This window comes from Typopeltis vanoorti, chromosome 24 (assembly GCF_054136105.1).
Source record: "Typopeltis vanoorti isolate ZY-2024b chromosome 24, IOZ_Tvanoo_1.0, whole genome shotgun sequence".
Taxonomy (NCBI): Eukaryota; Metazoa; Arthropoda; class Arachnida; order Uropygi; family Thelyphonidae; genus Typopeltis; species Typopeltis vanoorti.
In genome coordinates, this window is record NC_143572.1 from 28,897,443 (window position 1) to 28,969,531 (window position 72,089).

Here is a 72,089-nt window from a genome sequence, read left to right on the forward strand (position 1 = left end):
CACGTGCTCAACAGTACCTTTAGGGCCAGCCTTGTTTCTCACGACAGCTATCTATTTTTAATGTAATGAGGAAAAATGTATTTCTAATGTTTACTGCGTGTCTCGGAAACTGTTTTCTGAGACACGCAGTAAAACTACTTGTTCTTTTTTCTGTTCTCTTGTCGTAACTGATCATAAAATAATTTTACGTCTTACAGCTGAGAAAGCCTTTGTCAAGTAACTATTCTACTTTATAACGATTATGGACATTTACAGAAGAATCTAACGTCAAAATAAACAAGTTGATTTTCCATTGATGATGTATGAATCCGATCTTAAAGAGAGTGACTACCAAATGACCCTACTTCCGGTGTACCAAGAGCTTTAACAACTTGAAGAAAAAACACTAACCCAGTAATTACTCTAGCAGATACGAGGAATCAAATACTATAATACTGTTATACTATGGCAGATACGGTAATCCTGATCGGATACTGTAACCGCGATCATGTGATCAGATACTGCGATCATGTGACATACTGTACTCCAGATATTGTGATCCTGTGAACAGTTAATGTGATCATATACCTTGATCTTGCAATCAGATTCTGTCACTTGATACTGTGATCATGTGATACTCTGATCCTATGATATAGTTCGCCCACCGTTTGTAGGTGTCTGCTTGGTTTGTGCCAAGACTAGTCGATTCATGCTGAAGGGGGGAGAGAGAATAAATGAAGGACGTACGAATTGGTCGCCAACACGCGAAATCACGTGCTTTATAGGTAAAGTTTCCAACTGTTATACAAGGAACACAGTTAACTACAATAATCATAAAAGAGAAGATAATTTTCCGACCGGTAATAATAAACAACTCATCCCACAATACGAACTGATTACCCTATTATCGGAATGGATTCTCCTTTTTCTGACATGCGCAGAAGTGTCGAAGGATCTCTAATCGGTGGGCGAACAGTACTATAATCCTCTCATATTGTGATCTTGTGAACATATACTGTAATCCTGTCATCCTGTTATCAGACTGTAATCTTGTGTTAAAATAATGTAATCCTGTAAGTCTGATACTGTAAGCAGATACAATAATTCACGATACAAAAAACTATAATTTTAAAAACGTTGCAGTTACTCAATATGGACAAGTAAACACAACTGGACATATACCACATGAGAACTTCAAAATCGTATCAAAATAATTTCTCAGAACAACTGTAGAATTTAGAATAAAATCATAATTTTTGTCTGTTTGTTCATACTTTTGAAACACCCGGTGTATGGAAATATATATATTCATCAGTGATCCCGACCATTTAAAAAATTGTTAATAAAATAGCAATTTTTAAATTATCTGCAGTATAAACAACAATGCTTGAGTTGATTATACAAGGTAAGTTGAATACATTATTTACATAATGTGCTTGAAAAAAGGAATATACATTATTAATGGACTTACCGTATCGAGGAGCTCCACTAATTTCAATTGGTAAAAAACGTATACCATCACTGCGAGCTAGGAAATCAACCAGTTATATATGACGTTAATAACCATTCACTGGACATGCAAGTTACACATTTTAATTAATAATCCATATATTTAAATTCAAATGATATTATAACTAATCAAGCATTTGACACATCAAAGTACATTGCTGTGTATTGGTCTGTGTGTGTGTGTGCGTGTTATGCGACCGTACATCACTCAACAGCCAACATGAATGGTATCTAAATCATCAAATTCTTTCTGTTGCTTAAAAGGTAGAAAGGAATTGTGTGTTTGACTTTCGTTTTTAAATTCGTTCATTCCAAACATGATACTAAACATTCACAGATTCACTCCTCCAGTTTTTGTTTTTGTTAGTATATGGGAGTATCCAGGATCCCAGTGTTGGCATTTGGATTGGAGATGATGTATACTGGTGAGTATTCCTAGCAGGATTCGGTGCAGGCTATAATCATTCCCCAAAGTGTTCTACATCTGTAGATCTGTGTTTACGGTCAGTTTGCTTGTTGTGAGCGAAGAATAACACGAGTTTCCGATTCCTGGCTTCTGTTCTCTCCTCTTCTCTGTCCACCGTGAGTGTTACAGAGCCGAAACCGTCTCCATTTCAATCTATATCAATAAAAACTGTGGTGCAGAGGCCGGCCTGCCAGATAGTGCTCTGTCTGAGTTTCTCAATATTCGGTCTGGAGGATTTTAGATCATGTGGCACATAATGCTTCTCCCGCATACTTTGCCAAGTCATGACTGGAGATGGAGTCCGCACAGTGGTAAGTGGGAGGCTGTCACGACAATGAGACTGGTTGTTCGCTGTATGGATATCATGTCCAAAAGTCTACTCCTCTTACTGCATATTCCCTCTCTTTAAATTTTGTCTAAGAAGAAATGAACCGCTAAACCTACAAATATTCAGCAACCATACGATAAAAGAAATATCGCCCTCAAATACGAATCGAAGAAAAAAAAAAAGGCAATAGGCAATTATGCCAGAATCGGCACAATAAAAATTGACTTTCTCATTCCCTTTACTGACATCTGCGACATATAAAACATCAAAACCAACGTTCACCATCACTTACAATCATCTGGACAAGGACTATTACCCTTGACAGAAACCCAAATTGTAGATACATCCACCACTGTCCACCTCCAATGTTTAAATTACTTCACGATTCCTTTTGACGCTTGTGCCAACAGTGAAGAAATGATCTAACATTGCTTTCAAGAGACCCTGTGTGGGTCACGGTTTCCTTACCCCATTTAGTAATATGCATCTGCTGCGCAATTAACGGTCTCTCAGCTACGAAAACCACATTGATCTCTTTACTATTGTCTTCATGTTGCTCGACCATCTGTATTTGGGCTATCCAAATAGTGAGGTCAACTTCTTGAACTTAACATCCATAGTTTCAATTGGCTCCCGCTTTCTAACACCACCATTAAAGCTGGATGAGAGGGAAGAAGACTTTGCTACGAGTACAAGCGGTCACCTAACCCAAATTGTACGTCTACCTACCGGAATTCCTATAATACGCTTCACTTTCCCAACACTCTTAATCTCTTTTTAACCAGCTACTCTTCGATATGCACTCTGAAGGTGACCTCTCCTGACAGTAGCTCAGACCACCGATCTTGAGCAAGTCTCCTCTCTCGAAGAACGCTCTTCCTCCAACCACTTCAAACTTAGTGTCCATTGCACAAGCAACTTCTTACATGACCCTGCACATCCAGATAACAGCACTGTTGTAGCACCCAAAGATAAAGCCAATATTTTGGCATTGCTTTTTCCCTCCATCTACTGCACAGACAGATACCAGGACAAACTGCAATCAGATATCAGAAAAATATCAAATAATTTGAACACATGTCCTGTATCGTCTCCACAATATTTCATACTTAACTAGTTCTTATCCCAATCCGTGGAAGCACTCTTATATCTAATCTTCCAAAAAAGGAGACAGAAGTCTAGCATCAAACTACCGACCAATCGCCATCATGCCAATCTTCACCAAAATAATAGGATAGGCAATAGTAGTCAATCTGAGAAAAGGATAATACAACTTATTTCCACTACCTATAGAACCACCAGCATGAATTCCACCATTAAAAGGTCCCGTCTAACCTCTTAGCTTGAATATCCGCCACTGGACGCTTGCTAAGAAAGTGTTCGAAGAACCATGTGCTTTTATTCTCGATATTTCCAAGCATTTCATCGACCTGGGCTCGAGTCCTGCTAGGCAAATTTCCATTCTTTGTTTATCTGTTATCCTCTGTAATTGAACAGTCATCTTTCGCTCTGGTTATTCTGTGTGTCCTGGTGGAGGGCTCTCTCTCTCTCTCTTTTTGGGCTTCGCCACGAACGCAGTATTGCCTCAGGGGGCTGGCCAAATACACAATTAAATATATCTGACCTATACTTAAATGACCTAGTCCTAATCATCACTAATCCTATCACAGCTTTTCTGGTGACTGTACCAGGGTGGGAAGAAAAGGTCTCGGCCTAACAATGAAAAACGGAATTTATACTTTCAAAATTGTTTTTATTTTTCAACATAATCTCCCTTAAGACTAATACATTTATTCCAGCGATGCTCCAGCGTCCCTTTAGTGGTTCTCAGTAAGATCTGCAAAATCCCCTCTACAGCTGCAATCACCTCTTTATTCGAAGAAAAACGCTGACCAGCGAGGAAGACTTTAGTTTTGGGAAGAGATAGAAGTCAGAGGGAGCCAAATCTGGGAAATAGGGTGGATGTTCCAATAATTCATAGTGCAGATCCCTTAATTTTCCCATTGCCAAAACACCTTTGTGGGCAGGTGCATTGTCCTGATGAAAGATGATTTTTTTTTCTGCAAACATGGTGTTTTCTTACGAATGTTTTCGTCTAGTCTAGTTAAAAGATCGTTGTTTTACCCTTTTCTCAGATTGACTATATTTTGAATAGAAGAAAACATCTTAATGCAGTAACAAATTGTAAGCTAATCCCAACAGATCAGGTGACGCAGCAATACTGGCTGCTGTGTGCAGACTTTGAAATAAAGTCGAAGATAAGAACCTTTAGAAGCCATGGGAGGAGGAACATTAAGTGGTTTCGCTTAAAAGAAGAGAGTGTGAGGAACCGCTTTAGGGAGAAGGTGTTAGAGAGGATTTCGGATGGACTAAAAAGTGCACAAGACTGGTAGAGACATAATTTAAAAGTAATTCTGAGCTGTGCAATTGAGATGCTTGGGGGAACGTCCGGAAAGATTAGAGAGCCGAAGGAGGGTTGGTGGTAAAATAATAATGTACAAGAAGCAGTGACGGCTAAGAGGAAGGTAAAGCAGAAATGGGACGAGTCAAGAATGGAAGAGGACACAGAGGAGTACAGAGAGAAAAAGCGAGAAGCCAAAAGAGTTGTCGTAGGCGAAGATCATGACATATCAAGACCTTTATGATCAATTATAAACAAAGAAAGCACAGAGAAAGATTTATCGATTGACAAAATGTAGAAATAAGGCATCAAAGGACATAGTACATGTGAGACAGATCAAAGATCCCGGAGGAAGGGAATTAAGGAGGGATGTGAATTTAAGAAACAGATGGAGAATATACTTTGAAGGGCTTTTGAATGAAGAAAATGCAAGGACCCACAGAGAAGATGGAGAACCTTATGAAGGGATGGTGCAGAACATTAGTAAATTGGAAGTGAAGGAAGCCATAAAGAGGATGAAGAATGGAAAATCGGTGGGCCCTGACAGGATCCTAGTGGAGGCATGGAAGGCACTGGGGGAAGAGGGAATTGACTTGCTGTGGGACCTGTTATAAAAGTTTGTCAACAGGAAAATATACCCAAGGAATGGAGTGAAAGTACTCTTGTCCCCATCGACAAGAGTAAAGGGAATGCCCAAGACTGCAAGAATTACAGAGGAATAAACTTGATATCCCACACAATGAAAACCCTAGAGAGGGTTCTTGTGGAAGTCTGAGGAAGGAGGTGGAGATTGCAAAGGGGCAATTTGGCTTCATGCCTGGTCAATCCACGACAGATGCTATTTTTGGGTTACGACAGATGATAGAAAAGTTTCGAGAGAAGCAACGGGAGCTACATCTGGTATTGTATTGATCTGGAGAAAGCGTGTGATAGAGTGCCAAGACAAGAAGTCTTGATGTGTGTACCTTCTTCTGAGGGAGAAGAAGGTACCGGCGAAATATATCAGGTTGGTGCAGGAGATGTACAGAAATGTGAAGACAAGAGTTCGAAACTGTCTGGAACAGACAGAAAGTTTTCAACTGACAGTTGGCTTGCATCAATGGTCAGTATTAAGTCCGTTCCTGTTTAATATTGTGATGGAGGTGGTGACGGAGGAGGTGAAGGAAGACGCACCTTGGACTATGTTGTGTGCAGATGATATCTTGCTGTGTGCAGAATCAAGAGAAGTGGTGGCAGCTAAACTGGAAAGTTGGAGGAAAGTACAGGAAGAGAGAGGTATGAGACAGAGCAGAAGTAAGACAGAGTATATGTGTTGCAAAGTGGATGGCAGCCAGGAGACAGATCTGGAGCTGGGAGGAAATGTCATCAGAAAGGTCAGTGACGTTAGATACTTAGGTTCAACAATGAAAGGGAATGGTGAGGTTCAGAAGGAAGTGGGATGCAGGATACAATCAGGATGGAGAAGAGAGATGGCTGAAGTGCTATGCAACATAAGAGGGTGCCGATCAATCTAAAAGGCAAATTCTACAGGACAGTATTGAGACTAGCTATGATGTATGCAATGGAAACTGTGGCCCTGAGGAAAAATAACATCAGTAAGATGGAGGTAACGGAGATGAGAATGCTTAGGTGGATGTGCGGTCTGACCAGAAAGGATCGTTTGAGAAATGACTATGTAAGGGGAACGGTCAAAGTTACGAACTTAGGAGCAAAGATACAGGAGGCAAGGTTGAGATGGTTTGGTCATGTGATGAGGAGGGAGGAAGAGTATATGGGAAGAAAGGTCATGCAGATGGATGTGCAGAGGAGGAGGAGGAAGCGCGGACGGCCAAAGAAGAGATGGTGGAGGAGGACTTGAGGATATAGAATTGGATGTGGTTAAAGCCCAAGACAGGAGATTATGGAGGAGACTCACCGCAAACAGAGACCCTACGTAGTGGGAAAAGCTGCAGAAGAAGAAGAAAATCCAGACATTATGAGTAGTTTATATTACATTACAACGATTGGAAGTTAATTAATTCTATTGTCAAAATTAAATAATTTTCAGTAATACCTTTGGATGATTCTCTTTTGACACTGACTATTTTCTCCAGAAGTGGCGAAGTGTAGTATCCAGTGGAGTCCAGTAGCTGACAGTAGTAAACTAAGTGATCGACAGTCTGTTGGAGATGCGGACAACAAATGTATGATGGTAATTTCTGGATATGAAATCTGTGTATTTAGCGTCTTAAATTTAAAAGTTCCGTTAGTAGCATGGTTAAACCTCGAGAGATTGCGACTATTTTCAACCACAGTCTGTTGCTGTTACTTGGCACTTATTTCTAACCGATCGTCTGTAGCCGCTTCTTTAGCCAGCTAATCTGATATTCTTGTCCCAGTTTCGTTACTCTAGTATGCACCTTCACCCGGCAGAGCTTGATTTCGCATCCCTGTAAGGAGAGATTCCATATCAGATTGCTTGTTTGCTCTATTAATGCTAGGTGTTTGTCCTATTTTTTATTATTATCATTCAGCAGTGTGACTATAAATTATTGCGGTCTTTAGATGACAGATTTTGAGTTTTAAATCCCCGAAGATACGTGAGTAAACAAACCAGAGCAAGCTGTTCTGCTTGGTTGTTGGAACAGAGGGGAATGTAGTCTAAAACAGCCTGCTTGTACATTGGACTGTTTGAAATAAGATATGAAGGAACAACCAAAGTTTTCTTCTCTTTTACTCCCGTCAGTGTATTTGGAAATCGTCACTTTCAGAGCTTGAATTCTTGCACTTTCAGGCAATCCGTGTTAGACTAGTAATAATACAAGCTGCCTCGAAAGATAATGTCCTGTATTCATTAGTTATTCGTATGGCTATAAGGCATTGAATTATGTTTAACTTTTGTTGGTGTTCCTTAGATTTCAGTACATTTCTAAGCAGGTGTAGCATAGAGATAAGATATCAATGGTGGCATAGCTCCAGTATATATTGTTTTCAGCATTGGTTAGTCTAATCCTCAGTTGGTCCTTGCAGGCTTAGCTAAAAGGTTTATTATTTGGTCTGTTTACTACTGGTCTGATCCACAAACGACATTCCACTCCATCCGAAAGTATTCTTTAACGTTAATATTGGGAATCTGAGTGGATCAATAAGTATTTTTCACGTCATATTCCTCAAACCATATCGTAGTAGCACCTGCAGTGTAACTTGGTTCTCCTACTAAAATTTAATTCTAATATCCTTTTAAAAGACATTACGACTTTTTAAATCCTAAGGTCTGCTAAGCATAGGAAATCTGGATTTTTTTAATGAGAAACCCATCTACGAGAGGGTGGCCAACGTATAGTACACTAATACCGAGGATTGGCAAGATGTACCTTCTTCACGCCTACCATGAAGAGCTGTGGATTGTATTCCTTGGGAAACATATGATTGAGGACTGTGTCCAGAGAAAACAGTGGAAAGTATGAAAGAGGAGAAGGAGAATTTTTTTTCTGCTAGGAGTTTAGGGTCGAACTGTGAGAACGTAGAGGCTGTTGCATGAGCTTGGGAGAGTTTGCAGACAGTGAGGTTTTATTGATGCTAATACTGATGAACAGTGGGCGTAGAAGTATTTGCCAAGATGGAAACAGTGGAAACTGGGCTGCCCCTGTGAAAGTGGAGTGTATTAGTGAGAAAGGAGTCATGGATTATGCTGACCGTCCAGTGATAGAATCTAATGTTTTTAACACGTTCATTGCCAATCACGCGATATCGCGCGGTGCGAGTTCTCATCAAACGGCCGATCACGCGTTATCGCTTTGACGTCGCTAACTAAATAAAAAAATTAAAAAAATATGGCCACCACACGAAATTCCAATTTTCAGCTTGGCAATGAAAGTGTTAAGGTGCTTTTAGGGCACCATCCCAGATATGAAAGCAATATTCAATGGTCAGAGGGATTTATATGGATTTTGAAGCTGCTTACAGTTAAAGTAATTCCTGAAGCGAAAACAACCCAATTTTCTAAAACAGAGGAAGAGATACACTGCTTGTAGAAAAGTTAACGGACACCCCATGGGCATGGAGCATCGTGCCATGTAACGAGTCACGTGTTTGCATTCGGTATAAATTGGAGGGATGTTCACGTGAAATGGCTATGTGAAGGGCATTGGCGGAGTTTGAAAGAGGCGTTGATAGGTTGCATTGTTGCAGGCCTAGCTGTTAGGAAAACTGGACTATCCCAGGTCAACATCCAGTGATACCATATTGAGATGGAAGCGCAGGAAGTCGACTTCAAATGCAACCCACAGCGGATGACCCACCACACTCATCGAACGTGAGCATAGGGTGCTACGAAGAGAGTAATATGTAAAAAACTGCCATTCGTCTGGATCGTTAATTGTGGAGTTCTGGGCATAGACTGGAACATGAATCTGCACATCCGGAAATGAGGCTCCTCACCACATAGTTTCCATGGTAGGACCGCAACATACAAGCACCACATTACCCAATTCAACATGCAGCGTGTGAGACTTCAGTGATAAAAAGGGCATGTACAGTGAGACGTGGAAGCTTGAAAAACTATCTTTTGAAGGAATGAATCGCACTAGGTCCTACTGAGTAGATGGACGTGTGGGGGGGGGGAAGGGGGTGGCGGATGCCAGGTGAGCGTCTCTTACCAGCGTGCGTAACCCCAACTATGAATTTCGGAGAAGGTGGTGTGATGGTATGGTCCTTTTTTTTTTGGATTGTCCTGTGACATCTGTTTGTTATGCCACGAACATTGACCTACGTAGGGTATCTACATATTCTGGACAATGCTTCTTACTTCGTGATGTTTCTACGGAACTGACCATTGTATCAGCAAGACATAATGTCATAAGGCTGCTACTGTAACTGCGTGATTTATGGACATGAATGTCACCAGACTCTACTGACCTCCACGGAGTCCTGATCTCAGTCAGATGTAACATCTGAGGAGTGAACTGGAGTCTGTAATGAGGTCAAGAGACGACCGTCCCACAACAGTCCACAATTTGATTACATGCCTACAGGAAGAATGGTTCAAAATTCCCATTGATCGTTAGTATGCCCAGTAGGGTTGCTGCAGTCATCGCAACTAAAGGAGGTCCTATTCCTTATTAAGATGAGCGGTATGACTCTTTGTTCTTCACATTATGGTGTCCTTTGACATCTTTTCAAGGCAGTGTATTTGTGATACTCTATATATCATGAGAGATTTGAATTTAGGTTTGTCTCAAGAAGATAGATCTCACCATTCATGAGGATTTGGGTGGTGTTACAAGTAAGGGTGAAAAAGGAGGTTTCATATTTGTTCAAAAATAATGTAGACCTACGTTTTGCTGGCATTGAAATCGATAATATGTCCACATCCCTTTGAATGTTTTGAAGCTCTGCATTTAAGGTGGGTGATTAAGGCTGTATTGCCAGGATTGTGAATAGAAAAAGGAATGATACAATGTTGTGTAGTCAGCAAAACTATGTACTGGGATGATAGTCTGCTGCAGTAAGTTACTTATATATAGAAGGGATAGGGTGGATGAAAGAGCAAGGCCTTGCTGGATCCATGCATTGATTGTATACTTAGAAGACATATTACCATCCACCATCACACAACGTTGGCAATCCAACTGCAGAATGCAGGGGGAAGACCAAATGATGGAAATTTACTTACAAGTCTTTGTACCAGACCAGTTTGAAAGCCAAGGGCAACCAATTTAGACTAGCGAAACTTTCCCATGGTATTTATCCAGATATTGGTGGCATCGGTAATAGGTTGCCTGTTGACCAGTAGTGACGAAAACCATACTGGGGTTCATTTATTAGTTGCGAGTGTGCAAGACAGCGTAGCAGCTGAGTGTTAATTACGCTTTCAATTAGAACTGTCAGGACGTAATAATGGTGGGAAGAGTATTGGGCAGAAGTTGCGCAACATTCGTCAACACCTTCGCTTTATATTAACGTGTTGATAGTTTTCTTGTAACTAATCCATTCTTTAGGGGACGGGAACTTTGGGTGGAAGAGAAACAAAAATGTGTTTGCATGCTAATAAGACTAAATTCGGTGATACTTTCAGTAGAGAAGTTTGGGACAAATGGCTAGAAGCAAAAAACTAGCGAAGGAAATGAGGCATAATAATTTGTGTAAATAATCTCACTTAGCTTTTTTCTAATGCCATACAATTTGCGGATGTGAATGGTTATGTTTGCATGGGGAAAGAAGCTGTTCAGGGTATTCGGAGAGTGGTTGGAGTTGTCCGATATTCTGGAATGCATGTGTACTATTCGGGTAAGGTCATCGGTGATGGGAAAAGTCTCAGTCTCTCTACGTGCTTGATCTGTGCAGCAAATGAATCTCAGCATTTGAATAAATGTGGGATTTCTGGTTGTTCGGTCATTCTTAGTACGCTCCAAATCAGAGGTGAAAACGTTTTCTCATTAGAATATACACCTATAAAATTAAGTGCCATTAAATTATATTATTATTATTATTAAGATTCCAGGGAGACAGAGACTCATAGAGGGAGACCATATGCTACACGCACCAGCTATTAAACGTATTCTTGAATTCATTCACACTGCTTGCAGTCACAACATCCAATGGCAATCCATTCCAATCAAACACCACTCTATCAGAGAAAAATAGAGCCCTCTCCCCCTTCTTAGTTTCCAAGGATGACTTCTTGTCCTTCACCCCCCCCCCTCCAAAAATGCAAACTTCCATCAACTAAAATCCTGTATGACCCTTTCAGAAGTTTGCAAGTCTCAATCATATCACTCCTCTTTCTACTGTTTCGTGTTTTGACTACTTCTGCCTTTGAAAATAGAAGTTCTAAAGTTTTGTGCTGCCTCAGTTTTCTGTTAATTTTTTTAAGATGGAATTCTGCCCAAAATTGACAGTTCTCGATTTCCTCATCCCACCAACCAACACCTGTAAGTTTTATTCCTTGTTACATAAATCTTGGTATGTAAATACAGATTAAGTAAGGCACGTCTTCTCTTTGGTAGCTTAAATTATTGACGCTGTAATTTTTTTATCCAGTATTACATCCATATACGAGAGGTTGGTTGGTCAATCTACAGGACGTTAGTTGATTTGTGTGCATTGTGCAGGTAGATGGGAAAATTCTTGACTTTCCTTATACTTCAAACTTAATTTTTTTGATGAATTGTTTTTATCATTAGTTTTAAATGGAATGTTTCACCTGTGATTAGAAGCGATCATGAGATATCATTAATATGAGATCATAGTTTGCGTATTGAAATTCGGCTTATATTTTTCGGGAATGCTGGAGAAGGCATTTTTTTTGGCTTTATTTGCAAGATTCACTTAATAATTTTTTTTTTGCTGAAATTGCACTGTTTGTAGGGTATTTTTTTTATTGGCACGTGCAGGAACCAAAGAAATAATAAAAAAAAAAACTTGAATGGGATGGTCTGACCCATGTGCTAATTGTTACCAGCTAAATTAAGTGAATCATATGAAATGCGATGAAAGTGTATTGCGATGCCATTCTAAAAACTGGAAACAATTAATAAAATAAGAATTATTTCCAAAAACTTAAAAGGTGTATTAATAATTAAGAGTGTTTAAAAAACATAATTCTAATAAATTTAATATTTTTTATATTAATACTATATTTCATTATTTTAGATACTTTATTTTATATAAAAATTTAAAATTAATATGTTTGAGATGCTTTTTTTATAATGTCAATTTTTCTAGCCAGAGATTTCTTTGTATTTTTAATTAAAATGGGTTTTAAAATTAATCAGCATTTTTCCAGGTTGACCAATTTTTGATATTCATTGAACTTTATTAATCAAGGTGAATACTTTCTGATTTTTTGTGTAGATTTATAGTAAAACTAAATTTTTTTCCAATAATAATGATAGTTGCTTTAGTTGTTTCAATTGTTTTTTTTTCTCTTATTTTGTGTTCTACCCTGTGAGGGCTAAACTGATACTGAGTGTTTTATACATTCGCGTAGTGCAATTAAGTATACCTGTAATCATCTTGATTGAAAAGTTTCTTCTATTACAAAAATATCTCCTTAAATTTTTCAATAAATTAAAAAACGGCTGTTTTTTGAAGCCCCCACAAAGGTTACTAATGTGGGGAACAAAATAAAACTTTTTGAGAGATACTCTTAATATATGACTCTGAAGAAAATTTATTCCCATTCTGTTAATTTCGTTTATTCCATCACTTAAATACAATGTTGTTTTCCGAAGATATCATCGTATGGAAATTTTTAGTAGAAAATTTATAGCATGTCAGTTTTAGTTTTAAGAGTTATCGCCTCAAACGCAGCAGACAGCATTCAGTCGTTGTTCTGCAGGTCTACCCACTGATAGTCGGTTGACCCAAACATATGGAAGCTCTGCAAAACAGAATAGTCGCTGAGAGCAACAAATTTCTTCCACTGTGACACAGCTGTGATACACCCCTCAGCTTATTTTCATGTTCCCGTCTTCATTATATAAAACAGAATTTTATACTACTAATGTTGCTAGGTCCACGCGGTTAGCCTACTGGCTATGCGCTTCGCAACCATATGCCTGGGGAAGGAGTGTCCTAGGTTCGATTCCCGTCGACGACGTGAGGAGCTTCAGGATCTTCAGGACCCGTCCTAGATGGATGAGAAAGATAGGATAGGAATGTTGCTAGACTAGAAGGATCTAGCAATGGTTTACAGTAACAGTTGTGGTTTTCAATAGTCCTTTGCAATCTTTTCTTTGTGATGAAGCTTTTACTGCTTCCCTCAATACCATCACACACGCTCTCTCTCTCTGTATATATATATAAACCTGAATCTTTATATCCACAAATAATGCTGTTCTGTTTGAGTTTTTAAAACTCAAACTGGGATTTTTGCAGTGAAATGATTGAGCCTTTAATTAAACCAACTCTTCCTGTAAATCAACGAATAACTTCTCTCCAGTCTTCACCATAGTGACAAATTCACATCTGTCGGTTGATATACAATTTTAGCAAGTTTTTCTATTTGTAACATCAACTCCAGGGCACTCCAGGCAACGCGAAAGCATTCAACTCTCCTTGGAATCATCACAAACAGTAATTTTCATGAAAGATTTGTTTTCCCATACCTTATTATAGCTACCTGCCAACTTTAGTTAACTATTTTGATTGGTTGAGCACACATGCACGTATAGAACGAGTACTACTTACCAGCTAACACAGTTTAGATTATCGGCCTAAATGCGACAAATTTAGAAAAAAAAAACTATTCTTATACCGAGATAGATTGCTTAGAACTTCAAGCATATCGCTTCCAAATTCAAATCTAGCAGGTGCTTTTGCTCTTTTGATTTTACTCCACTTGAATATAACAGAAGGATTTACTGTTCGTCCCTTAAACAGAGGTCTACCACTTCTTAATTATATCATCACCAAACTGATTTTTCTTTCAACTTGTCAGTACTGTCTCTTTCTTACTGCTCTATAGTTTCTGCAATTTCCATAATTTCGATACATTCCTGTCTGATCTTTGCAATGGTTCACCTTTTTTTTTTGGAACAAGATCGAAAATGTGCTCTTCATCAAACGAATAGTTTTTTTTAGACTTTCTCCTTTAATTCTTGTATGAATTCAAGATAATCTGAATGAAGACAAGGAGAATTTAGGCTTTCTGATGCTTCAAGATCATAAGAAAACAGAGAAACCAGTTTATAATTTCCTTTGAACTTATCTGATAGTTTTCACAATATTTTCTTCTGTTTCTCTTATTTTAGAAAAAATGTAATTTCTGTAAACTGAAGGGAGATTCATCCAGAGCAGTACATGCCTAGTTAATTGTTTCTAGAAGAACACTTTCTGTCAAACATTATCGTAATAACGTATTCCAACTTCATCTCCTAATTGTCAAGGTTTATTTAAGTTTTCTAAGCATTGAGAACACAGAGCCTTACGTACATGTTCTAACAGGTCATTTTTTTTCACACAACTTCAGAGTGATTTCTAGTAATGATTTTGAAACAACTCATTCTGTACAGTAACTGCATCTCAGAATTTGTATTAATGGTGTTTCAACTGTCCTATTTTATACCCTACCGTCTAAATGCTAGGTCGAAGCTACAAGTCTCATTCATCTTTTCCCCAAATATTTATAGCGATATGTAAATATGATATTTACAACTCTAACTGTACCTGATCTAAATGTCATTAATGTTTTAACGCTGTGACTTTACTCACTCCCATATGTTAACTGAGATGGTCTAGGTCTAAATGACTAACAAGAGACTGAACAAAAGAAGGCTAAGTAGTGGATCGTGTACAATCCTGTCTTAACTTGCGTACATGTGTTTGAATCACAGACGTGTTCAAACTTGTCTGTATTGCCACAGGTTTTGCAGCCTCCAAAATTACAACAGGTTAGATCTGAGAGTTTTGAGCGTTTTATATCTTTCTTATTAGCATCCTGTTTTTTCCTCGATTACAATGTCACTATATCTAAATTTAAAAATAGACAGAGGCGATAAACCTCTCAGCGACCATATTATTTTGTAATTTCATTTATCTCACTAGAAAATGGAGTAGATTATAAAAACATAAATTAAAATTAAAAAAAAAATTATAACAGTCTTCATTCGATAATATATTTGAAGCTATAATTATGTCTCTCTCTACAGCAATTTTGTTTTACTTTTTAATCATTTATTTTTTTTTATTCTTCCATTTCTGTTGTCACATAGCATATCATTCTTGATGTGCTATGTGCTATGTTACGCTACCTGATCGTGTCTTGATTTTGAACCTTAATAGGTTGATCATCACTTCTATAACTCTTTGATTTCTTTTGGCTACACTGATGTAAAAGCATAAAAAATATTTATGATAACATGTATTTATTTATTTATTTATTTATTTTAAAAAACTTTGTTTATTCATAAACATCCCAACTTTAATTTGTACATATGGAATTCAAACAAATTCTAGTATATTCTCTTTCATGGTTATTCTTTTTCATAATTAGTCTGATTTGTTTGTGGATGAAACTTTAGAAGACTTCTTAAGGTAACTCTTCAGGTAAAAATCCAGAAACATGAACAAAAATAATGAAGCAAGTAAAGCATTTAAAATGGCAATGAAATGCGGATAACCACAATCTTGGAACATCACTTGGATGTAATAAGAGCTTATTACGAGCAACTGGATCTGAAAATAAATTATAACACAATATTAAAAAGAACAAAAAAGACTTTTGAAAAAACTGAAAATAGTTAGCTTTATTTATTACTATAACTGCTCAAAATTCAGTAAACTATAATGCAGGTTGGATAAGAATGCTCTTTTTAATCGTAATTGGAATTTCTTTCTTCGTTGGCGTTTGTTTGTTTGTTTTTCTTGTGGGTACATAATCAGCAGTCATTTTCCCTTGAGCCAGACTAGCTTACCTTCAATTGAAAATTCTTAGGAAAATTTCTCAAGTTAACGTAAGTAGTCGGGATTTAAACCAAGGCTGTTCAAGCAATAGTCTTTTGAAATGGATCTTGTTTCTCTCACGGTTAGGAGGTTATTTCTAAAAAAACATTAAGTAACTTTTATTGACTGAAAAAAAAATGAAACAACAAACATAAATCGCTTTAACAAACTACACATTTAGTAGCTAACCACTTTTTGGTTGATACTTCTCGATGCATATAGTGGTTGGAATCTCTTTCGAAGACCATATTAAGAAGATAAAAAAAAAACAGCAGGATAAGTTAGCAATACGAAAAAACGTTCACACCAACACAATCTGACATACAATAATAGAATTCCATTTATTCTGCACCATCACCTTACATCTTTAAATAATCAACATGCTAATATGTTCTAGAGGAAACCGCATTTTTTATTCCAAAGCTCTATTTTGACTTAGTAATAAGGTAATGTTTTCTTGTCTAGATTCACACGAAGAAAATATCAATAGATAACATAATAACATATCAATTTTACGTAAGTATATTTCCATTATACTTTGCTAATCCCGATATTATCCTGATTCTCTTGTTGTCGTTCTTTGGGTCACTCTTAAATTATTCATTCTGTCGCATTGTTATATTAATTGCAATGATCCCAAACCTGATGCCTCGGACCTTCTAAACTCTATGTAAAGTAATTTTTTTTCCCAACATCACACCTACTAACAAGGATTCTTGGTCACAAAGTTAACTGAGTAGTTCATATATCAAGGAATATAGTACACATTTTATACGTATGTATTTAATATTTAACTTTTATTTTTTAAATATAATATTAAAATTAAATTTTATATAGATTATTTTTAATATACGTATTACTATTAAATATATATATAAGAATATACAAAAAAATGCACCTTTGTTCAAGATGCATGAGTATATATGGGAAATGTCATATATATGGTCTGCCTTTTTCTTCCACTTTTAGATATTTCACAGATATAAATTTAAATAAATAGATTAATGATTTTATTCCTCAAAAGGAGAGAGCAAAGAAGTTTCGTCTTATCAAATTTGGAAATTGCATAGCAGCCAGTCACAGATAGCTGGCACAATACTATCAATGATTTTAAACGGAACCTAGGGAAGAGAGTATGGAAGACAAGTGTCGCAATGTACTGGTCCTTAATCTTAACATTATTTATTGTTGTCAGAAACGGTGTGAGTTTTACGGTCGATTTTATAGAGAAAAATATGTAAAATAGTGACCATGTAATTCATCCTATGTGCATTTAATACTGTTTCTATTCGATGAGCATTTGAAATAATGAATGGAAAGAGAAAGAAAATAGAATAAATGGAATAATTACCATTTGAATCTTGGTGAGGTGTTTCTTCCACCACAGATATTTCTGAACTTCTGGTCCAAGACCACTCATGGCATAATAGAAATACATCAAGACATGTACTCCCGAATTCATAATTACTGCGAAATAAGTACTGCCGCCTATATAACAAAGTAAATAGAAAACGAATTAAATATAAAAGTAATACGAAGCAAAACGATAAAAATTTCATTGATTTCTTTATTATTTCTAGAGCCTTAAGTGGATAATCCTTATTAAACACCTTGTTTAATCGGAACTGTCTGGAAATCTATTCTACCTAAATCGATTCCAGAGATTATGTTTTTAGTGGGTATATATCCAACCAAAAGGCTGGGAAATTCGAACCGGCCTTTTTGGATGAATATTTCTGAATATCTTTTTTTTTTGGGGGGGGGGTTGAATTTTATATTCGTTGCAGACTCTCCCACCTAACTGAAGGTCGGAAGTAGCTTGAAAAGTTTCATGTTTGGTGTCTAGTTGAGAATTTCCGGTTCATGTAAAAATATAAAATAAATAAATAAATACCAATAAAGTAAAATAAAAATATCCTTAGCTCATCCACCATGCTCGTGTATTATAGGTTTACAACTCTTTTGGGTGGATATCACATAAAAAAATAAAATGAAATGTGAAAGATGAAATTATAGAATGACATTGGAATGACATAGTATTTTTGAACTGATCAATAAAATTATATATATTATTTATTAGTCATAGTAAAAGAGAATAGAGAAAGAGAGAGAGATTTTCTTAAGTTCTGTTCAAGAAAGAAAATTCTGTTAAACTAACAAACAGACTTTCCATAATCAAAGTACTGATTTTCAAATCACATGTGCTGCATATCGCCTTTCTTGAATAGACATTGGTTAAATAAAAAAATGGCTATATTTATAAGTGATGAAGAGGAAAAGATGGTTTTGTTTCAGTATTTGTGAGACTTATAATGGGATTCGTCACAGCTGGAAGGTCAGAGTACCTTAGTATCTCTGGAAATGAGTTATGAATCACATCTAGGGAAACCTCAATTTATTTGTTAACATTCCAATACTGATGTACTGTCAGAATCAAACATGAAATGTTAATATTATTACTCGCTTTTTACCAACAATTTTCCTCCTTCCAATTCAGCCTGCTCTCTGTAAGGACAGGACCCAAATGTGTTCTTGAGGTATTTTGCACCAACCAACAGAATCACGTGTAGGGCCATACATTGTTTGAAACTATCCAGTCCAGAACCATCTGTTCACACTGTCATCATGTAGGACAATACATGATCCGAAACAATCCTCAGATAAGAGCAGTTACGGAGTAAGGATGAAGGACCAAATGGTATCCATGCAACTTATCCGTATACCAGAATATTATCACTACCGATTCTGCCAGTTGTGTAACGGATTGTCCGTAAAGAGTAAATGTGGTGATAAAATGTTTTGGCTCATGAGTGGATATGTGCAGATGATATATATACAGGAACCGTGTTATCTATCATATATATATTTATATTCACATGAATGTTGGTGTGAAAAATTTTCATCATTTCAAACTTAAGATTTTAAAAATGTGACTATAAGAGATTATCTTCAATACTTAAGAGTCTGTCCTTGACTTGTTCTTTTTTTTACAGTTGCTTTAATTTTATTTCAACCACAGAAAAATAAACTAAATAAATATTTAAATAAATGTTTATTTATTTAAATAAATAAACAATGCTGATTTAAGGGGAAAAGAAGGTTTCTATGCATTACTAGAGAAAGAGATAGATTTGACTAAAGGTGGTAAAGATAATAATGGATATGAAGTAGTTATGCGGAACGAAAAACTAAGAGTTGAAAATAAAAATGGAACAATATTAAAATATTTCTGCCTCTTTAATAACTTGATATAGTTCGCCCACAGTCCGTAGATCTCTGCTTGGCGTCTTGCCGAGAATAGTCGATTCATGCTGAAGGGGGAGAAAGAAATGAAGGATGTACGAATTGGTCGCCAACACGCGAAATCACGTGCTTTATAGGTGAAAGTTTACAACTGTTATGCAAGCAACATAGTTAACTACAATAATCATAAAAGAGAAGTTAATTTTCCGACGTGTAATAATAAACAACTCATCTCACAATACAGACTGATTACCCTATTATCGGAATGGATTCTCCTCCTGTTGACATGCGGAAAAGTATCGAAGGGTCTATAATAGGAGGAACTTACTAAGTCTATAATATGTGGACGTACTATAATAGGAGGAACTCTGTTTAAACATAAAGACGAACATAAATATGCCTGGATATCACCAGATGGTAATAGTGAAAATCAAATAGACCATATAATAATAAATAAACCATGAAGATCCTCTCTACAGGATATAAGAAACAAAAGAGGAGCAGATGCGTGTACAGATCATATATTCATAATAGTAAAGATAAAAATAAAATTAGCAAAGTTTTTAAACAAAGAAAACAATATAATTAAAATAAATTAAAAAATGAGGATTATGCAGAAAACTCCGCATATACAATTAAAAATAAGTATGAAACAGAAATATTGGACAAAATGGAACAAGCGGATGTAGAGGACAAGTGGAGAGAAATAAAAGTAATTTATAATGAAACAGCTGAAGAAATACTTGGGAGACAGGGCAGGTCAAAGAAACGATGGATAACAGATGAAACAATTAGGTGAGGAAAGAGGAAAAATGTACTACAAAGTCTAGAGGAAAAAAATGAGAGGAACAAAATATATAAAGAAAAAAATTAAAAAGAGTACAAGAAATGATAACAGGAAATATACCGAAGAATTATGTGAAGAGTCAGAACAAGCTGCAAGGAACTATGACTCTAAGACACTATGTGAGATAATAAGAAAAATAACCGGGAAAAACATGAGAAAAGAAAAACAAATAAAAAATAAATACGGAAATTTGCTGACATAGAAAAAAGATGGGGTTTAATATTTTCAGGAAGTATTGGGCAAAGAAATCTACAGCACAGAAAAAAATACTGCCAGAGAACATTGAATTGGGGACACTAGATATAAATGTAGGAGAAATAACAAGAACAGAGATAACAAGAGCAATAAAGAAGCTAAAAAATGGAAAGGCAGCAGGGATAGATAACATTCCAGCAGATTTAATTAACACAGACATTAAATTTTCAACAGACATATTACATCCACTGATAAATGCGATATGGGAGAAAAAAAATGACTGGGATATAGGAATACTGGTCAAAGTACCAAAAAAGGTGAATTACAGAATGTAAAAATTGGAGAGGAATCTCAGTGCTGGGCACGGTCAGTAAGATCTTTACAAGAATAATCCTGCAAAGAATGACATACAAACGGAAGAACAAGCAGCCTTCAGACCAAATAGATCATGTATAGACCAAATAATAATCCTAAGAATAATAATAGAACAATCAATGGAATGGTAAAACACCTATATTTAGGGTTTATCGATTTTGAAGAGGCCTTTGATAGTATAAATAGAGAAAAAATGTGAAGTCTAATGAAACAATATGGTATACCAATAAAAAATAATGGGTTTGGTGAAGAAACTGTGTGACATCTACAGAATTAAAATATTATGCACACTATTTTTGATTGTAATGGATTGGGTGATGAGAAACACAACAGTTGATAATATAAATATACAATGGGGTGGACAAACAATTAAATGATTTAGATTTTGCTGAATACATATGTCTGATAGCTCAAAAGCACCAACACGTGCAAAAAAAATAGATAACTTAAACCAGGAAGCCTCTAAATGTAGCTTAAAATAAACAGTAAAAAGACAAAAATAATGAAGATAAACTATACAAAATCTAATTTTTAAAATAATAGAAGAATCAATGGAACAGATAGACACTTTTGGTCTACCTGGGATCAGTGGTAAGTACCACAGGAGGAACAGAAGAATATAGAAAAAAAAACAGAATACAAAAAGCTCAAGTATCAGTACAATGAAAAGCATATGGAGAAGTAAAGAATTAAACTTAAAAACTGAAATAAGGCTTTTCAACCCTAATGTTAAAACTATTCTACTATATGGATCATAAACCTGGAAATTAACTTAAGAAAATACAAACAAACTATACATATATATGAATAAATGTCTAAGGAAAATATTGGAAATATACTGACCAGATAAAATTTTAAATATGGCATTATGGGAAAGAACAAACCAAATCAGTATCGCAATAAAAAAGAGGAAGCGGAAATGAATTTGATATGCTATCAGAAATCGTGATAAAGACATTGCTAAGACAGCCATGGAATGGAATCCACAGGGAAAAAGGAAAAGAGGTCGCCCCAAGATGACCTCGGGAGACAGACTGAGATGGAGATGAAGCGGATGGGCAGATCCTGGAGTGAACTCAAGAGAGAGGCAGCAATCAGAGCCCGATGCAAAGCATAGATTGAGATTACTTATCCTTTCCATCTATATGTTCCGCAGGGACTGAATAGGATAAGTAAGTAATTTGCTTTTTATTGCATTGTTTCCTACAGGAATCTTACGCTTTGCTACATTGAATTGACAGATCTACACTGTTGTCCATTCATACAATCTATTCAATTATATGAATGGACAACAGTGCTTGGTTCCTCACCACTCTCCACAGTTTAACGCCATCTGCATAATTGCAAATATTAATATGCTTTTCTGTGTCTAGAAACTTTATTTTTTCTCTCAACCGAACATGTAATAAATCACAATTAAAAAACACCCACAAGTTTCAATGACAAGGTATTGATAAATTCGGTTTGAATTCTAATGTCTGAAGAGAAACGTAGTATTTGGAGACCATCATGATATTTCCCTCCGTAATATACACCAATAAACACTACACTTTTTACGCTCACTGACATGAAATCGATAGCATTACCGGGTTTTGTGCGGTGTGCAAATCTATGTTCCATCTTCTCATCATAACGTCAAAGTAAAGTCAGAAATGGCTTTGAAGGCAACTTCAAACCTTCGTGATTGGTTACCTGGAGACAATATATTCATTCAGCAATGTAATTTGTGTTTCATGACGATCCTTCTTATAGCTTAGTATGAATATCAAATCCCATACAGTCCAGTAATGGGAAAATGCGAATAGAAGAGAAAGGTATTGACATTCTAAGAGAAAATAATTGGTCAGAGAATATATAGACTTCTGAAGTTGAATCTTAATGGACAACTTAAAACTATTTTCAGTTCACCGTGCATGTCTCTATTGCTAACTACGCAGGTCGTTGGGTAACTAATAAGTATCAATGAAGATACCCCAGTATGGAAAAAAAACTCATAAATAAACGCAATCGGTGTTTTTTTGATTCGATTAGTGCAAGAGATTAGCTTTTCATAATCCCACTTTGTTTATTAAAAATAGGCTTATCCTTTTAAGGACTGGCTTAAGGGGCGAAGCAAGAAGTCTTTTCATCTTCCCCGTTATCTGTAGAGGACAGTGTAGGGATAAGGTGTTATTGAGCAATTAAAGCTCTGATCCTGGCAGGAGGGTAACAGCAATAGCCGAGCCTCAGTTAGAACTTCATTGGCTACAGCATTGCCATCCATTACCCTCCAAGAGTATTGGATTGAATGAATCAATCACCGCATCTCACGGTCAATTGATCTTCATCTCGGCTCTAATGGTTCACTTTAAAAATAGGCTAGTTCTTAAAGTTCTTAAAAGAACTGGGCGATGGACTGAGTCCTTGACTTTTTATCCCGTCATCTGAATGAAGAAAATCTGTGTGGATGAGATGTTATTGAGCTAAAAAACCCTAGTCATGACTGGGTAACGGCAATAGCCGAGCCTCAGTTAAAACTTCATTGGCTACAGCATTGCCATTTGTTACCCTGGAAGTCCTGATTAGTAAGTAAAGGGTAAAATCTCAAAAAATCGGACGATCTCTAGGCCACTCCATAGTGGGCGAAAGACCGTCCATGTCTCAGCGTTGGTTCCACTCATTGACGGCCGCCCCGTCCAAGCACCCCGACGGGCTCCCCGTTTAAGCAGAACCGCTCAGCGTTGGTTCCACTCAGTGTCGGCCGCCCCATCCTAGCACCCCGACTCCTGAGCAGAACCGCTCAAATTCCGAGGAAAATAATTCACCGACAAGAACCCCTCAGCGGGCCGTGCCGGAGAACACCTCCCCCGGAGACTCAAGGTGCTCCCTTAAGGCAAAAACCCTAAGGGAGCGAACTCAAAAACTCACACCCAGGATAACAGCAACAGCCGAACCTCAGTTTACTTCCTCGGTTCAGCATTGCTAATTGTTACCCTGGAAGTCCTAAAAAGGACTTTTTCTTTATATCATGCCTAAAAATAGGCTATTGCTTGCTTATGATTATATATAATTAAAGTATTCATTTATTATTTTGGTGTATAATTGTAAACTGAAAATATTTGGAACTCTACTGAAATTTTTCGCAGAAAAGTAATGTAAATTGGTGTTTATTAAAATGCTAGTTTTAGTTTTATTTTTTTAAAGTAAGAAGCCTTAACAGAGTCAAAAAAATTGTGTCTATGTGTTTTGCCAATACAAGTCACTTAGATCAGCAATTTCCTCTTTGAAAGCCCAGAACTTCCATTGAAAGCAGGGTAACTATCAGCCGTCTACAACATTGAAGCGAGATCAATTTTTCCGGTTTTCGAATTCCTACCTAATTATACATTTCAGTGATAAATTCGGTTTGAGTTGTTCATTTATATTTGTATGACAGCAATTAAGGCTACAAGTCAGTATTATGTGCCTTCCAAGTGCACGAGTTCTCGGGCTAGTTTGTCTGTTTTAAGATTATTGCTGTAATAATATTCTGCTCTAATTTAATATATAAAAAGAAAGCAATAAGCAGTTAGGTATGATCTTTTACTTACCTGCAGCATATTTTGTATTACACCAAGCAACTACAGGAGTTAAACAATGATGGACGACATGTAGTGTGCTTACTTGGTTGAATTTCTTTCTTAAGACAAAAAAGACCTGTGAAAATATATTTTTAGCTCTATTAGAGAGTTTAATTTACTTATTTACGCTTATGGCTACGTGAAACTGGTAAGAGAAAGGTACAATCACAATTTCCAGCAACAAATGATGAAAATCTTAACATATAAAAGTTCATTACATAAAAGGCACAACCAGCTTTCTACGTCCTTCCTTTTTTTTTAAATAAAGCAAAAGTAACTTGTCATAATCAAGCCAAGGACAATTATCGTCCTACTGCAACAAGTATAACAAGACTGCATGTTCTCACAACACTTCACAACATAAAAGTCGCTGTATTTGAGGTTTAAGTAAAGAGCAGTTGTGTCTTGTGTGAGAAAACTTGATCCATTAGAGGAGGCCCATTTCACGCTGTATCATCATCTTCTAACATGAAGAGGAGTTCTGCTGATACTATGACGAGGACTATGTGAGTCACTACGAGAATAACGTCTTCCTGGTGAGACGGGACCGTGATCTTCTGTTTCCTCCATAACCACCGCCACATCATCTATAGGTCAAGGTCAAGGTCAAGCTGGAGGTTGGAAATCCAATTTAAGGCCTCATCCGTCACTTTGTGGATGTCCTGTAGGCTACCACCGTGAAATTGGCGCCTTGGGCAGTCGTACACAATATGCGTAATCGTCTGAGCCATGGGAGAACAATCACAATGAGGGTGATCTGACAGTCACCATTAATATAGAAGATATCCACATCTGCCCTGGTTTGTTCTGATCCTGTTTATTGATGACTAAATCTTCCCAGGAAGATCAAAACCAGGCTGCGGGGCACAGGGATCTTCTACGAGGAAGCTGTTTGTTGGGAGATTGTTGAACCAGCATTCTCTCCATATATCTGATATTGATGGACCAGAGAGGCTTTCTAGATTTGAGGTGAAGACTAGGTGGGTTTATGAGAGTCTGGTGGAGGGGCAGGAGAGAGTTGCTCATTGCTTTATTAAATTCCTTAATCGCGGCTTGTCTTCTCCGTATGTGTGGTGGAACAATGTCAGATAGAACAGGCAGCCAGGAAAGAGGGGTGCTTCTCACTGTCCCACTAATTGTGCGCATGGTAAAGTTTAGCTGGGTGCCTATAATGCTAGTGTGTGTACTTCTGATTTTCACTGATAATATATTAGTATTATATTAATTTATTGTTTCATTGTATAAGTCTGAAGACATCAGAATAGAGCATATGGAGGGATGGCAAAAATGAAGGGAAATCAGATACCAGAAGGGCAAACAGTAATTATAGACAATAAAATAGATCAGGTACAAAAAATATGTATACCTTGGAAGAACGTCTATGTTAGGAAAAATAAGCATTTATGAAGCATTTTTGATAAAAAAAAAGAATTCAGTTGGGTGTATGTAATAATCACTTGGCCTATAGTTCTAAATATAGCCCTTCTTAGTGAACACTACTCATATTTCGCAGCCCAAGATCACATGATCATTTCCCCCAATGAGAGGCAATGTTGTCACCTCGGTTATAGACAGATCTTCTGATCTCATGACCACATACAATACACTCAAACCTCGCGTCTCCTTCGTCACATGCTGTTTTAAGTAACCATCTCTTAGTAAATGAATGAATTCCATTTACGTCCAATCAAGTGATCTTTCCTCGTTCCAATCTATGTCTCCGTAGTTGAAGTTAGCCATAATAATTACTCGACCTGCACTGATTGTGCTAATTTCCTATTGCCTGTCTTCCACATCTTTTTCATTCCCTGGTCTGTTGCAGCACCCAACTGTATATATACAATTGGCCTCTACCTCACACAAAATTGTTTCAAATCAATTGCTCTGCACATACTTATCTTGATAATCTTCTATCCCTTTTGACTGCAGTTCATTTGCTATCATCAGCAGTACTTATTTTCTCTATCTTCCCTGAAAATACTACACCCACCATATTCTATCTCTATAACTGTATCATTAGCCAAGTGTCACTAAAGCCTATAACTTTGGCCAGTGTTGTACCAACGAATACTCAAAACTCTCCTCTCCCATCCCTGATACTTATAGTGAGTATTATTACCCAAACTGTATCATTTAAACTCTAACTTCCCTTCTACTTTGTATTGACTGTCCCATTTGATTTTGTCTCTTGAGGCACTGAACCTTTGGTCATTCTCACGCTTACTCAGTTCATGGGCGCCTGATTTAAGTTCAGTCTATCATAATTGTATGGTTCGCGCCATCCTTTGAATTCAGTCCATAGGTCTAAACACATACACACACCTTTTGCTCGACATGCACCTTGATTCATGCTGTGATCATTGTTCTCCTCAACTCACCTCTAACATCGCATGACAATAAACGCAAAATCTTTGCCCTCTCGCTTTTTGCTTCCTCCAATAGCTGCATATTTTCTCTCATACAATATCTTTTACTGTTTAAATCAGTAATGTCAGCCAAAGCATTCAATTCGTCACTTACCTTTTTACATCATGACAGCTTCGCTAATATTATTAAATTTCACGCAAGGAATCCAAGATTTAGTCATGCTTTCATTATCATGGAATAGCATTAACTTTTTCTATTTATCTTAGTTCTCTAGCTCTCTCTTAGTCATGTGTTTTAACCTCTTGTTGTTTTTGTTGATTTTTTCCTCTCATCAGTTGTACTAATCGCCTAATTTTCGATGCTGTGATTTGTTCTGAGAAGTACTCCACGTAAGTGTGCTATTTCTTTCATGAAGTGCTCTTTATTTTCTCCTGACCTTCAGGAGAACAAAATTCTTCACACAATGTTCTCCAGTTTACTATAATGTGTTTATACTCTCTCTATATATATACACCTCGTTCTCACTCACAACACTTCCTACATATCGCCCCACCGGTCTCATTTTCCTTCCACAAATCTTTTAACTTTCGAGATGCATACCGCATAACATACATATTGCATCCCTTAGAAATGGCGTCTTGGTCACTGTTGTGCTTCTTAGCATTGGCTCATACCGAAAAAATATATATTTAACACAAAACATAGAAGTTTTCTTAAAATCTAAACCACTCGACCTATCACACACTTATAAAGAACAAAAGGTTACAACAAATTAATTTAGTATTATTATTTAAAATACAAAAAAATTAATTAAAATTTTAAAATTCTTAAAAAATTCTTATTAAGAGATGCATGTTTAGAGCACCGCTGTAAACACACATCTCTTATTATGATTTAGCCTTGAACGAATAATTCAACATTTTTCTGAGGGACTGGCAATCCCTTTTTAAAGACAGTCTTTAAATTAACACTCTGTCTACAAATATATTAGTAAATGCACCATATACAATTAATCCAATAAAATTATAATAATAATAATAATATACTAAAATACACACAATTAATCTAAGAAAACAAATAAAAAGAAGTGATCTTACAGGAGAATATAATACAACCATGGTCAAAATAGCCTCGAACCAGACTATACACACATAATGAAAGAGGAGTTACAACTAAGCAAAGTTTTGAGTAATTTTTCTGAATTATCATATGATGTATGAGTATATATATTCATATATTAATTGGTGGTCGCAGTAATAATTTTTAAGTATTTTCAGTATTTACAGTATTTCCTTAGAAGCTGGTAAAGGTAATCTATTCAATAAAACAGTATTGACTTACCGTATCAAGGAGCTCCACCAATTTGGATTGAGTAAAAATGTACGTCAGAATTGAAAGCTACGAAATAAATAAATAAATATTTATAAATAAAATTAAAAAAAAAAAAAAAAAATATATATATATATATATATATAGATGTTTAGTAATTTTTATGACTACAACCACCGAGATAATTAAAAATAAAAGTTTAATACGGGCACAACTAGTTTCGTTGGTAATCCAACTTCTTCAGGTATCAAAGTACAAAGATATATACACCAAAAAGACTGACAGAAACATTACACACAACAACAGAGATGTCAAAAAAAAAACTACCGTTAAGTTCAAATTGGAGTCCGCACTTCAGTTCTGTCTACATTTACACGCGGGCGAGTGATCTCGCGAGAACGCCAGCACTGAAGAGAGTGCTATGCGAATCTGGCAAATTGTAGCTAAGGTTGTTGTTACTCATGTGGGGTAGAATCGAGGGTGATTTCTTTTGACTCCAGAATATGTCTTTCAATTTCATCATAATATTTGTGAATATTAGAAGGTTGATTCCAGTCTATTTGGTGTTGACGGCCTTCATCAGAGTTTACAGAGAACAAAACGTGGCAGGCGAAGGCACTGGCTCGGATTCTATTATAAGAGATGTCTCTTTTGTGCTCTTCAAGTCGGAGAAAGACTGATTTTTCTCCGACTTACTATGTCCGTGGTAAGGTTTACCGCAACTACAAATAATTCTGTATACTCCTGGGAACTGAAGATGGGGGTGTTTTTCTTTTGACTGACCAAGGATAGATCGGAGTTTAGGAAGAGTAGAGAAGCACGTTTTGATGTCGAACTTTTTTAAAATTCTAGCCAGTTTGGGGGAGAGGGAACTAATGTAAGCTATGGAAGTAGTAGAATCTTCATTAGTTTCTTGACGACGGTGAAAAAGAAGTTTCTCAACACTTTTTGGAGCGAAACCATTATTGACAAAGGACCTTTTGAGGAAATTAAGTTAATTTTGAAACTCTTCGTCGTCTGATAATAAAGATCTGGCCCGGTGTGCAAGAGTGGAACGCATACAGATAGATATCTTCACGCTTCCTCTCACCACTACCCTCCTCACCGGGTAGGTGAGGAGGGTAGTGGTGAGAGGAAGCGTGAAGATATCTATCTGTATGCGTTGGTTTTCTGAAGATTGAAATTTTAATATTATCTGTACTCCTGTTTAGTTTTATGTCTAAAAAGAAAGACAATTGTATATATATAATATATATGTAGAAAGTTTTAACTTGGGTATATGTTATGTATTCAAGATACCAAGTGATTTTATATGAACTTGGTTTTTAATCCTGTTTCCCAAGAAAGCAAACAAGAAAGTTAAGTTTGCGCCTGCAAGTACTGCAAGTCTAAGGAAACTGATCCCAAAGGTAGTGCCAGTCAAGGCAACTCGTGGTAAAGGTGGATATCTCTCATCCTGAGATTTTATTTATAAGGTTAAAACATCTTGTGGCAACTTGTTTTGGTAAAATACATAATGAGCTCTGCATTACTTCAATCTTGGCATTTTCAGATCTGGCTCCCATTGACGAGACCTCAACAAAGGTCGAAACCGGTATGGGTAGTGACCATTGCCTTTAATGTTTAGCATCATACATCTCTAATGTGCTTTACATTAGAGGAAAAATACTAAGAATAGTGATCAGAGCTTTATCCACCTTTTCCACGAGTTGCCTTTACTGGCACTACCTTAGGGATCAGTTGCCTTAGACTTGCAGGCGCAAACTTAACTTTCTTGTTTGCTTCTTGGGAAATAGGATTAAAAACCAAGTTCACATAAAACCACTTGGTATCTTGAATATATATATATATATACACACACACACATACATTTATTCCAGCGATGCTCTAGCGCCATTATCCCGTCCATGTAGTGGTTCTCAGTAAGATCTGCAAAATACCCCTCTACAGCTGTAATCACTTCTTGATTCAAAGAAAAACTCTGACCAGCGAGGAAGAGTTTTTAATTTTGGGAAGAGAAAGAAGTCAGAGGGAGCCAAATCTGGGGAATACGGTGGATGTTCCAACAATTCATAGTGCAGATCCCTTAATTTTCCCATTGTCAAAACACCTTTGTAAGCAGGTGCAATGTCCTGATGAAAGATGATTTTTTCCCCTGCAAACAGGGTGTTTTCTCACGAATGTTTTCATCGAGCAATGATTTCTGGTGTTGTTACACTTTTTGGACGTCCTTCATGTGGATCACCTTCAAGGCTGGTACGGCCACGTTTAAACCCGGCAGCCCATTTCTTAATTGTCAAAAACGAAGGAGAAGAGTGCCCATAAACTTTTATGAAATTCGAATGCATAATTTCTTTTGGCGTTAAACCTTCTTTTACAAAGAGTTTAAAAAATCGTGCCGATAGTGTTGCCATCTATGATCGAGGCCGAGAACTTTTCATATATATATATATATATATATATATATATATATATATCGAGGCCGAGAACTTTTCATATATATATATATATATATATCGAGGCCGAGAACTTTTCATATATATATAACTTTTAGTAGTCATAGACTGCAAATTTATGTCAAAATATAAAAACAGAAAAACAGTATTAAGGTCAAAGAAATGTTTTAGTTACACTTTATTTTATTTAGTAGTATTTGATTTATGTGAGTAACAATAATTTATGATATTTTTTAAATAACATTAGATAGCAAGGAACAAAGATACTGAAACATGGATTCTCATATATGCTTCATTTATAAATATACTAAGAAAATGTTGACTTTAAAAACAATGCGTTATAAGGTAAAATGTAAATAATCTTACCTCATAAGAAAGAGGATCATCGGAATAATCACATGGCTGACAAATGCGGTTGAATTTTTTCCGGGTTATTAATCGAACAGTCTAAACGAAAAAAAAACAAGTGAGCCTCTTGGCTTGCTGTTCTGTACAGACATTTTAAACAATTATAATGTCCCAACTGCTTATAGCACGCACGCACACACACACACACTTGTAGATTACGTATTATCACAAATTAATTCTAGAAATGCAGCTTTAGATTATCTCCTTACCTGATAAGTAAGATAGGCATTTGTCATCATTATAATGATGTTATAAACAAACATCGGAGTCTTAACATCAAATGGTTCGCGTCTCGTCATGAATTTTGGTCCAACTATTTTCACAAAAAATAAATACAACGCTAGGATATATAACGTAGGCTTCAAGTCAATCATCAGAGGCAACCTAGAAGTTCTGGGATCTAAAACATAATAATAACAACAGTAATTAGCAAAAACTCAAGTTCCATGTCAATGCTGGATATTCAGTATACCATCTAATGATATTGAAATAAATATTTCATTACTTTTAATTAGATTCTTAAAGTCATTTCTTTTAATACAGTTTTATTTTATTTATTTTTATTATTTTTATACTGAAATGCAGAACCTGGAAATTTTCATTAGATATGAAAAAACACATCATGCAAACGCCTTCCATTTTCGACTGCACGAAACGAGCCCTTTCTACTTCATTGACCCATGACAGATGTTTGTTTTTAACTGTGGCGCCCTCATTTCTGCACAAATGTTGTATTTCAGCTGTTGGATTGTCTGGGGCTTGTTCACATACATCTGTTACTTCAGGTAACCCGATAGGAGGAAGTAGGGAGCCTTATGATGTGGAGAAGGCTGAAATCGAATGCTGATTTTTAAAATAAATGTGCACGATTTTGGTTCGTTTTTGATTTGGGAACTTTTCTATGATTAATTTCCCAAATGGTCCTTAGAATACGTGAAAAATAAAATAAAATGAAAAAAATAATAATCAAAAAACGTCGACCCTTTGGTGACTTATGAGCAAGCCTGTATTAAGAAAGAAGTGGTGTCTAACACAATCTCTGTAGCTAACTCTTTAGAACACAATTAATTTAAATTTATTTTAATTCACTGTAGAAGGTGAAAAGAAACCAGTAATTCTTTTTATTATTGTTTACTTGACTGTTCTGGAGAATGTTTGTATTACTTCTTAGATGAATAGCTGTGAATATCTGTTCGCTACTGACGGAACAAATCGACTCATGCTGTACTTCATCTAAGCAGGACACGAGAATTGGTCTCGTGTTTCCTGTTTTGCATATCTGGGAAGTGAAATGCACTGTTTAGTTAAAAACAGCTCTCCTGCAGACGTCATACGACAATAAAGCTTTATTGTCTAGGCACTAAATACACAACGTGCTAATAACTTATTTGAAAAGAATGATTTTATGTAACAGTAAGACATTTGAAAAACACTAATTTTAGAAAGAAAAATGCGTTGAAAAAAAAAAAAATGAAACTGGAGTGTAATATATATATTTAAATTTGTAGAAATGTATCCACCCAATGCGGAAGAGATAAGATGCGCACGAGACACACGAGACATAGGCCTGGCGTAATAATGTGTTAATATATAAACATAAAAATAATGAAAACCTAAAACATGATTAGAAAGTTTTAAATATAAAATATCTTAACAATAGACGTAGTAAAAAAAAAAAAAAAAAGTCAGTGCCATTAAATAATAGTTAAATACTAGTGTAAATGTGAAAATTTGAAAATCAAATGTACCTCATCCATAGGGCACTCTTTATTTAAAAGATGCTGGTACGCCGTACGTTTCATACCGTCCCAACAAAAGCATGTCATGTTTATCATTGAAGGCATGTGCACAATATATTCAGGGCCGTCACCAGATTAGATCGCGCCCTGAGGCAAACAATTAAATATCGCCCCTGATGGATTATAAAACCAAAATATAAGAAAATCTCCAATTGCTATTTTGTTTTTATTACAAGAGAAATATTAATGCAAAACGATTACATAATAATATTAATTAAAAGGTTGCTCTACGGGGATATCGCACAATAAAACTGTTTATAAGCTCTTCTAAATTTAAATTACAAGCTATGTCCGCCTCTATCGATATAGTTGCTAGACCAACCAAACTTTCTTGGGTCATTGCTGTTTGCAAATCATTTTTAAACAGCTTAAGCTTGGAAAAACTTCTCTCCGCACTCTACGCCAAGAGGAATTGTTAGCGTAGCGATGGCGCCTATTGCAATATGACTGAACGGGAGCGCTTTATTAAGCAGCGCCGTGAGGCAGGCTGCCCCTATGCTACACCCTGTCGACGGTACTGATTATATTATATATTATATTATATTGCTTACCATCTCGGCCATAGAACCAACTGTATTCCATCGTACTGTTTATGGAGATCTCAGCCATGAATACGTTTCGTTGACCTAAGAATAAATCGAAGCAGAATAAATCAAAGATAGCAATTACCAATGATTTATAGTTAAAGGTAAATAGCCAGCAATCATATATTCCTTATTAATCTATTTTCTCTATAAAACTCTCTCTTTCTCTCTCTCTCTCTCTCTCTCTCTCTCTCTCTCTCTCTCTCTCTCTCTCTCTCTCTCTCTCTCTCTCTCTCTCTCTCTCTCTCTATATATATATATATATATATATATAGGAAGAATTCTCCTACACGACTTTACACACCTAATCATACATCCCTATAAATATAAAGATAAAGACAAAATGTTTTCGACATTACCGTTTCTTAAATAGCCTACCGAAAGCATTTAGTCAACTCAGATATAAAACTCCACTAGAAAAGCTAAGATATATTGCAATAGGTGGGCTTTCACTCTACACTCCTGGTTCAGAAATTATCTGCAAAACAAAAAGAAAATTATACGCATCGATCCTAAGAGGACAGAGGAAAACCTCTAGCATCTCGCACAATACGATTCTCCTCATCCTATCTTTTCTGATACTAACCGTCTGCCTCTGAGAGGAAAGATCTTCTAATACGCAGACTAGACGGCCATAGGTTCCATTCAGAACGTCATGGTTCGGAGAAACGTGCAGGGACATTAATTTGGTCACCAAGCTAGCATAGCACTTACTCCATACCTCATTTAAGGAGGTGCTGTCAAGGGAATTAAAGACGCTATCAGAAATAAAGCGTATGTCACTGGGAAAGTCCATCACACAATTTTAATGCATGCCCAAGAGTTGACGTAACTGCGATATTTGTTCGTTAGGTGTCGATGTTGTAGCGTCAGCAAAAGGTTAATTCTTACTTGACGGACAAGACCAGGCATAGCGTAACGTGTTAATGTATAAATTATTAAGCAATTACGGCCAATACGTTCTGATGTAAGCAGTTTATGCAGTTGTAAGTTAAGACATGTCGACAGTCTTTAGCAAGCAAACAGTTTATTGAACTTAAGACGTTTGGAATTGAGATATTGTAGGTTATGCATTCCTTCTGTGTGTTATGTCCGTTAACTTCTGTGTGTTATGTCCGTTCTATGGCCTGTTTATTTGTTTTGTAGGAATAAAACATCCTGCGTTGCCGGGAAGGAAAGAAAAACTCAGCCATATTCGTATGAGACGAAAAAAGAATCAAGGTGTGTATCTCTGCAGAATGACCAACACTGTCCGCATTGAAGACTTCTAAAACGTTTTCCGAGTTTGTCCTCGTACATTTTTGTGTGAAATATGCTAAATTTACAGGTAACATGTAATACTTGTAATACTTTTGCATACTCGTTATTATACAATCAGGTTTTCCCCTCGTCTATACAATTTCAATGTATTCACTTAATATTCATTTTCACTTCACCCTATTACTTGAATGCTTGCAGCAGCAAGAACATATTGAAACAATAAATTCACACTTTTGGAACCAAAAATGCTTCATAAATCAAATTCAAACTACATTACAAAACGTGAAGAGATCAATTGGCTTCCAGTGCACGCATTACGTAAACATGATATAAAGGTAAGTATTCATATTTATTTGAACTTTTCCTGAAAAAGAATAAAAATAAAAATACATTTTTTTGTAAATTATAATATGATTAAGTTTATCTTTAATTTTCTGAAACCTTCAAATATCTGAAAATGATTTAGAATATGACAATACACCATTTACTTCTGCATATGAAAATGAAATAACAATGATTTTCTTGTTGATAAAATACAATTTAGTTGAAATTTCAAAGGCATTTTTGTAGATTAAACAAAAAAAAAAAATCTTTACGAAATATCAAATGAAATATTTATAAATAGCACAGATATCCTCAGCTTTGGATTTCAGTTAACATCCCTCTTAGTAATGTGTCAAGGTCGTTTTAAGTGAGCAGTAATTATCGGCTAAAAGACTGGGTTTTTATTTATTGCTAACGTACAAAGATAAAGATAGCTTCACACACGAGAGAACGTTTCCGCTAATAATCTGTAAATAATGTTAGAAACCGGAAGACTGGTGCTGCCACCTTCCATTGTCCCAACGTGTTGTTATTATTTATAATATTATAGTTGTTACAAACAGTTATTTTATCAAATATCATTTAATATTTTTATTTAATGAGTTAGATCCATTGTTATTTATTTAACGAATCATTCTCATCGTTGTTTCTATTCATTATATTATTTATTTATGTAGATATATTCTGCAACCAGTCTGGAGTTTCGTCAGAGTAGTCAAGTTTCTTTTATAATCAGCTTATCGTGTGTATAAGCACAGTTCAGCAAGCACGGCCTTCATGAAGCAAAGTTCGAGGAAATGATTAGAAATTTCCTTTGTCACGTGCTGCCTAATCAAATGCTTGAACATAATGGAAAGTTGGTGTAATTCTGCTCTTAAACTATCACAAGGCTTTCGTAAACTGTTAATCTATTTGCGTAGAAGAAATCATTCTATGATGTAACTGTGGCTTTTACATCACTGCGAAAGAACAAGGGACCATATTAAATAGACAGTGATTTATTGCGAACGCACTTCTGGACACTTCTTAAGTGATATATATATATATATATATATATATATATATATATATATATATATATATATATATATATATATATATATATATATATATATATATATATATATATATATATATATATATATATATATATATATATACAGCGATTACACTAATAAAAGTTCCCAAGAACTTTTATTAGTGTAATCGCTTCAAAGCCAGTCCACAAACAAGGAAACTACTCCAACTGTGCTTGAATTTAAGAGGAAAACCTATAAAACTCGAATGCTTGTTGTAGTAAACAAAACAGGGAAAAAACTGAGTTGTTTGCGTAAGGACAATATTTTATTGAAGAAATTAACACACGTGATAATTTTCGAAATACGTAAACGCAACTTCAAGGTTAACAAGAATATTTTCAATTTTTCTGTCTTATTTTTAAGCCGTATTATACGAGGTCTAATAAAAAGATCCATCCTATGCGAAACTTCTGTCATTTTTAGATATATTAGAGATGGTTAATAAAATGATTTTCAATCTCTTCAACGTGAGATTAATTTCACGTTGCGCTCTTCCTCCTTTACATCAATGACCTTCTTTCTCTGATCTCAAATCCTATTCACGGCTTCGCCGACGACAGTACTTTTCCTCATTCCAGAAACCTTGCAGTATTCAAACGATTTTAATTTTTATGTTGGGCCCGTAAACAAGACGTTAGTTGATCAACCAATAGTACGTTAGTACCTTATATGGGTAGTGGGTTGGGAAAGGAGAAACTTGTTTATATTTGATTTAAAAGCCTGTATGTTGTATTCCTTGGGAAATACGTCAGGGGGAAGACTGTTTCACAGTACAGCAGTAGCAGGGATGAAGGAGGAGGAAAAGAAACTTGTTCTGTGGGTTTCAAGGTGTACTGTGAAAGAATGTTGGGCGGCAGCTGTACGTATTTCAATGAGCTTAGTACAGGGTGCGGGAATTATCGATGCTTTTTCGTATGAACATTTTCCATGGAAATATTTATAGAATATACAAATCGCAGAGACCAAGCGTCTGTGTGAGAGTGAGGGGAGCGAGTTAGTGAGAGATGGGTCATTTATCAGTCTAATTGCTCTCCTCTGTATTGAGTCAAGTATTTTGAGGGAGCTTTTAGGAGCCCCACTACAAATGTGAAAGCAGTATTCGATTGCTGAGTGGATTTGTGATTTGTATAAGGTTAGCAGTTCCTTAGGGGTGAAGTAGCGTCTTCATCGAAAGAGAAAGCCCATTTTTTTTGGAAGCTGAGGATGTAATGGTTGTGATGTGTTTATGCCAGGAGAGGCTTGATGTCAGGGTAATTCTGAGGAGAGAAATCTCATCTTGTCTGTGAATTTGAGTGTTATCATAAGCAATGCTGGGAGAAAATGGTTCATTTTTGTGAGAAATAAGACAGAATTGAGTTTTTCGATTGAATCCTAGAGGTCTTCCATAAGCTATACAAACTTACGCGTGTTTCATCACACGCAAGAAAAGTCTATTTTATTCCGACGTACTTTTGGTAGCATTCTGATATTCTTTCAAGACTAGCTTTCTCTCCTTGGGCTGACTGTCACATCCGTCTTTTCTTGGAACAAATATATTACATTACATATTATTATTATTATTATCCTTTTCAGCCTCTGTAAAACTTGGTGTTCTTTGTCGTTTAAACATCACTTGTCTCTGCTCAAATCCTAACACTCTAAGTTTGAGATCCGACCAACCTTGGAATATTGTGGGAACATTTGGGGATGTCACGTTAGAAATATCCCTAAGAATGATTGATGATATAGAGCAGAAGACGAACGCTTTCACTAGTGACCTGCACATGCAGACTGCCTTCAGTCACTGTTTCCACACAAATGCCTTTTCGATAGGTACTTTCATGGCCACCGTTCTGCTGTACTGGCTACTGTCATTCCTTCACTTTCTTCCAATCATGTAAGAACTTAAGAAGCCACTGGCCAACACACTCACATACTACCCAACTCCCAACATACTTCTCATCATTTTTCCTCGATCCATCCATCACTGTTCTTTGGAATAATTTCCTCCATGCTGTTTTATCCACTGGGTACAACTGGCAACCTCTTTAAGAAACACATCAATAGTTTCCATTAATATCATCTCGACTTACGATGCTTCGCTTTGCGACCATCCACTCATAAAACACTCTTCAGTTATGACAACTGCTCATTTATACGATGTCTCGTTCTCTGGAACGACGGTTTCAGCACCATGACGCTGCCGTAAACCAACCAATGGGTAGTATTCGTGAAACTCGTTTATTTCAATTTACTTACAGCTTCGTTACTCGCTACATCTGTGTTTTGATGTTTCTCTATGACTTATAAACTGTTTATGAATGTGTTCCTTCTAACGAAGAGAAAAGGCGCATAATCTTGGTATCTGATTATGCAATGGTTTTGTTTTCGTCTGCACCGCTACGGCGATCAGTGAAATTCTAGGAAACGTTCTGCTCTCTCATAACTGAGAAACACAGAAATCACGTGCTTCATCACATGACTTATAGCTGGAGGCATCAATTACGAGGACATCAGAAACTACACAATAAGAAAGCAGGAAATTTCACAAAAGCCAAACATCACACACATCACTGATATGTTTGCGGAAATCTTTCCATAATTTACAATCCAAGGCTTTGAATGAACTTTAGTTGGCTGCTCAAATAAAAGCATCTATTAGGTAAAGCATTAGACAGTTTAGCAAACATGCTCACCTTAGTAACGTTATCAGGATGGGTTTAAAACAACAAGCTTTTAATTACTGTAAAGTGGCCTCTATAAGCTCTTCACAAAGAAAGTACTCACTCTATAATTAACACAGTAAGATGGCTACATCAGCGGTAATTGGGAGCATGAGAGTCTAAGTAAGATACATAAAACTGGCCACCTCTTCCAAAAGAGCTTATGAAAATAATAATAATAATAATAATGAAAAACAAGTGCTTCTGTTTTTCATTATTATTCTGTTCACTCTAAAATAAAAAGGCACTGGCATATCAATATGAGCAAATTTACGAAATGTGGAAAGTACTGATGTACAGTATTTCCATATGTTTTTTTTTTTTTTTGTATGTTGGGCCCATATACGAGAGGTTGGCTGGTCAACCTTTAGTACATTAGTACCGTATATGGGTGGTGGGTTGGGAAAGAAATAATTTGTTTACATTTGATTTAAAAGCCTGTATGTTGTATTCCTTGGGAAATACGTCAGGGGAAGACTGTTCCACAGTACCACAGTAGCAGGGATGAAGGAGGAGGAAAAATAACTTGTTCTGTGGGTTTCAAGGTGTACTGTGAAAGGATGTTGGAGGGCAGCTGTACATGTTCCAATGGGCTTAGTACAGAGTGGGGGAATTATTGATGCTGTTTCGGATGAACATTTCCCATGGAAATATTTATAGAATATACAAATCGCAGAGACCAAGCGTCTGTGTGAAAGTGAGGGGAGCGAGTTAGTGAGAGATGGGTCATTTATCAATCTAATTGCTCTCCTGTATATTGAGTCAAGCATTTTGAGGGAACTTTTAGGAGTCCCACTCCAGATATGTGAACAGTATTCGATAGCTGGGCGGATTTGCGAATTGTATAATGTTAATAGCTGTTTAGAGGTGAATGTAGTTTAAAAGATAAAACTGAAAAATATACCATGATTAAAATCGCTTATACAGAGTCTGGGTAATACTTTCAAATACCACCAGGTGGTTTTTGAAGGTACCAGTAGGTTAAACTAAAACGAAAAAAAAACTATGGTTTGAACTAAATTAATGTATGTTGGTTTAGTATTATGCCATTTCTAACACAGCCTTTTATAAAGCATATTTAAAAAAAACATGTTTTATTATTATTTGACACCTCCAGGGAGTCCAAGGACTCATCGAGGGAGAGCACCTACCATTTAATCACCAACTGATAGCAACTACACCAACGCCATCTACCGCCGACAACCACTGGTATTTCCATAGACAATCACAAACATCCATGCCCACGGCGGGATTCGAACCTGTAGCCTTTTGACTGGAGAGCGGTTTTCATAAAAGATTGTATTGTACCAGTATACCCGTGGCCTTGTCTGGGAAGCTGCCAATATTATACTCTGTTCGAGGAGTGCTGTAATGATCTGTTCCAAGAAGGAAAGGTGGATAGAAGAGGCCCTCACGGACCTATAGCAATGCCATGCTTCATCAGTGCTCCTGGTAAGGCAAGTTCTTCTGCCTGACCTGTCTGGAACGGCTGACCATGGAATTTAACAACGATGCAAGCGACATTGTTTTTAACCTAAACATACTTTCCCCTGTATGAGTCTCCAATATACAACTTCCAGGTGTTACTATGGCTGTGAAATACACTGGTATGAATCTAGTAGTATATCTTGCGATTACTAGCATCAGAAATCTGGCATTTGAATCCTCTTCGCTCAAACACTCGTGGAACAATAGAAAACAATCCTAAGAAGGTGATGTTGCATATCTACGCAACGTTCATAGGAGTTATAATGTCCATTCCATGCCGACTACTGATAGTTTTTCACATAAGGCACGAAACTGAAGTATATTTAACTTATATACCATATAGATTAAATCAAATATTTCTAAAGATCTTGACACATGCATCTATAGAAATATACAAGGAGAATAATATGTAAAATGATATGTGTATATTCACAACAATAAAAAATTACATAAAATAGAGCATAATGGATTTTATTCGTACTATTATTAGTTATGTTTACTCATCTTTGGATTAGTACTAATAAAAACGGTTCAGTCCAAAAAAGTAACCTGGTTGATTTTTCAACAATTCTTAATTAGCTATGACAGATTATAAGAACCAGACATCGACATTGAAACATACAGTTATTATTATTATTAGATATGATCTTCGTGATCAATATGATTCATTACCCTTTGCAAGGAATTCCCATTAATATGATACTCACTGCCTTATCAGCCAATTCTTCTTATGACCCTTAGGCTATTAAATACTCGAGGGCCATGGGGTCTTTCCATTTCTGGCCTTATATATATATGTGTGTGTGTGTGTGTGTGTGTGTGTGTGTGTGTGTGTGTGTCCCCTCTATAAACCTCTACCACAATTCTACTCTATCCTACTATAATTCTACTCTATTCTACAATAATCTACTCTTTCCCCTTCAGTATATCCTATTCCTCCTATGGGTCTAAATTCGGAAGAAGGCTAGTTCAGAAGCCTTACGGGCAGCCCTACTATTGGACTATCCATCGTCAGGCTAGTCACCTGACATGGAGAACATTATTCTACTTTTAAGCGACAGAAAAAGGTAATCAGTATGAATCTATGGAAAACGACCGTGGAATGGAAAAGGTAAATCGAAAATGGAAACTAAAAAATATAATACATATAACAAACTGGAATGTAAGAGGATAGCATATAAAGAAATAGAATTAGACCAATTATTAAATTAAAGAAATTTTCAAATAGCAGTAATCACTGAAACAAAAAAAAAAAAAAATGAAATTAAAAGGAACCATGAGAACCGAAAAATTTAATGTGATATATAGTGGAGTTGACAGAGACCAAAGAGCACAAGCGGGAATTGTGATTTGGATTCATTGTAAAACAGTTAAAACATTATAAATTATAGAATGAAAGAATAATAGAGGCTAGAATAAAAATAGATAGAGGTTATTTAACAATAATTTGTTTATATGTCCCAGAACAAATTAGAACAGGATCAGTTACAAAATATATATAATAAAATAATTAAAATAAAAATGATTATGTAATATTAACAGGAGACTTAAAGGCAAGAATTGGAAATACGAAAATTAATACTAATATAGGAATACATGGAGAACATACTCTAAACAGGAATGGTAAAAAATTGATCGATTTGGTAGTTTACAATAACCTAAAAATAATGAGACAAATAAATATATGTATGTTTGGAAAACATAAGAAATATAATTGCGGACGGAGACATGAATTTTGTACAAAACAATATGTTAGACATAGAGGTAAAAAATACTATAACAAAAAACAACTTTTCACACATTATACAGCGTTGTCAACTCAAAGACATATTCCGAGAATTTCATCCAACATGTAAAGCTTATACTCATTATTCCCCCACCAATGCCTCACGGCTAGACAGAATCTACATAAGCCGATATATGGGATTAACCGTTAAGGAGGTTTGTCACTTGCCTTTGACTTTAATGACCACTACATGGTCAAGGGCAAACTTTCCCATGAGGCTAATGACAGAAAAACATCCGCCAACAGAAACTACCCACTCTGGAAGCTAAGCAACACCATAATCAACATAGACACATTTTACAACAGAAATAAAAAGAATATTAGACAACATAACAGAAATAGAAAATCCAGTGTATGCCTGGAACCAATTCAAAATACATTTAAAAAAGCCTTGCTAAACAAATAGGAAACATAAGAAATACACAACAAACCAAGAAAAAAGAAGCACAATCAAAGAACTAACACGACAATACAACACAGACAAAAATTAAAATAGGAATCAATGCTCTTAAAGCAAAATTGAAACAAATGGAAATAAAATAGACTGAAGGGGGCCTGGATACGTGCAAAAATCAGAACAATGGAACATGATGACGTGAAGTCCAAAGCAGCTTTTGGCTCTTTGAAGAGCAGAGAAAACAAAAAAACACCATTCATAAAATAAAACATGAGGGGACAGAGGTCAAGGGAGATGCAAATTTCCTCCAATTCTTCCACTCACAATACACAAGTACTTTCTCCCAAAAAAGAAAGTGACAAAATAGAAACGCAAAACTTACTACGAAGCTCACCGAGCTTAACAAAGACAGAAGCTGAAATTATAGATTCACCCATTACATAAACTGAATGCAAAAATACTATAAAGTCCCTGCCACTACACAAATATCCAGTACCCGACAATCTCACTGCAGAATTTTATAAAGCTTACTACCCCCCCCGTTTGAGACACAATTTGTGAAAATGCTGAACGAAATACAGAATTCGGAAAGCATCCCAGAATATTTCAACCTCGGTTACATAACACTGATACCAAAAAATAAAGACACCACAAACAACGCAATCTCACAATGGAGAGGCATTACACTCCTCAAAACAACTACAAAATGTTATCAAAATCATATCACAACGAATTCAAATACACATTCAGAAAATAATATCAGAATCCCAAACCTGCCGCGTTAAAAACAGAAAAATAGAAGATAATATTCTGACAGTTAGATGTATATACGAACATTACCAGGCAACACAACAACCATGCCTGTTGGTAAGTCTGGACATTGAAAAGCCTTCGATTCGGTTAGTCACCACTACCTGAAAGAAGTCATTAAAGCTGCAAGTTTCGGGAAGAAATTTCAAAATTTAATGTCAAACATATACTGGAGTAGTATGGGAGGTGGTTTGAACCAGTTCAAGATCAAGATAAGATAAGGAATCGTGACGTGATTGGTTGATGATCATTGTGTGTGACGTCATGAGATTGGAATGTTAGGAATTTCCCTGTGGGCATATGTGTCAATGGCTTCAGTTGTTGTGTTTTGGTTCGCGTATAGAATTGTGGGTGGTGGTAGAGATAAGGATTCGTGTTGTGATTGGTGGGACACTTTTAACCAGATCAAGATCAAGATAAGATAAGGAATCGTGACGTGGGTGTGTGTTGTTATCAGGTGAAGATAACTGACGTCATTTGTTATTTGTAAATAAGTGACGTCATTTCTTAGTTGTAAATAAGTGACGTTGTTGTTTTGAATGGAAAAGAGAGATATATTAGAGATAAGGAATCGTGTCGTGACTGGTGGACACTTCTGACCAGATCAAGATCAAGATAAGATAAGATAAGGAATCGTGACGTGAATGTTTGTTGTTATGAGATGTAGATAAGTGACGCCATTTGTTAGTTGTAAATAAGTGACATTATTGTTTTGAATGGAAAGGAAGATACAGGGTGTTCGAGATAACTTTGACATATTTATAATTAATTATATTTTTCTGTAAGTTACATGTATTAACACACACTTCTCTTCATTTAAAAGTTTGGACCCTTCTTCATTCATATACAAGATGTCAGAAAGGATGGATAGCTGGAACCCACCTGAATCATGGAAGAGAATAACTTGTATCATGATGATTCGTGCCCGCCATCAAAATAAGGATATTACGACTGCTGCCCAATGCTCCCTGAATACAGTAAAAACAATCAGGAATGAACTAGAGACTTGCAATGGTGACTACGAGGATGTAGCAAGAAGAAAGATCCCTAGCAGACGATCTGATTGCGTTCGTACAGCAGAATTCCTCGCAAATCTGCAGGAACAGGTGTTGAAGAACCCTGGCATTGGAATTCGGGCTTTGTTCGTGGAGTTGCTAACTGTAGTCAAGCCCTGGATAACAAGGGTAGCCAATGGTAGGCCGTATGTATGGCAGCAGGATTCGGCCCCTTGCCACACCTCTGGGAAAAGTCAAAAATGGTTGTTTGAAAATTTCTACGACTTCACCAGTCCAAATGTTTGGCCTCCAAACTCCCCAGACCTTAACCCCATGGATTATTTTGTATGGGGCGCAATTGAAAAAGACACCAATCGCACTTCCAGTAATACAAAAGACCAGTTAATGGATAAAATTAAAACAGTTTTTGCGGCCCTTCCCAGGGAGACTGTAGCATCAGCTTGTTCGAGGTTCCGAAGCAGAATTGAAGCTGTGATCGATGCTAATGGTGGTTATTTTGAGTAAATCTTGTTGATAGTATTGTAATTAACTCTGCCTGTAATGTTTTTTTGTCAATTCATTAAATTTAATAGATACAAAGAAGATTTTCTTTTTCCTTACGAAACTGTCAAATTTATCCCGAACACCCTGTATATATTTTATAATTTTCAGATAAGGTAAAAATATTGTAATAGTTCAATGGATGTTAAATGGCAAAATAACTGGCCAAAAGATTGCAGGGACAGTTATTTTTGCGAAGGACTCTAGGTGAAAATAGATATTAGGCATGTTACCATGTTGTAAATGAAAATTTTTAACTGAAATAAGCATGCTATGTACTTATTGTATATATGCAAATAGTTCGTCCGAATGTACTTAGATGCTTTTGAGAAAATAAAATATTCAGATGGTAAAAAAAATGAAATAAATAAATATACTTGGGCAGCAAAGGATGGAAATCAATATTAGATTACTTTATCTTAAATGAAAAGACAACAAAGTTTTCTTTAGATGTTAAAGTTCACAGAGGATATGATATAAGTAGTGACCACTTCATCATTAAAATAAAATTAAGATTACCACCTAAATGGCTACAAATAACAAGAACAGGAAGAAACAATTAGAAATAGAATGGTTTAAAATAAAAACGATACTAAATGCAGCAGCAAATGAAAGATTAGGAAACACCAAAAAATATGAAGATATGGGATGATACAATCAAAGAAATAAGCAAAGTGAAAAAAGAAGCCTGTCATAAATGGTTAAGTAGTAAAATATTAGAAGATGAAACAGAATATAAAAGAATAAGAGCTATAACTAAAAAAGAAATCAGAAAAAGACATAGAGAATCATGGAACAAATTTGTTTCTAATTTAGAACATGATTTATATAAAACAAGACCTAATGCATATAAGATTTTGAAACACTTAAACGCAGATACCAAAGAAAACATAAAATTAAACACCGAATTGAAATTAGAAGAATTTTTAAATTTCTATACAGAAATTTGGACAGATAAATATTTTAAAAAAGATAACTGGCAAACAAAAGAAGAATTAGAAATCAGTCTGAAAGAAACAAGAAACGGAAAATCACCTGGAGAAGATAAACTAGGTTCAGAACTATATAAATATGCTGGAATAAGGTTCAAAGAAAGACTCATTATTTTTAAATAAAATCTATTCAACTAGGAAACCCCCCCCCAATAGAATGGAAAAAAGCAATTGTCACTCCTGTCTTTAAAAAAGGTAGTAGTAGAGATGACCCTAAAAACTATACAGTTATCAGTATACTAAATTCCTGTTACAAAATATATAGCAGAATCTTAAATAACAAACTGATTAAGTATTCCGAAAACTTTATTTTAGAAGTACAGAATGGACTTAGAAAAGGACGATCATGTATACACCTTACCTTTTTCCTAAAATTAATAATAGAGAAAAGAAGAGAATACAATTTTGAAACACATATTACATTTATTGACTTTGAAAAAGCATTCGACAAAGTTAAAAGAAGCATTTTATTTAACATATTAAAAGAAAGACAAATACCAAATAATATTCTAAAAGCTATCATAAGTATATATGAAAATAATCAAATATAAATAAGATTAAATCATGAGCTATCGTATACGAGAGAGATAAACCAAGGGGGTCCGACAGGGATGCCCTGTCTCAGCAACTCTTTTTAATATTTACCTAAATGAAATAATAATAAAATGGAATAAAAATTTCCGTCAAGGTATTAAACTTTCTCCTACAGTGAACTTAAACACTCTCCTTTTTGCCGATGACCAAATAATAATTACAAATTCTGAAGATAACTTACAGAAAGCTATTTCAGATCTAAATGAGATAGCCAAAAATTATGATATGATAATATCAACAGAAAACAGAAAAATCAAAAACTATGGCCTTTAAAGGACAAGATCCAGCAAGAACTAAGATAGTAATAGATAACAAGATCTTAGCACAGGCGAATTCATTTAACTACTTAGGATGTATGATCACATATGAAAATGAAAAGATATAAACGTAAAAATTGCAAAATATTTAAAAATAACTGGTGTGATTAACTCTATATTTAAACCAAACCTAGTTCAAAAATAAATCAGACTAAAATTATACAATACATTAGCCCTACCGGTCTTAATGTATGGAAGCGAAATCTGGACAATAAAACAAAAAGACAAACAAAGATTAACAACAGCAGAAATGAAGTTTATGAGAAAAACTGCAAAGTATACCCTATTTGATCACAAAAGAAACGAAGAAATTATGAAAGAATTAAACCAAGAACCAGTAATAGAAAAAATTAAAAAATATAAACATAAATGGATTTAACACGTTCAAAGAATGAAAACAGAAAGATTACCAAAACAAGCCTTAAAGTACAAGCCATTAGGAAAAAGAAAACCAGGACGTGCTCTTGAACAATTCAACGATGACTTCTAAAGCAGGAACCAGGCCACTCTAGACCTAAATCTTTGATAGGTATGATGATAATGATGATGATGATAATACTTACTGTGCAACATCTTAACACACACACACACACACACACACACACACACACACACACACACACACACACACACACACACACACACACACACACACACACACACACACACACACACACACACATAAAATTAATAAAAATACAAAAAAATTTAACCTACCAGTGATACGAATGTATTTACATATACAATAGGTTTACAGGAAATCTCTCATGGGCGGGAATCACAAAACTAGGCTAGAAAAAGGGGAGAAAGGGGGGGGGGAATAGCTAACTCTTTACAAATCTTTAATTCGTGTGCTAATCTCATCCAATCAACAAGCGCTTGCAATATTTTTAACACGTAACACCTCTACCTCTTCCAACTCTATCTTTTCGTTCGAATCTATCTCAGCTTTCAAAAATAATTACTTAATAACATCGATTTCAAGTACATTCGACACTCTCGTGCGATGCGTATTTGCAAAGATTATCCTGTTATTATCATTCTTCATTTTACTTATACGAAAGTACGCCCTTGATGTGTTTTTAATGTCGTTTTAATTTCCTGTAATCGGATTTTCTTTCAGCAACCTGTTCAGCCAGTTTAGTTTTATTGTCCAACTTTATTTTCCTCATCATGGTTGTCAATCGCCTCGTATTGCTGATGTGATGCACATTCTATACGATACTCGGACCATAGCGCTTCTTTTTTTTTGTCTATCTCATTCATTAACTGTCGATTAATTGTTCTGACACTGGTGATGCATTCAGTCTAATACCGCCACTCAAACACATCTTCAGCATTTACATCCTTGACAACTGAATCCCAAACGACACAGTTCGTTTTCTCCACCACTATTCAACATTACATCTGTTACAGTCAGTCACCTTCAACTATTTATTACTGGCTCCAATCCTCTTCCAACAGTGAGTGTTGGAAGAGTGTGTCCCCTAATTGTCCGTATACTGTATGTTGTTCTTCTAGTTTGCCTCTTTTGAAGATTGAAAAACTGAAGTTCTAGGGAGAACCTCTACCGCCTCCATTTGAGAGCGGATAACCCATCATTAGATGTAAGGCCTTTATGAAGCTTCACATCGCAGACGGGATTCGGACCAAAGTGCTTCCAACAAAGTGCATCGTCGAAACCGATATAAGGGATTATTCTCGAAAGGGAGCTATGTGCAATAGAGTTTCAAGCAACTACGGGATCGACTCTCTATATGAACCTACGTTTTCATTTTCTGTCTACAGGTGTATCTAATAAACTGGAAACGTAGTGTAATCAAAAGACTTAAAAGTTTTTATATATAAACAAAGATAGAAAACATGACACCAGAACTTTCTAAATATTAACATCAGATTTTTTTTCAGTAATTTTATTATTATAATATAATATTACTTATCAATAATAATTAAAATATTCTATTAAGTATAGCATTATGACTTTGATTGACTTTGATTGTAGGATACTCTGAAGACGTGAAGTAAAATGTTATGTCGCGATGTTTCAATCATAAAGCATTCAAATAAATTTAGAATTACTAACTGAGAACATAGCTCTGATTCTTGAAACTACCTTAAAAGATTCGTCATGAACCACAGCGTTAGATCGATAACTAATGATAATTTAGAAAATTTATATTTTAAAAAGCAAAATCAAAGCAACTTAAATAGGCTCTCTATGGCTATAGCAGAAAAACGTTTTTGCTTTTAACAAATCTAACAATATTCCCTCACTTACCTGTTGAACCAGTTAAGTAACGTTTGTTCTGTTGCTTGGTTCTTTTGTATAGGGTGAAGTAAGTTAATATTTGCGCATGCGTAAAATACAGCTGGTCTTATATTGGCATCACTGCCATAATTACCATTAGCATAAACTTGCCAGATGTCATTATTTCCTCTCTTTTTCGTGAGAGAGACGTTTAGAATAATCCACGTGGAAACTTTCATTTTGTTTTATTCGTGTACTTGTAAACCAATCTACTAAGTTTTCCTTTTCTTGTAAGTATTAGGGATTATATAATTATATATATATATATATATATATATATACACACGAGGGTGGTCTGAATCGTTCTCGGTCTAACAATGAAACAATGAAATTATAATTTCCCTTAAGACTAATACAATTATTCTAGCGATGCTCCAGCGTCATTATCCCGTCCCTGTAGTGGTTCTCAGTATTCCAAGATCTGCAAAATATCCCTCTACAGCTGCAATCACCTCTTGATTCGAAGAAAAACGTCGACCAGCGAGTAAGAGTTTTAGTTTTCGGAAGAGATAGAAGTAGAGGGAGCCAAATCTGGAGAATAGGATGGATGTTCCAACAATTCATAGTGCAGATCGCTTAATTTTCCGATTGCCAAAACACCTTTGTGGGCAGGTGCATTGTTCTGATGAAAGATGATTTTTTCTTCAGCAAACTGGGTCTTTTCTCACGAATTTTTTCGTCTAGTCTGGTTAAAAGATAGAAATGATATTCTCCTTCTCCGGTTATTGTTTAACCCTTTTCATGATAATTAATAAAAAAAAATGCCTTTAGGATACCGATGACATGACCTTTCCTGCTGATGGAACCGACTTTGTCTTCTTTGGCGCTGTGCAACCGGCTTCTGTCCACTGATTTGACTCCTGGTTAGATTTCGGTGTGTAATGGTGAATCCAATCTCATCTGTAATAAAATATCGACGCACAAAATCAGTTAGTTTTATTCTTGTTAAAACGCTCCAAGCACTGTTCAGAGATTTTCATGCTGTAAGCAAGCTCGGCACCCATCTTACGCAAAGCTTTTTCATTTGCAATTCTTCATGCAAAATATAAAGAAATGCAGACTTTGGGCATCAACTGCAACAAAAACATTCCGAGGCTCACAACACGAGCTTTTATAGCATAGGACAGCAATACGCAAGCCCATATTCCTCGAACCAACATACATCGTTGTCGTCAGTGATGCAAAGAACTTGCAAAGTGGGACGTGGAAGTTGTGTTATGGAGCTCTAATCATGCTCTACCCTCCACTGAGCAGAAGGACGGGTATTGAATGTGGCCCGATGATCCTGTTTTTCCTGGTTTAGTCTCAGACTTGTTATGAATCTTCATAATATCTCCATGTAATGACTCATCTCCATACTACATAATCCATGGTGTTCCGTGATAGACCGTTAAAGGATACTACACGTTACATAACCCACCATCTATATTGCGTATTATCACATTACCAGCATATGTCATAATGAAAATGCTCTTTCCAATACAGTGTTGATAATAATAATAAGTTAATAATAAAGTACATTGAAAAATAAAATAAAATATAAATATAAATAAATTAAAGTAATTTTTAATTTATCGTTATTAGTTGATTGACTAATATGCACACCTTCCAGTGAATATCATGAAATAAAATTAAGAATATTTATTTATTGATAAATTATTTATCAATAAATAAATATTTAACATCCCAGAATATAAGTCCTTTTTAGGACTTCCAGGGTAACAAATGGCAATGTTGTAGCCAATGAAGTTTTAACTGAGGCTCGGCTATTACCGTTACCCAGTCATGACTAGAGCTTTTTAGCTGAACAACACTCCATCCACACAGATTTTCTTCATTCAGATGACGGGATAAAGAGTCAAGGACTCAGTCCATCACCCAGTTCTTTTTAGAAATTTTAGAACAATACCGTAGACGGTAAGACCAAATTACAAGAAAGTCCTTTCTAGGAGTTCCAGGGTAACGAATGGCAATGCTGTAGCCAATGAAGTTTTAACTGAGGCTGAGCTATTGCCGTTACCCAGCCATGACTAGAGCTTTTAGGCTGAATAACACCCCATCCACACAGAGTTTCTTCATTCAGATGACGGGATAAAGAGTCAAGGACTCAGTCCATCGCCCAGTTCTTTTAAGAACAATGCCGTAGACAACGAAGTTCTACCTGAGGCTCGACTATTGCTGTTACCCTCCTGCCATGGTCAGAGCTTTATTTATTTTATATTTATATTTATACAGTTATAGTTGCATTACGCACAAAAATGAATTATGTCTAACACTAAAATAATTTTATCTACGAAAATTAAACTGTTTTCATTTTGAGACCTATACCTACCGTAAATCTAAAATGCATGTTGAAACAAAATAATCGTTGTTTTCACGCAAAGTTTTTTTTTTTTTAATGATAAAATTCGTCAAGATAGTCAATCAGTTTCTTCAGTTACTTTCTTTTAAATACAGGCATCCTAAATCGCTGTCTAAAGTTTATTTTCAAATATCCCAAAAAGCGGATTATATGTTTCCTTCTGAATAAAGCTCCTGCCAGCTAGTTACCACACGTGTTCCTATTTTCTCGCATAAAATACGCGAATCACACAGCAAGTTATGATTCACAACTGAATACTGATTTCCTGTATGGTTCCAACACTCCTTATAACACAAATGCTGTTGAGTATAACCTGTTCAATTCAAGCAAAGTTGTATATGTAATTATTTACAGTTTGTATTTCCGTAAAATTTAGGTCAACTCAGTCTTCTTCTAAACTATATAGTAGTCAATGTTTAGTGAATTAAATCAAAAACAAGAAACATAACTTTACGAAAATTTGCTGGCGTGTAGAAGCAATATGTACAACTTCTTCCTTGCGTATCAAAACCGATCCATTCAAGCCGATTAGTGTTATTTAAAAAAAAAACATCTTATTCTAAAAAAAAAAAAAAAACATGAAGTTCTTGATTCTGGTAACTATAATGTTTTTTCTGTTACTTTCGTATAGTGCGAAGTAAGTTAATATTTGCGCATGCGTAAAATACAGCTGGTCTTATATTGGCATCACTGCCATAACTACCATTAGCAAAAACTTGCCAGATGTCATTATTTCCTCTCTTTTTCATGCGAGAGAGACTTACGTTTAGAATAATTCACGTGGTAACTTTCATTTTGTTTTATTCGTGTACTTGCTAAACCAATCTACTAAATTTTCCTTGTCTTGTAAGTCTTAGGGATTATATATATATATATATATATATATATATATATATATAGAGAGAGAGAGAGAGAGAGAGAGAGAGAGAGAGAGCTTTACCCATACATATATATATATATGGGTAAAGCTCTGTCTTTACCCACCTTTACAATGAGTTGCCCTGGTGTTGTACCATCTTTAGACTTGAACTACGTTTCATGCGCAAACTTAATTGTTTGCATTCTTGGGATTAGGAGTTAAATAACCAAGCTTATAAAATTACTTGGTAACCGTAATATACAGTATCCCCAAGTTAAAAAATTATTATATATATATATATATATATATTTAGTTTTGGGAAGAGACAGAAGTAGAGGGAGCTAAATCTGGGGAATAGGATGGATGTTCCAACAATTCATAGTGCAGATCCCTTAATTTTCCCTTTGCCAAAACACCTTTGTGGGCAGGTGCATTCTCCTGATGAAAGATGATTTTTTCTCCAGCAAACCGGGTCTTTCTCACGAATTTTTTCGTCTAGTCTTGTTAAAAGATAGAAATGATATTCTCCTTCTTGTTTTACCCTTTTCAAGATAATTAATAAGAAAAAAATGCCTTTAGTATACCGATGCCATGACCTTTCCTGCTGATGGAACCGACTTTGTCTTCTTTGGCGCTGTGCAACCGGCTTCTGTCCACTGATTTGACTGCTGGTTAGATTTCGGTGTGTAATGGTGAATCCAAGTCTCATCCGTAGTAAAATATCGACGCATAAAATCAGTTAGTTTTATTCTTGTTAAAACGCTCCAAGAACTGTTCAGAGATTTTCATGCTGTCAGCAAGCGCGGCACCCATCTTGCGCAAAGCTTTTTCATTTGCAATTCTTCATGCAAAATATATCCTACACGTTATTTTGAAATGAAACCGAGCCCACCCCACTTCAGCCCTTCAGGTAGCTCGGATGAACTAGACATTGTCATCTTTAAAAATTTAAGATACCAATTCAAATTGGAAACAGTCAACGAATTATCTTCTGACAACAGCCCATAGTGCTTAATCTAGGTTCATCAGATCAATTCTCTCCTCTGCACACATTCATACCATAGGACAAGTTAGCCAAGGTTCTTCCCGATTATTTTGGTCCGGTGCCCAATATCAGTAAAAAGGAAGAGATTGACACAGCAGTAAATAACTTAACCATACAAATTCAGAAAGCAATAGAATCAGTCAGACAATCCACTGTCTTCCACCAACTAACCGTATCCCTGAAGAAATCATGGAGCTAATCAGAGCAAAAAATAGATCCAGAAAGAGATACCACAATACCAGAGCCCCACAAGATGAAACAGTATTGAATAATCTAAACAGGCAGGTCCAAATTGGCTAACATCAATACTGAAGATCATTCTGTATGGAAATTCTTAAGAGCAATCCGCACCAAAAAGCAACTCATACCCCTATACAAACCAAGAAAGGGATAGTTCACAAAGATGAAGAGAAAGCCGAAGCACTAGTAGATAACCTAGAATCTCAGTGCAATCCATCTTATACAAATCTAAATATCAACCTTATGTACAAGATTCATGGTCATGTTAGGACAAGCTTAAGACAGAACACTGTTAACTCCGAACATATCACTGCTACAAATCCGGCAGAAATGATAAATATCATCTCCCATCTAAACAGCAAAAAAGCTCCAGGATAGGATGGCATAACTAACAGAATAGTAAACCTACTTCCAAGAAAGGCCATAGTCCATCTCGTCAACATTACAAATGCCATCTTTAGACTCCAGCATTTCCCTACTACATGGAAAACAGCCACCATCATGCCATTGAAGAAGCCAGGAAAAAATCCTCACCTTCCCGAAAGCTACAGACCCATAAGCATACTGTCCAGCCTCGGAAAGGTGACAGAGAAAGTGATCCTCTCGAGATTCCAAGCAGAAACAGATAGGTTAGGAATTTTGCGTAATAAACAGTTCGTCTTCCGTAAGGCCCATAGTACAGCTCAACAAGTGCACCGGCTGGTAGGAATCATTACTAAAGGTTTTAACTAGAAACTCTATATAGCTGCCATCTTCATCGACGCAGAGAAGGCGTTTGACAAAGTATGGCATCAAGCCTTCTCTACAAACTGATAAAATCTAACTTGCCAGTCAAGTTAATAAAAATAATACATTCTTACCAGAAAGACAGATATATGCAGGTCAGGGTCGGCGATACTGTTTTGACCAGACGCAGGATCTCGGTAGGCGTACCTTAAGGATCTCTTCTAGCACCTCTCCTGTTCTCAATCTATGTAGCGGACATCCTTTTGAACCCAAGAGCAACATTCACTGCATTATATGCAGATGATACTGCACTGATGGCAAGATCACTGAGCGCACAACTGGTAACTAAAAGACTCCAAACCAGCATACACATTTTAGAAAAGTGGATGGAAGACTGGAGGATCCAAGTTAACCCCCAGAAAAGCTCAGCTATATTGTTTACTAGAAAGAAAATCCATATGACGGAGGATATTTATTTATTGGGAATAAAGATTCCATGGCAGAATGAAGTTAAATATCTTGGAGTGATTCTTGATAGTAAACTCCTATTCAGCAAACATATTAGTTACATTACCCCAAAGACATCCAACGTCTTAGCACAGCTCTACCCTGTGATCAACAGACAAAATAAACCAAACAAAATTAACAATTTACAAGATGGTAATTCGACCGGTCATCATTTAAGCCTTCCCCAGCGTGGAGCCACACCGCGAATTCAAACATTCTAAAACTTTAGAGATTACAGAATAAGTGCCTGAGGATGATTCTGGATACCCCTTGCTTTATAAGAAACACCTAGATAAACTTCCATACAGATATTAACTTCCATAGAGAAGTTAATATTCCATATATCTTTTCCCTTCTAATAAATCTAGCTGAGACGTTCTTTACCAAGACAAGTAACCATCCAAACCCGTTAATCAAGGAAGCCTCAGAATATAATGAAGCAGAAAATTACAAATATAAAAGATCAAAATCTATCTTAAGTTCAGCTGAACACAACTAACTTCACTGCCCTCACTGGGCGAGCATATAGACTCACAAACACTCCATTCAAAGTTCTTTCATTACAGACAAAGGAGAATATGAAAAGCAATTTTGCTTCACCCATCTAGCCAGAATTGTTAATGTTAATGAACAAATATCTACTTAAATGTTTACAATGAGAAAGATTTATCAAACAAGTATACTTACAACAAAAGGTTTGCTCTTGATGAACGTTGAATTATTTTCCTTGGAATTTTTACGTGAAACAGAACACATTTAAAAAAGCCAAAGAGAAGGAATTTGTTTATATAGTACGTGAGTCGATGATTATCGAAACAAGTGGAAATTATTGTTCTTATTACTTTAGCCAATAGCATTGCATGCGCAACTCATCTACAAGGAAGTAATATTGGGGAAATTACTTATCATCTTGATCAAATATAACCCGTTGTTCTTGAGGAAAATTTCTTTTTACTTCAGCTGTTATCGACATCAAAATAAGGATAATCTCAGAACCAGTTTTCAATGACTTTACGTTAATATTGCATTCATCATCACGTACCCAAACTCATTATTATTGGTAATTAGAAAGTAATGATGCTTTCTAATAATCATTTAAAAAAATAGTAGAGAAATCATTTTAGAAATTTCTATTCTTTTTTTTTTAATTATATACATCATCACACTGCTTATTCGAGATCTGAAGTAACCTTATCCCAATCATAATGTCAAATTGTACATTACAGCTTTCCGTATGTAGGATAATTTCACATTTAAAAAAAAGAAGAGATTCTGTCTTTTCTTTACAATGAGTGTGAGAGAAAATATCGTGTCATGTCTTGATCCCCCATCTAATTTAGCACACATTTTAATGACACAAGTCCTTATAAGGACTGGCTTAAAGGGGCGAAGCAAGAATGCTTTTCATCTTCCCCGTTATCTGTAGAGGACAGTGTAGGGATAAGGTGTTATGAGCAATTAAAGCTCTGATCATGGCAGGAGGGTAACAGCAATAGCCGAGCCTCAGTTAGAACTTCATTGGCTACAGCATTGCCATCCATTACCCTCCAAGAGTATTGGATTGAATGAATCAATCACCGTATGTGTAAGTAAAGGTGATATCTCAAAAATATCGGACGATCTCTAGGCCACTCATTCGTAGGCGAAAGACCGTCCAAATCTCAGCTTTGGTTCTACTCAGTGAAACTCGAGTACCGAGCAGAACCACTCATATTCCGAGGAAAATAATTCACCGGCAAGTACCCCTCAGCGGGCCGTGCCGGAGAACACTTTCGCCGGAGACTCAAAGTGCTCCCTTAGGGCAAAACCTAAGAGAGCGAACTCATTAACCCAGGATAACAGCAACAGCCGAACCTCAGTTAAACTTCACTGGTTCAGCATTGCTATCCGTTACCCTATATGGGCATCTCATATAAAATCAATCACCGCATCTCACGGTGGATTAATTCGCAGTCTCTCCTCCCACGGTCGATTAATTGCGTGAGAATTTATTATAGCAAGATGATATAAAGCAATTAAAGGTATATAATATACTTTTTAGAATGTTTAAAAATTATTGAAATTATTTTTAAACATTTTACTGAAATCCTCATGGAACCCATCTTCCACAACACGATGGTAAGAAGCCCGATCACTCAGAAAGAGTTTTTCTTTCCTCCATGGAGCTGGCGAAGCGTGAGGATCTTGGGTGACTCCAAGCCTCACCTGGCGCTTTCCAAAATTGCTCGAAAACCTGGAATATGGAAATGAGTCTGAGCAGATAGACACTGTAAAGGCCGCTTTTCAAGCCGCTATGCCTGATAGCATAACCGAAGTGGGGCTTAGCCCTCCCAACTCAGAAGATCCAGCGCCTATATTTCTGATAAAAACCAATAACTCATGGGAGAAACTTACACCCAGCAACACCAACAAAATCTACAGCACTCTAACAAAACAGTCGAACCAAAGCACTATATGGAAAATCCTGCATCATCTGATCAAACACTATTTCAATGGGACCTAAAATATCGCACAAGAGCCATCAAACCTGACGCAGATATTCAGTGAGAATGTGGCACAATATATTACCCACTCCTACTATATTACGAAATTTTAACTCAAACTCAGATAACTGCTTGTTCTACTACCAATTAGGAACAGTCCGGCATATCTACTTGGAATGCCCAGTCAACACCCAATTAATCAGTTTGTCTCGGGAAACGGCAGCTCTCACCTGTGGTAGTCTTCATACAGAAGAGGAGTATTTCAATCTTGTCCATGCGGAGTCAAATAACCATTCATTCTGCAATTACCTCTTCATCACCGCGAAAGCGGTAATATACAACTTCTACCTCAGACATACAAGACCAGACAGCACAGCAACTTCACAAAGAGAGCAACTGACCAACTCCTTGCAGCCTTCAAACAAAAGGTGAGAAGTCGGATCCTACACGAGCATCACCACCATAGGCAAAACAACACTTTAGATCTTTTACACCAAGACTGGAATCCACGGAATCAACTCCTCGCTGAGCAGGGCGACTGCATTATAATCCACTTTCCAGCATAAAAGTGACACCCCCCCCCCCCAAAAGAAAGGGGGAAGAAGGATTGTTGTGCTTAACAGTGCGAAAATTAATCAGCTGGCACTCTCATGTAAATAGATAATATTGTGCTATAGTAACTCCTATGTTCTTCCATATTTATGTTCTTATACAGTACAGTATATCATGTTAAAATAACTCTTAATGGCTTTAATCTAAAAAAAAATGTAATTCGCCTTATAAGTGACTTCGATGTAACATACCTCAACAAGAGTACGAGCATGTAACCTCTCTGCCTGACTGCACAGAAGCAAAAACCGGTTAATCCTGTACATAAGGTTGTTATATTCACAATTAAAAAAAATTTGAAAAAATAAAAAAATACTGAAGGAGAGCAGAATGGATTTCCGGGAAACTTAAAAGTAAGGTATAGTCGGATTTTAGACATTTATTTGTGTCAAGAAAAGGTAAGAGTTATTAGATTCTTCTTCTACTGTGAAGTGGATTTTGGGGTGTTGGCTGTTTAGGTAGGTGGCAAACGCATCCAGAGTGTCTTGTCCATGGGACCAAATAGCAAACACATTATCATCATAATGTAACCACACTAGAGGCTTGTATGTAGCTATGGTAAGTCACCCACCTTTCAGATAGAACACTCACTATTTTTTACCATTTACAGAAAGTCAACACACACACACACACACACACACACACACACACACACACACACACACACACACACACACACACACACACACACACACACACACACACACACACACACACACACACACACACACACACACACACACACACACACACACACACAAACTTATTTATTATGGGATGAATAAAATTCATCCCATAATAATTGCTGTATTGAAGTCGCATTTTTTTTTTAGTAATAGTAATTTATTGATTGCTAAAATATCTACACATACAATAGACATCTTGAGTGGCATTGCAACTTATAATTTTACAGAATTCAGCTCTAAGTGCTATATTTTCTACATTAATTTCAACTGAAATTTTCAATAGTATTTTTTTGGCCTCTATATTATGTATTGACAACACATGTTCTTCTAATGTTAACAATGAAGATTATTCAGAATTTTTTGTATAATAATTTTTTTGTTTATATAATTTTTTAATTATATGAATAATTTATCACATTATTTTTTTATGTTACATAAGAGTATTATATTAATGATATTATCACATAATAATCAGTATCTTCTTTATTGTTGTATACTTTACTAACTGTTTTATTTTATAATCTGCTTCTTTGGTTATAAGGATTACGTGTGGGTGAGTGAGGCGAGTTAATCCCATCTACTTCGACGTTTGGGTTAGCTTTTATGAAGAGGGTGGGATTTAGCCTTCACTATTTGTGTTGTTGCTACTGCTTATGGATGGAATGCAGGCATTGGATGCTAGTGATTTGTGATGTGTATATTAGTATTAATGGTTTCTTAACTTTGTTGGTATATTTTCCCGAGTTCGTTTTTTAATGTTCTATAGTTATCTACGCGTTTTAACTTTCTTGTTAGGTTGTTGAGTTGCGTGGGTATCTAATGTGATCTCACAAAAGAACCGTATGAGTTGTTGAAGGGAGTGGGGATGTAGAGAGTTGTCGTAGATCGCGTTATACGATATGTGTCTTTGTTGTTTCGATAGGTGATGTTGAAGTAATTCCTTGTTAATGTCATGTAGTGTTTCGGGTTTTTAATGCTCCGAATTCTGTGTATCGCCCTGTGCTTGTCGGATATTGGTTGTTGCATGTAAGGTATGGTAAGTCACCCACCTTTCAGATAGAAAGGTGGGTGACTTACCTATAGAAAGCCAACACCCACCCACCCACCCACACAATTGTTATTGTTACTACCAGTAACAATAATAATAATAACGGAGTCTGCGTAGGCTGGGCTTTTCCTCCCGGAAACAGGCAAATCAGTCCCATGAACTGACATGAAACAGTTATCGGAAAAGAAAGACAATAAGAAACCATATTGTTCTATAATTATTCCCTATTAAAATAGCATTGCTTTCTTACTCTGCACGGTTCAGTTTTTGTTCTAAATGGATCACTTTTATCATAACATTTTCGAAAAGTTAAAATTTTCGGTGAATTGTTTTTTTCTATGAATTGCATTTTCGATGAATTGTCGTTCGATGAATTATTCATCGGATTAATTGCCTTTTCGATGAATTGTCTTTCAATTAATTGCCTTTTCGATGACCTCTCCGGATACCATCCTGGAGTGTATAAAGTTCTTTGTGACTTGGCCTACCATGGGCAGACAGGAAGATCTGTTAACATCCGCCTGGAAGAACACAGAAAATACATTCACTACCATTATTATGGTAACCACGCTTTGGACACCTCTTCACACTGGATTAGATGAAAGAAAACTAATGTGCTAATTAGAAGTCGTTATAGATTCGGAAGATTATTTTTGGAGTCAGTCATAAAACCTAATCTGAACAAATATGGTTTTATAAATAACCATATTTTATAAATAACATTTTACAAATAACATTTTATAAATAACAATACATGAGCGCATCTGTTAGTTTCATGCGATGTTTGCCATAACATCTGCCTGATATAACACCCATAGTTCAATGAACTCCTGTTTGTTATTTGGCTTTGTACAAAAATGCTTAAAAACGTGTTACTATTATTAACAATATCCAGCTGTTCGAAAATTAATGATGAAATAGTAAAAGACTTGCTTTATTCGTTTAGGCGCTGTACTACTCTGTACTTATAGATAGAAAAGGCTGTTTTAACAGAATGATTTACAATCAGTGTGATTTCTAACAATGAAAGTGATATTAACACACACACACACACACACACACACACACACACACACACACACACACACACACACACACACACACACACACACACACACACACACACACACACACACATAGTTAAACTGCATATTTTGCTACCTAGTTCATAATAACCTAAATATATTTTCACAAACGCAAAATGCTACCAATTTGATAGCTTTATTATAAAACGAAAAGCGCAGCATAGTTACGGAGAAAACAAGATAGTGCCAGGACACTTCATTTCCCTTTAGGGTAACGGTAGTCATGCTAATACGCCATCCTGAAGTCGGTATCGTGTGTTGCAGCTCAGGATTACTTACGATTTTTAATCTGGACTTCTGCCAACATTTAATATGTCTTTATTCCCTCATTTCACCAGTCAAATGCCATAATTTCTGTTCCCTGTAGTAAAGTCGATCCTGGAATGTAATCTGAGCTTTAGTACTATGAGTGTCCTTATCCTTATAAGGATAAGGACACTTAAAGGGGCGAAGCAAGAATGCTTTTCATCTTCCCCGTTATCTGCAGAGGACAGTGTAGGGATAAGGTGTTATTGAACTATTAAAGCTCTGATCATGGCAGGAGGGTAACAGCAATAGCCGAGCCTCAGTTAGAAATTCATTGGCTACAGCATTGCCATCCATTACCCTCCAAGGGTATTAATCACTGCTAGATATATATCAAAATATATATCTATCAGACGATATTTAATTCATTTGGTGTTATTTGTATTCATACAAGATAAAGCAAATAAAATTTAGGATAAATGAAAATTGTACTTCCGTATAGGTGGCTTTTTACTAAAAACATTTATTACGATTTCTGTTTAGCACTACTGATTTGGAAAGTATTCCTTTGGAAGAGCACACTGCCTTTTAATTATAGTTCATTTTTGAGGCAAGTTATGATCCTAACAGTCTCCGTTATGATCCTAATGATGAAAGAGGTTTAGGAAAGGATCTAAGATATGATGTTGATTCGGTGTTAGATGAAACTGTACAAAAGTTTTGTATATTGTTTTTAGGGTCGTATAATTGCCCTTATTTTTTATTCCACCTACGCATGTTGGTTGCATTTCAGTTCATACACATTGCTTGAGTCAACAAATTCGCAAGTATACGCTGAAGTTTGTGGATGGGAGATTTTAGTGAATTATGTCAAATTAAATAGTAAAGAAATGAGAATAAAAGATGCCAACAATGATTTTATACTAAAGTTTTAGCAGAACTTGAATCCACCCCATTTATTTCAAGAAAGGTTTTTTTAAAAAAAATTCAATACGAGAAATCTTTCTTTTTATTTATTAAAATACCGACAAAACTTAAATTTTCCATAAGTAAGATACTAAAGTGGAGGATATTATGGATCCAATCCTCATAGCCAAATGTCGATTTGATCTAAAAGGGATTTGATCTTTTCTGTCGACAATCTACCCTAATAGCGGCATACTCTGGTCATACGATACGGTAGGTTCCAAACCACGTCGTTCAGCGAACCGCTGCCCATTTTTTTTTTTTTTTTTTACATTTCTATATGCATGTAATGGTTTAATAACATTTTAAGCAGTTATATGTGTACATAAATGAAGTAAATAAAATATTTCTTTTCGTTTAGGTCAGTTACGAAAAGAAATATTTAGAATAATTTTATAATATTATTCTAATATTAATACTAATGTAATAGTTTTACGATTTTTCTTCTTTGGGAAGCAACATCACCCTAACTTTGAATTTTACTGCTATTATTAACAGCAATTAAAGAATAGTTATAATAGTTTAGAAATCACAGCGAAACACAAGTTAGAGAGAGATGTAGGGAACAATGAAGTCGTAAACTTCATTTACGACTGAATTTTACGAAAACTGCACATCGGTCTCTTAAACCAGTGCTTCCCAAACTTCTGGATGTCAGGGGCCCCCTTTGCAAAAATTAAAATATTTCACTGCCCCCCCCTCGGAAAAAAATCGTAATAGAGATATATTATTATAATATTTATTGTATTTATATTCAGTACAAAACATACATAGCGAATATTGCAAAAATCAAATGCAAAGATTACATTTTTTGCCTCTTACCAGTTGGTTCTGAAGACGATGCGGGCTGTTCTGGTAAAATATGAAATCCTGTCCTTTTTTTTTTATTTTTGAGTCTGTTTCTGCTTCTTCTGATTGTTCGCGGGATTTTTATTTTTATTTTTTATCAGCCAGTTATCCATCTCAGGATTAAATTTTTTAACGTAGAATAGATCAAATAATATCACCACTTACCAATACTGGCACACCACAGACTGATAACATGAAATTAGTGAATATTACCTGAACAAAGGAGTTCCCAGGACCAGGAACATTTTTCTCTTTTGTGACTTTTCTCCCTTTACAGTAATTAAGCCTAACGTGAAACAGACAACAAAGGCTGGTTATTAAAACGTGCATATGATTAGTGCAGTATTAACAAAAGATCGCGCAACCAAAAGATAAAAGCATGAAAGCATAGCTGACAATTGAGTTGAAATGCTAACTCTCTCTTCAACCGAATTCCATATGTGAAACTGCCATAACATTCATTATATATATATTTATATATATATATATATATATATATATATATATATATATATATATATATATATATATATATATATATATATATATATATATATATATATATATATATATATATATATATATATATTACTTAGTTTTAACACTTTTACGAGTTTTAACACGTTCGGTCGAATTTTATTGCTGCCTTGGGAAATCGAATTCACATACACATCTAATTAATAACAATAGTTTTTAGTTAGATATTGTGTTTGCCCATGCAACATATGGTTTTGTTTCAGTCTATACAGCATAGTTTCTGTATGAGGGGGACATGTGATTCATTAATTAGTGTGTGTTTTTATCCCAGTTGTCTCTAATTGCACTATTTGTTGAGAAATATATTACACAGACTCCTCATACCTTATTCACTGGCATAATAAAAGTACTTGTTTTTATTGCCTATCCAATATAGTGGCTATTGGGGAGGGCTTACCACTGCAAGCGAGTTACTATCTCCCCACATGAACTTATTTAAGCTTTTTTTCATGTGTGAAGTATATGCGAAACTTTTATTGGTAACAGAAAACTAGCTCGGATGAGAGTGATAATATAAAACGAGTTTTGATATGTATATAAAGTCAATATCAACAGTCCCTGATTACGAACGCGTGATGGATATGAACAAGCAATATTTACTAATATTCATTAAGCGCCGAAATACGCAGGAAGCAAAGTTTGTGAACCAACACCAATGTGTGAATTTTTCCATTAAAATATAAAAAAATAACAAAAAAGAAATAATAAAAGTTAAATACTTTTAAAATAAAAAAAATCTACTTAGTCTTAAAACATTATTAATTTGTTTTCATTATTTCACGGTCCCCCTCAACAAAACCTACGGCCCTCAAGGGGGGCCTCGGCCCACAGTTTGGGAAGCGCTGTCTTAAACCATCGTATGAGCGGATGTTGGGTCGTATAAATGGGCACTGGTTATTATGACCAATTGAAAAAGCGTTGTATGAGCAGAGGGGCGTAAAGCGGGGTATTACTGTACTGAATTTTAGTTTCTCCGTTGATTGTGAATAGTACACACGCTCCTTGAATATTGTGCGTGGTAAAGGAGATAATTCCAGCTCTGAGTTGAGTTCTATTAGCGAACCTGTTATTAACTGACAAGTCTGGACATCACAACGGATCTATCTCGGGTGGCGTATAATGTCACAACGGAGATCTTAAACGATTTTGACAGATTTTAAACGTTGTTTTTGAAAAGTACCCAAGAGTCAGAATAATCGAGTAAGAGTACATAAGTGTAAGATTAATGAAGTATGGGTAATTAACTCTTTCTAAACTCGTTTGCAATACGTCGAACGAACCTAAAAAAGTGAATTTGGCTGGAAACTCATGAGGATGAAATTTGGCTTATACTGAGAAGTTTTTTCCTTTATTATTTTAATTTAAAGGAAAATATTTTAATTTATGGATAAAGGAAGGTTTTAATTTCCTTATTATCTGAGAGAAGTAAATGAGGATGTCTTTGATGTTTGCATGTTTTGCAAGGCGAATTGTATTGATTGTAGTCATGATGTCGGTTTGATTATTATTAATTTAACTACGCTGATACGTTTGGTATCAGCTTAGGCATTTATTTATTTAGGATAAATTTCTTCTTATAATTCCATTAATCAAATATCCCCCCCCCCTGCCTCTCTCTCTCTCTCTCTTAAGATTACTGCTTCGAGTTATACTATAAGTAAAAAGCATGTTGTATAAATCTACGCAATTTTTCTGGTGTGTGTGTGTGTGTGTGTGTGTGTGTGTGTGTGTGTGTGTGTGTGTGTGTGTGTGTGTGTGTGTGTGTGTGTGTGTGTAACAACGCAACAGGAAGCAAGATCTTAGAAACGTATTTCTTATTCTGGCCAATCTACAGACTACAGGCCAATCACCAGAAGTGCAAAGTGGAGAATATAACATTAGATTTATTTATAAACAACGCTTAAAATCGATTAATTGAAGTAAAATTGTAGGAAGTATATATTGCACTTCCAGATTAGTTATGTTTAAGAATGTTTGTAGTCTGGAAGTGCTATATACTTTTTTTTGCATGTCTTAATGAACGTTATCTGGTAGTATCAGATAGTTCGTTGTTATTATTATCATTGCTGTCATTGTTAGTGTTGAAATATGAATGTCGCATGGAAAAGTTGTAAACCTTACGCACATTTTAGTATATAAAAAACTTTTCGTGACTATAGCCAAATGTGGACAAAATTTCTATTATATATTATGCATTAATTCATTGCCAGCATATTAGTAAATTATATTACACAAAAAATGTGTTGTGTTGTACATTTTGTAGAAATTAAATTGCTACGCATTTTGGCAAAAGCTGCAAATTTCCTGAGGCCGTAGTTAGGGAATTAATGTACAGTGCTTATAGAGAATTAGACGGGTAAATATTTCATTTCATGTATGATGTCATGTGGCATTGTCATCCATAAAAGAGAATTCTTCGCCTACAGCACCACGGAACAATCGATCATGATGTCGAAGAACTTCGTTGCGATATCGCTCACCAGTCATAATTCTTTTTTTGCAATGCTTTGGTGCGTCCATTAAGCAAAATGTCTATCCACATCATGACCTCAGCACTTCCGTATCTATCCCTTTCAAGAACATATCGCGATAGTAAGCAGTATCACTTTCACGCCAGATCAATTGTCACCTGAAATCGGAGAAAAGAAAAACGACTCTCATCTGAATATAGTACATTAGTCCATTGGAGTCTTGTCCAATTTTTATGGATACAACACCACAGAAAACGTGCTCTATGATGAGCTGTGAATAAAGGGACGCAGGCCTTCGGACGTATAGGATTACTTATCGTAGACGTCTTGCAAGAGTTTGTCGAGATATCGACGTGCCTGTGTTTGAATGGAACCAACTTGCAAGCTGACCTGCTGTGGTACGACGATTACATTTTGCTATTCTAACCAAAAATCTGTCTTCATGTTCCATGGTAGAAAGAGGGCCACCTCTTAACAAGCATCTGGAATACATCCCACTAATTTGAAACGCTGCTCGTTCTGAAATAGACTATGTATACTGAGTTCCCATTGGGCAACGGAGGGAAAAAGTATCAGCCAATGTATTATGCATGAAGAAACGCTATGAGACTAGCGTATTATGCAAACAATGTCACAATGTCTTAGTGATACAATAATGTTAATGTAGATGTAACATAACATTTTCAAAGCTTATGTAAGTCTACCTCACTCTTATAACTATCCTTTAAATATTTTCTTTTACTGGGTTATAGGATGCATTTGACCGTTGTACGTTTGCGAAAAGGTTGAGTACTAGTAAGCTACATAATATTCGTCTATTTTTATTATTTTTCCTATTCAAGCTCTGATCCATTTGATTATTTGAGTTAAATATCGCATAGCTTGCAAAACTAAGCTAATTGCTCTATGAATCTTCACACACGAAAATTACGAGATCAATATGTAATAGTTCTTAAAAGAACTGGGCGATGGACTGAGTCCTTGACTCTTTATCCCGTCATCTGAATAAAGAAAATCTATGTGGATGGAGTGTTATTGAGCTAAAAGCTCTAGTCATGGCTGGGTAAAGGCAACAGCCGAGCCTCAGTTAAAACTTCATTGGCTACAGTATTGCAATTTGTTACCCTGGAAGTCCTAAAAATGACTTTTTCCAATATGTAATAGTTCTTATAAGGACTGGCTTAAAGGGGCGAAGCAAGAATGCTTTTCATATTCCCCGTTATTTGCAGAGGACAGTGTAGGAATAAGGTGTTATTGAGCAATTAAAGCTCTGATCATGGCAGGAGGGTAACAACAATAGCCGAGCCTCAGTTAGAACTTCATTGGCTACAGCATTGCCATCCATTACCCTCCAAGGGTATTGGATTGAATGAATCAATCACCGCATCTCACGGTCGATTGATGATCCACCCCAATATGTAATACAACAACAACAACAACAACGTTACTGGCTTGCTGGGTGAAGCATAAAATGCTTTTTATTTTCCCCTTTATCTGTGTCGAGAAGCTTGATGGGGGGGAGGTTGTGAGTCTTATGCTCGCACTTTGTGAACTATGGAGTTAGCTCTGTTCTGCTGAAAGCAGGATTGCCTTGGGTCTTTTATGTTTGTGATAGTCATGTTCACTATAACTGGAAGCTTGTCTGATTAGTGGGTTGGGATGAGAATGTGCCTTGCTGAAGAACTTTTCCGCATGGTCATGAAGGAGAGAACGGATGTCAGGGGTTCCAGTTTCTCTGTGGATCTGCGTGTTTCTGACGAACCATGGGGCGTCCAAGATCATCCGCAGGCATTTGTTTTGTATCCTCTGTAGTTTCCGGATGTTAGATTTGGATGTTTGACTCCATGCCGGGGATGCATATGTGATTACTGGTCGTATTACCATCTGATATAGTAGCAGCTTGTTGCGTGTATCCAATTTGCTGTTGCGATTGATCAGGGGATAGAGTTGAGCTATGGTTCTGGATGTCTTTGTGCCTATGAGCTTGATATGGCTGTTGAAATTTAGCTTTTTGTCTAGCTGTACTCCAAGGTATTTGGTTTCTGTCTGCCATGGTATCTTTGTACCGAGGAGATGAATATCATCTTGGATGAAGGCTTTGCGTCTGGTGAATAGTATAGCTGAGTTTTTGATGGGGTTTACTTGTATCCTCCAGTCGGAAAACCATTTCTCTAGCATTGTGATGGTATCCTGGAGACGACTGATCGCCAGGTGTGGGCGGAGAGATCTTGTCATTATGACCCAATAGTAATAGTTCTTATAAGAACTGGGCGATGGACTGAGTCCTTGACTCTTTATTCCGTCATCTGAATGAAGTAAATCTGTGTGGATGGAGTGTTATTGAGCTAAAAAGCTCTAGTCATGGCTGGGTAGCGGCAATAGCCGAGCCTCAGTTAAAACTTCATTGGCTAATGCATTGCCATCCGCTACCCTGGAAGTCCTAAAAAGGACTCAATTCTTCCCAATAGTAATATTTTGTTTTATATAATATTAATATTAATATTATATAAAACAAAGCATGGTGGCTTTATTTTTCTCATATTTAAAAGTTTGTTTTGTTAGCAAATACTATTAGGCTGTATTTTTTACCAACAGAATTTTTAATGACTTTTTTGTTTATTATGAAATAATGTGTTTCAAGCAAAACAATAACAAGTTGGTAGATAACGGTCAACTTATTGGAAATCCAACTCTATTTAAATGACCTTGCTAGATGTTATTGCATTTATAACTGACCTAGATATTGATATTAATTCAAACATGTTGTTTACAAATTGTCTGGAATGTGCATGCAGAAGTATATGAAACAAATGAAATGGATGATGTTATATTTGACGAAACTTTCACATATTTCTTAATATTAAGTGGTCATTTACTTAGGACTAGAAATAAATTCGTTGATACAACACTTGAATCTCGAAATGCACTGACAGACAGGCAAATCGGCAAAATACATGTCGGCAAATAAGAGCAAAATACATGTTGACAGTTTCGAAATGTTACACGTATTAAGGGAAAAGTAAAATAAACATTAAAATAAATTTTAGATATCTTGATATATAATTTAATATCGCCACAATTTTCAACGAAGAGTTGCGCTGCAGTTTCAAGGGTTTATAAATTTATTCTTTTTAGCCAATTTTATTTTTCAAGTTAAAAAGAAATGAGTAGAACAACGCTAGGACATTTACATTACTAAATAACATAATCTTGTGTTCCAGTAGCAATTCTCTAACAAATGAAGTTTAATTTTAAGAGCTACCGTCATAAACATAACCATTAATTTCGAAAAACAAAAACATTAATTTCGAAAGCCATTCGACGTTTATTAATTGATTGTATTTTTCAATGATTTTCTCATTATGTAAAAATAGTCGGACTTCATGTAAACACTCAACAAATCTTTGAAGAACTTTCCCACATCAGACGTTGTAGTACATAAGTAAACCATTGTATATACGCCGAGTTTACCTCACTTAATAATTCTATAAATTTTCGTTTATTTAAAGCGCGTGCCGATATAAAATTGACCGATTTTGTTACAATGCTCATAATATCTTCCAGTGGCTTGAAACTAGCCTTTGCGCATGAAAATCCAGAACTGAATGTCCAATACGTTTGGTAAATAAATTGACGAACCCATTTTCCTCTCCAGTCATACTGCGAGCACCATCAATAGTTACTGATACAATTTTGGAGGGATCTATACAGTGGCGGCCGGTGAAAATTTTAAGTGGGGGGTGCTGCGTATACAAAATAAAATTTAAAAAAAAAATATGTTTTTCCTAATCAATAACCAATTTATTAATAAATAAATTTAGATATTAAAAAATTGCTTTATTAAAAATATTTCGCCCTCACCACGAATGAACACCAATAATAAAATTTTCGTATATCACAGAAATAACGCGCGCAACTATACACTGCCCAAAAGAGCAGTGTCCGATTCACTAGTTACGTGAATGAGAAGCGCAGTCTGGCTGCGTTTGGCTGAACGTGATATAATTTTGACACTGCGTTAGATCGCAGTGCATTTGTTTCGTAATCTAAAGCGTCAATCGAACAATTCCAATTATTAACTATTCAATCAATGTCAAAACATAAGCTGTAACCTTTAACATGTTGTATTGCATTTATATAATGTTGTAAGCATTGTTATTATTTATAAACACAAACAAAATTTAATTTTTTCATTTTTTTTCCTTGGGGATGTTGCAGTGTCGCAGTGCTTATGTACTGGCCGCCACTAGTTCTATATCTCTTTCAGCAAGTGTATTTACAACTGGGTCAAATATCTATTCCTTTTGCTGTTGTTGCTAATGATGTTAAACTTATCAATTCTTCTTTGATGTTATTCCCAACACAATAACGAATAAAAATTGCTAAACGAGCTGATCCAGTTATGTCTGTACCCTCATCAAGACAAAGAGAAATTAAAACAGAAGATTTTATATCTGTTTTTTGCTGATGAGTTATATTTTTAGCCATTTCTATGATTCTCTCTTTCACCGTGTTTCTAGCCAAAGGCATATCTTTTATTCTTTGAATAATTTTTTCTTGTTTTCAAAATCTTCAAAGAGACCTAGTGCGCATGTTAACCATGCTTCTTTTATATATCCCCCATCATTAAAAAAGTTTCCCGTGTTTGGCAATTACATTTGAGGCAAAAAAGCTAGCAGCGGTTATATTTAAACGACTGCCGATAAATTTCATTAGGGTTGTTGACTGGATATTCCTATTTTTAATTGCCCGAGCAATAAATTCTTTCTGTTCGTCCTTACTTTTCTCAAGGAGCGATTTATGGTTGGTCTCATAATGGCGTTTTACTGACGACGTTCTGCACACAACTGTCCCGGAACATAAAACGCATATTGCTTTATTGTCTTTGTTAATCGTGCCATACTCTTCAGTCCACCAGCTTTGGAACTCTCTGCTACTTGACTGTGATAATTTTCGTTTTTTATTTTCGTCAGCCATGTTCAGTAGAACTGTAACAAAATAATTCACAACTTAAATCAAATGCATTCTTTTATAGTTTCAAACAAATCAACATTTTATTATATGCCTAAATTAAATTATCTTTATAATTCCCATTTACAGTAGCAAAAACAAAACAGTGCACATACGCAACAATAATGCACTTGCCGCTGCTTATTTCTGCCTACTGGCGGATGCGCAGTGCGAAATGTATAATGAACGCACGTGCGATTAAAAAAGATAAAAGTCAGTGAATCCTAAGAATCAGTCGTTCTCAATTCTTTTTCTATAAGACTGTATTTTTATCTATTTTTATTTCTTCTTACTGTATTAGAGGGCTCAGTCCCAACGAATTTACTCGTAAATACTGTACCCAATTTTTTAAAGTTCATACATTAAACTAACATAAGTATTAATATTATATAAATGAAGTGGATATTAAATCCAACATTATTTCAAAGCCGACTACAGTAACTGTAGAATTTTTGTGTGAAATTTGACCCGCGAACTTACGGGAATACATTCGCCGCCATACTACCAGTTGCTCTAGTGGCTAGGGCAACTGGTATTATGGCGTTGGTTTTTCAAAACCAACATCATTAAATTGATTTTAATGATGTTGGTTTGAAAAAAGAAAAAAAAAACGGTAGTGAGAAAAATATTTATGCATTGTAACTCACTATAGAAGTCAGCGAAGCAGGGGAAGCAGCAGAAGGATGTCAATTTATCGGCGAACGCTTACCGTGGAATATACTGTAACTTGCCCTCGCGTATAACTGGCACCCCCCGACGTACCCCTCTCACAGAAACTATGCTGTATAGGCAAGCGAAACCATATGTTGCACCGGAAACACAGTATCTAACTAAAAACTATTGACCAATTTTTTAATTATGAAATAAGCATTTGTTTGATTGCATTTGAAATTCTCGATGTCATTATGACAGATCACAAGGGCTGACTTCAAATAAAATTCTACCACGAATTGAAACATGCCATATAATGCTTGTGTGAGTTCCCCTTCCAGCTCAAACGCAAACAAGGCAATAAAAACCAATCATAGGTTGAAACTTTGTGTGAGTTGAGCCCACCGGTAATGAGAAGTTCCGTCGGAACGATAAACGACACCCCGTCGTGAATGTCTTAAAACTAAGAAATATATAGTGAATGTTGTTATGACAGTTGTAGATGTTATGGAATTCGGTTGAAGAGAATTAGCGTTTCAACTTAGAAATTGTCGGCTCCATTTGTCCTTGGGTCCCGCGACCTTTTGTTAATACCGCACCAATCATATGCACATCTTCATAGCTGCTCTCTCTCCTGTAAAACAAAATTTAACTTATACGTATTGTAACAATTAAATAAAAAAAAGGTGGAATAATTTATAAGCGTATTAAACGATATCATATGTAAATAGTTGACGTGCCAGCAAAATTCTCGGGCGTGCCACCTCTGGCACGTGTGCCAGAGGTT

The 72,089-nt window shown here is 35.8% G+C and overlaps 1 protein-coding gene across 2 annotated transcripts; it reads right to left on the reverse strand.

Moving 5' to 3' along the window:
• Window positions 1-15,574: 15,574 nt before the first annotated feature.
• On the reverse strand, window positions 15,575-55,471 carry LOC150093054 (very long chain fatty acid elongase 7-like). 2 transcript variants are annotated; one of them, XM_090413837.1, is made up of 8 exons: window positions 55,349-55,471; window positions 33,277-33,351; window positions 31,136-31,326; window positions 30,885-30,965; window positions 28,075-28,131; window positions 24,337-24,442; window positions 17,459-17,595; window positions 15,575-15,840 (listed from the first exon to the last, which is right to left on the reverse strand). In XM_090413837.1, the coding sequence occupies exons 2-8, from the start codon at window positions 33,332-33,334 to the stop codon at window positions 15,655-15,657; spliced, it is 816 nt and encodes a 271-aa protein (XP_090269963.1). In that variant the 5' UTR covers window positions 33,335-33,351; window positions 55,349-55,471; the 3' UTR covers window positions 15,575-15,654. The 2 variants fall into 2 exon arrangements, with proteins under 2 accessions (XP_090269963.1, XP_090269964.1); XM_090413838.1 differs by lacking the exons at window positions 33,277-33,351; window positions 55,349-55,471 and adding an exon at window positions 31,515-31,616.
• Between the last annotated feature and the right edge of the window lie 16,618 nt (window positions 55,472-72,089).

What these genes read in the sequence shown, in the direction of transcription:
- LOC150093054 (XM_090413837.1), bottom strand. Translation starts at nt 33,334, where the DNA reads ATGGCTGAGATCTCCATAAACAGTACGATGGAATACAGTTGGTTCTAT. An exon ending in TGGTGGAGCTCCTTGATACG is followed by an intron (nt 24,443 to 28,074) that starts GTAAGTCAATAC and finishes ATATTTTCACAG; the next exon opens with GTCTTTTTTGTCTTAAGAAA. An exon ending in TAATACAAAATATGCTGCAG is followed by an intron (nt 17,596 to 24,336) that starts GTAAGTAAAAGA and finishes TTTGTTATATAG; the next exon opens with GCGGCAGTACTTATTTCGCA.